This window comes from Pongo pygmaeus, chromosome X, assembly GCF_028885625.2.
Source record: "Pongo pygmaeus isolate AG05252 chromosome X, NHGRI_mPonPyg2-v2.0_pri, whole genome shotgun sequence".
Lineage (NCBI taxonomy): Eukaryota > Metazoa > Chordata > Mammalia > Primates > Hominidae > Pongo > Pongo pygmaeus.
In genome coordinates, this window is record NC_072396.2 from 49,569,857 (window position 1) to 49,641,945 (window position 72,089).

Below are 72,089 nucleotides of genomic sequence, written 5' to 3' on the forward strand. Positions count from 1 at the left end.
TTTTTAATTCCTTTACTTTCTTAATACATTTGCTTTCACTTTATTCTATGGAGTTGCCCCCGAATTCTTTCTTGTGTGAGATCCAAAAACCCTCTCTTGGGTCTGGATCAGGACCCCTTTCTGGTAACATCTTCCTGGCGAACCACGAAGGGATGATACTGAGGAGACCCTCGACCCAAAGGAAAAAGACTGCAGCACTGATTGGCCGACTTTGGACTGACCCTGCTTATTCCTGTGAACCAATCAGTGACCTGTGATGGCTCCTCAGAAGAAACAAGAGGGATGGACATCACCTTTCGTTGGAGCTCAGTTATGAGTGGCTCAGTTATGACTGAGCTCCCTTCTACCCTGAATACAAGAGACCCTAATAGGTAGGAATATCATCGCCCCTATTCTGCCTGAAGAAGTTACAGAAGATGAATCTTCCTCCCTCTAAATCCTTAGGATTAAGGGTTTCCTTATAAAAGGGAAGGGCAAATATGTCAGAGGCGTTTGAACCAGAGTGATTCCATCTTGAATAGGGGCTGAGTAAAATGAGGCTGAGACTTACTGGGCTGCACTCCCAGGATGAGATAGGAGGTCAGCACAAGATACAGGTCACAAAGACCTTGCTGATAAAACAGGTTGCAGTAAAGAAGCTGGCTAAAAGCCACCAAAACCAGGACAGCAATGAAAGTGACCTCTGGTCTTCCTAACTGCTCATTATACACTAATTGTGATGCACTAGCATGCTAAGAAACACTCCCACCAGCGCCATGACAGTGCCATGGCAACATCAAGAAGTCACCCTATATGGTCTAAAAAGGGGAGGAATCTTCAGTTCCTGGAATTGCCCACCCCTTTCCTGGAAAACTCATGAATAATCCACCCCTTGTTTAGCATATAATTAAGAAATAACTGTAAGTATCCTTAGTCCAGCAGCCCAAGCTGCTGCTCTGCCTATGGAGTAGCCATTCTTTATTCCTTTACTTTCTTAATAAACTTGCTTTCACATTAAAAACAACAACAACCAGCAAATATATCAGAGGCTTAGCATCCCCTATTCAAGGGGACAGTTCTGGAGGCAGAGAAAGAAGTAGAAAGGTGGAGAACAAAAGACACAAAGGAGCAGAAAAATTTTATCTTACTCTCCATGTGGCACCTCACAGCTTGGGAACAACAATTTCTCTCATAATTTTCCTCAGCTCCACCACTCACAAGCTGTGTGACCTTGGGCAAGGCACCCAAGCTCCTCTGGGCCTCAGCTTCCCAGTCAATACAAAGGGGATAACAGTAGTGCTTACTTTTTTTTTTTTTTTTTTGAGATGGAGTCTTGCTCTTGTCACCCAGGCTGAAGTGCAATGGCACGATCTCAGCTCACTGCAACCTCCGCCTCCCGGGTTCAAGTGATTCTCCTGCCTCAGCCTCCTGAGTAGCTGGGATTACAGGTGTGCACCACCACACCAGGGTAATTTTTGTATTTTTAGTAGAGACGGGGTTTCATCATGTTGGTCAGGCTGGTCTCGAACTCCTGACCTCGTGATCTGGCTGCCTCGGCCTCCCAAAGTGCTGGGATTACAGGCGTAAGCCACCGTGCCTGGCCAGTAGTGCTTACTTTGTGGGGTCATCTGTGAATGTGAAATGAGTTAATAAATGGAAAGCACTTAGAAAAACCTCTGGAACCACTGAATCAAATTGGATATCATTATTGAACCCTCATTCAATCCTTCAATACCCGTTTTGTGTCATCTGTCCAAATACTGGAGATACGCCTAGCACACAGTGACTGCTTAGTGAGCAGTGTCACAATGAACACGTGCAATGGCCTTGAAGGCCACATCGGGGCTTGCCCTGATCAGCAGGTTGGAGGTGCTCCAGGCCCGAAACTTAGCTGTGAGTGGGGACACGGGAGGGAGGTTGGAACTGCCACTGCAGAAGGGGCTCTGAATCTAGGTTCAGGAGAGAGGCTTTGAACCTGCACGTGTGGGGAGCCATGGAAGTTTCCAGGAAGGACTGCAGGTCCCACCTGGAGATGTGCCGTTCCTCCTTCAGGTACCTGGGAATGTCAGTCACACCTCAGACCTGCTCAGCTCCCCCAAACTGCTGTTCCTTTATCTGAGAGCTTCAAGTCCCCAAATGGCCTACCTCATACATGGGGAAACTGAGGCCTGGGGAGGCCCGGGGACTGAGCTAGCATTCACTTGTGGAAATAGTCTGGCATCCTCTGGATAAGTTAGAGACATGCAAACCCTACAGCCCTCAGATTCCCGTCTGAGAGTCTGCGTGCCTATGTGGACCAGGAGACACGTGCGGCAGTGAACACTGCAGTGTTGCTCCCAACAGCAAGAACCAGAAACAGCCCAAAGGCCTGTTACAGGAGAATATGGACACCCAGGCTGCACATGCACACCACGGAATGCTGTATGGCAGTGGAAATAAATGAACAGCTACCACTATAGGCAAACAGGAATCATAGCAACAGCCAAGAGCGAAGGTGTGGAGGGACAAGACCATGCACTCACACCTGGCCTACCTGGCTCGCACTCCAGGCAAAGGGGTCAGAACAGTGCCTGGCATACACGTTAAGTGCTATGTGAGTGTTAAGATAAAACTAGGATGTCCAGTGGGGAGAAAGCAAGCCTTTGAAGATTATGTGCTTTTACAAACTTCAAGGGCAATGAAAACTAAACAAGATGTTGTTCAGGCATTCATATATGATATAAAGTTCCTTTCTTTAAAAAAGGGATGTGCTGGGCACGGTGGCTCACACCTGTAATTCCAGCACTTTGGGAGGCCGAGGCAGGTGGATTATGAGGTCGAGAGATCGAGACCATCCTGGCCAACATGGTGAAACCCTGTCTCTACTAAAAATACAAAAAAATTAGCTGGGCGTGGTGGCGTGTGCCTGTAGTCCCAGCTACTTGGCAGGCTGAGGCAGGAGAATCACTTGAACCCGGGAGGCAGAGGTTGCAGTGAGCCGAGATCGTGCCACTGCACTCCAGCCTGGGACAGAGTGAGACTCCATCTCAAAAAAAAAGTATGACGAGCAGAAAGTAATTTGGGAGCTGCGGGGAGGCAAGGGTAAGGGATGGAGAAGTGGACCAGAGGCGCATGCATCATATGGCAGTGTCTAAGCACTCAGGATAGGCGTGGATCACAGGGGCTCACTCTGTAATTAAAAGGAAACGGGTTTTTGTTGTGCTGTTGTTGCTGTTTTTGAGACAAGGGTCTTGCTCTGTCATCATCCAGGCTGGAGTGCAGTGGCGCAATCTCAGCTCACTGCAACCTCCGCCTCCTGGGTTCAAGCGATTCTCCTGCCTCAGCCTCCTGAGCAGCTAGGACTACAGGTGTGTGCCACCATGCCTGGCTAATTTTTGTATTTTTTAGTGGAAATGGGGTTTTGCCATGTTGCCCAGGCTGGTCTTGAACTCCTGACCTCAAGTGATCCGCTCGTCTCGGCCTCCCAAAGTGCTGGGATTACAGGTGTGAGCTACTGTCCCCAGCCAAAAGGAAAAGTTTTAGTGTAGTAACCCTTCAGGACTAGGGACCTCGGGCCTCAGCCTCAGGCTACCTGGGTACTTTAGGAAGGAGGCCACCCAGGCCCATGGCTACTCCTTGCCACAGGGAGCCCTGCACACAGATGTGCTGCTGATGGCTAAGCTCTCGCTGCCAGCCAGAGGGAGGAGGGTCTGAGCCAGTCAGAAGGAGATGGGCCCGAGAGAGTAAGAAAGGGGGAAGAGGACCCAAGCTGATCCAAAAGATGGGTCTAAGCAGTCAAGTGGAGGAGGGTTCCAATCTGATGGCGGAGGGCCCAAGCTCAGCCTAACGAGGAGGCCAGGCCCACCAAGGGGCCCCTGGAGGACTTGTTTCCCTTGTCCCTTGTGGTTTTTTGCATTTCCTGTTCCCTTGCTGCTCATTGCGGAAGTTCCTCTTCTTACCCTGCACCCAGAGCTTCGCCAGAGAAGACAAGGGCAGAAAGCACCATGAGTGGGGGCCCAATGGGAGGAAGGCCCGGGGGCCGAGGAGCACCAGCGGTTCAGCAGAACATACCCTCCACCCTTCTCCAGGACCACGAGAACCAGCGACTCTTCGAGATGCTTGGACGAAAATGCTTGGTGAGCTGGGGATCTCCTGCCCCCGCCCCGTCCCCACCGTTTCTTCCTCTTCCTCTCCTCCTTCTCTCTCTTCCCCTCCTCCAGCTCCTCCTTTCCCTCTCCATCATCTCCTCTCCTAGAATCTCCCGTCATCATCCACCCTTCCCAGGAAGATCTCAATGTCTACTTGCCTTCCCTCTGGCTGCAGCTCTTCCTTCGGGCCCATGACTGTCACGAGGCAGGAAGGACCAGGTCTGGCTCCAAGACCTTGTGGCTACCCCTGACCAGACTCCACTGACCCCTGCTTTCCCCTCCCAGACACTGGCCACTGCAGTTGTTCAGCTGTACCTGGCGCTGCCCCCTGGAGCTGAGCACTGGACCAAGGAGCATTGTGGGGCTGTGTGCTTCGTGAAGGATAACCCCCAGAAGTCCTACTTCATCCGCCTTTACGGCCTTCAGGTGACCCCCCCCCACCCCCGACTGGACTTGCAAGCCAGTTCTCAACCCGCAAACCCAGATCTGTGTCCATATGTGTCCATAGCTTCAAGACCTCAGACCTGATCAGTGAATCCCTGAGCCCCAGAACCAAAGACTCATCCAGATGGCAAACTCTGGCTTGCCTTTCTAAGTCTGCAATGACTGGCCCCAGTCTCCATATCAAGACCTCTAAAGCCCCCAGTATTAGTCTGCTGCCTAAGCCTAATCTTTTCCACAAATTCCAATAAATGAGCACTGTATTTGTACCTGAACTTCAAATCTATTCTAAACTCAACATTTTGCATCCCAGGAATCTCTCATCAAAACTCCTGAACCCCAGATGTTTCCCAAGCTCCTAAGTCATAAATCTGTTCAACAAAACCCAAAGTTGAATATTCCATTGATCCCTGAACTCCAAATCTGTCCTTCTAAATCCACAGCACAGACCCCAGAATTCCCATATTAAAATTCCTGCACACTCAAATACCGAGGTAGTTCTTAAGCAAAAAGCACAATCCCCTGACCTGAACTTTCTAGGTTTAAGCCCCAAATTCATCCTTTTAAACCCATAAAGATGGACCCAGAATAACTTCCAGATCCCAAGGCTATCAAATATTCACCAAACTCCTAAACCATAACTCTCTCCACAAACCCCAAATTGCACTTACTTTAGCTCGACTCCCCGCGAAACTCCCAAGTCTATGTGTCTGAACTTCAAATCTCAACTCCAGCTCCCAAATACTAGAATCCTACCTGTCATGAATTGGGGCTGGGGTGGCGGGGAAGGGCATGGATTGAATCTATGAATGAGCCTCAACTTCCTAAGACTAGAGTCCTAAATTATGAAATTCAAGCCCCCAAGTCCCAGATCTAGGGCCCCGAACCCCAAATCCAAACCTCTCACAAAAGTGTATGGCTCCCAGACTATACCCCACAATCCACACTCTTAGACCCCAACTCTCTGGTGCTGAGCTGAAAATCTCCAAACCAGACTATGAGGCCCCCAAATCCAGACACCCTGCTCCCTGCCCAGCTAACAAAAGCCTGCCACCCCCGGCGTGCCTCAGTGCCACTGTGCCTCCCACCCTACACCTCTCCAGGCTGGTCGGCTGCTCTGGGAACAGGAGCTGTACTCACAGCTTGTCTACTCCACCCCCACTCCCTTCTTCCACACCTTTGCTGGAGATGTAAGTGACCAACCAGCCCTCGGGCCTCACTTGGGGTGTGGAGAGGAGATGGGAAAGTTGCGGGGGACCTGGGAGGCGGCTGACCCCAAGGTATGTGCAGGACTGCCAAGCGGGGCTGAACTTTGCAGACGAGGATGAGGCTCAGGCCTTCCGGGCCCTGGTGCAAGAGAAGATACAAAAAAGGAATCAGAGGCAAAGTGGAGGTGAGGAGGCCACAGGGGAGGAAAGGAAGTTGGGCAGAGGTGAGTGCAAGCATGGGGAACTAGAAAAGTCCCCTCTCATGGTCCTGGCTCCCAATCCATCTATCCACAGACAGACGCCAGCTACCCCCACCACCAACACCAGCCAATGAAGGTGAGTCCTCTGATGCAAGTAGGGGTAATAAGGGGCTAGCCCAGGAACCTGTGGCAGGGTTGTGATAGCTCTCTACACATTCCATCTTCCCAGAGAGAAGAGGAGGGCTCCCACCCCTGCCCCCGCACCCAGGTGGAGACCAAGGAGGTGCGTGTTGATTCTTCCCTGTCTCTGGATGGATGGGGAAGAGTGGATGGCGGAATGAGGAGTTGGATGGGTGCGTAAGTGGGTGAATGGATGGGTAGATGGATAGGTATGTGGATGGACGAGCGGGTGCATGGATGTGTGGGCTGATGGATGATGGGTGGATGGATTGGTGGTAGATGGCTGAGTGGAGGGATGAATTGACAGGAGGATGAAAGTCTAAGTAGATAGATGCATAGGTGAATGGGTATGTGGATAAATGAATGAAAAGGTAGATGGATGACTGAGTAAATTAATCAATGAGTGAATGAATGAACAGTGAATAAACAACTAAATGACAAATTTCAGTCAGTGAAGAAAGCATGATTGAATGAATAAATGAGTAAATGAATATTTTAACAAATTCATTAGTCAATGAGCCAGTGAATGATAAAGCATGCGGGAATGAAAACATGAATGAATCAGTGAATGTATGAATGGTTTGTGGGATCCACCCACTTCTCCATAGACCCTACTTGAACCCTTCACCCACTACCTCCATGACCATCCAACACACACACAGATTTCCCCCAAGGCTTCCGTTTCTTGCCCCTGTGCTTTGGTTGGTTGGTAAGTGGGTCAATGGGCCAACCACCCTATTTTCCCCACAGGCCCTCCAGTCGGTCCGCTCTCCCTGGGGCTGGCGACAGTGGACATCCAGAACCCTGACATCACGAGTTCACGATACCGTGGGCTCCCAGCACCTGGACCTAGCCCAGCTGATAAGAAACGCTCAGGGAAGAAGAAGATCAGCAAAGCTGATATTGGTGCACCCAGTGGATTCAAGTGAGAACCACTCCCCAGTGGACCCACAGATTCCTGGGGGCAGAGGGGCACATGAACAAGTGGACAGCTGAGTGGATGGAAGGATGGGCAGATGGCTGGGTGGCTGAGTGGGTAAATGGGTGGTTGGATAGGTAGGAGGTGTGGGGCTGGGTCTAGGGAGAGGTAAATAAGGCACCAAGGGTACAAAATTTAAGGAGGCACTCACTCTCAGAGGCATGAAACTGTAATTCCTGACTCTGAGAGTGAGTGACTCACTTAAATTTTGCACCCTAGGCACCTGACTTGCCTCACCCTGGGCCCACTCTGGGTGGGCTGTTAGGAGAGCAGGTGGGTGGGCAGGTGAATGAATGGGTAGATAGATGAGGTAGATGATGGATGAGAAGGGCTGGTGGGTAGGTGGGTGAGCGGATGGGTGGATGGATGGATAAATGAATGGATGAATGAATGGGTTGAAGAATGAATGGATAAGTGGTTGGACGGACAAATTTATGGGTGGATGGGTTGACAGGAGGTGCGTGGATAGATGGATGGGTGAGTGGATAGGTCTGTGGACAGATTGATATGCAGGCTGATTGGCTCACAGACAAGGTGGATGGGGATGGACAGGTGGACAGATATATGGATGAATGGACAGTTCAATGGATAAGTGAACAGAAGTGTGTGGTTGCATGGGTAGAAAAATGAGTGGATGGATAGATGGAAAGGTAGGCACATGGGTAGGTGGATGGGTAGATGGACAAGTGTGTGTGAGGACAGACTGGTGGACAAATTGGTGAACAGACATATGTGGGCAGATAGTTGCAGAGACAGATGTATGGACAGATCAGTAGTCCAACAGATGAATGTGAATGAATAGGTGAACAAATGCATGGGTGAATAGATGGGGAAAGAGGGATGGGTGGATGGATCAACACCACAAACTATGGAGCCCTTCTAATTCCATAACTCCTGCCTATACTCATTCACTCATTCAGTCCCATTCATTAATTCTGGCCCCTCAGAGTCTCTTTGGGCAGGAGAGGGCAAGAGGGTTTCACTATGAAGAGAGGGAAGGAAGGGCAGTGAGGATTCACTGGAGTCTCTTCACCTCTCCCAGGCATGTCAGCCACGTGGGGTGGGACCCCCAGAATGGATTTGACGTGAGTAACTTCAGAGACTCTTGGACTCTACTAAACTTCCACCCACCCTTCCAAAGACCACTGCTGAGACCCCACCCCCAGACCATGCCCTTCCCACACCCCTCTCAGATCCCTTGCTGGGATGGACCTAACGACAATCCATGTCACTTCTTTCCTCGCCTCATTCCTCTACTCCCGCCCCTGGCCTTTTTCCTCCTGGGCAGGTGAACAACCTCGACCCAGATCTGCGGAGTCTGTTCTCCAGGGCAGGAATCAGCGAGGCCCAGCTCACCGACGCCGAGACCTCTAAACTTATCTACGACTTCATTGAGGACCAGGGTGGGCTGGAGGCTGTGCGGCAGGAGATGAGGCGCCAGGGTGAGCCCCTGCTTCCATATGCTCCCTTCTCTAGCCCTAGCAGCTCATAGCTAAGAGATTCACTAAGTCACTCAGTCCTTATGGGAGCACCTATACTGCTTCAGTAAGGAGTTGGTCAGTGGGGGTACCCATTTTACAAATGAGCAAAACTGAGGTTCAGAAGAAATCAATGAGAGTTACAGCTATGTGTTATACCCCCTCCACAGAGCCACTTCCGCCGCCCCCACCGCCATCTCGAGGAGGGAACCAGCCCCCCCGGCCTCCTATTGTGGGGGGTAACAAGGGTCGTTCTGGTCCACTGCCCCCTGTACCTTTGGGGGTTGCCCCACCCCCACCAACACCCCGGGGACCCCCACCCCCAGGCCGAGGGGGCCCTCCACCACCACCCCCTCCAGCTACTGGACGTTCTGGACCACTGCCCCCTCCACCCCCTGGAGCTGGTGGGCCACCCATGCCACCACCACCGCCACCACCGCCACCGCCGCCCAGCTCCGGGAATGGACCAGCCCCTCCCCCACTCCCTCCTGCTCTGGTGCCTGCTGGGGGCCTGGCCCCTGGTGGGGGTCGGGGAGCGCTTTTGGATCAAATTCGGCAGGGAATTCAGCTGAACAAGGTGAGGACAGGCAGGATGGAGGATTGGGGGTCTGGGACTCTGGGGTGTCCCGTCTAAGTCAGGATACTGGGGGGCTGAGGCCAGGACTGAGGAGAGTGCCAGGCCTTAGGGATTCAGTGATAGGGTTGAAAGGTTGGTGGGAAGCCTTGAAGGGGACTGGAGTGTGTGGGAGAGAAAATATTGATGGAGGGGTGGGGAGAAATGCTCCTTTCCCAGGCCCTGAGCCCTCTGTGCTGATCCCTGCCTGCTGCAGACCCCTGGGGCCCCAGAGAGCTCACCACCTCAGAGCTCAGAGGGACTGGTGGGGGCCCTGATGCACGTGATGCAGAAGAGAAGCAGAGCCATCCACTCCTCCGGTGAGCTGATCCTGCCAGGGCCTCAAACCTGGCTCCCAGGGCTAGCACTGGCCTCAAAACAATCCCAGCAGTCACCACAAATAGTGACATCAGCCCCATCTGTTTGACAGCATTAACATGAATCTTGTGTCAGCCTCCTTTTTGACAATGTTAACATTAAGTCATTATGTGACAATAATATAATTAACTCCAACTTTGACAGTAATATTAACATTAATGCCAGGGTGTGTCCACAATATTAATGTCATTCCCACATGTTCAGTACTATTAACATCAGCTGGCCGGGTGCGGTGGCTCATGCCTGTAATCCAGGAATTTTGGGAGGCCAAGGCAGGAGGATCACTTGAGCCCAGGAGTTCGAGACCAGCCTGGGCAATATAGTGAGACCTCGTTTCCATAAAAACTAAATTGAAAAAAAGGTAGTCGAGCATAGTGGTGTGTGCCTGTGGTCCCACCTACTTGGGAGGCTGAGGTGGGAGGATTGCTTGACCCTGGGAGGTCAAGGCAGCAGTGATCCATGATTGTGCCACTGCACTCCAGCCTGAGTGACAGAGATCCTATCTCAAAAAAAAAAAAAAAAAAATTAACCCATTATGTGATGACAATATTATGAAGAACACTATTGTTGACAATAATATTAATTTTAATTCCATGTATTAACAGATTACATTAACTCATTATGACATAACCTAATTTAATCTTTTAAAAAATTTTTTTGAAACAGAGTCTCGCTCTGTGTCCCAGGCTGGAGTACAATGGTGCAATCATGGCTCACTGCAGCCTCAACCTCCCAGGCTCAAGCGATCCTCCCGCCTCAGCTCCCAAAGTAGCTGGGACTACAGGTGTGTGCCACCATACCTGGCTAATTTTTGGTGTTTTTTTGGTAGTGATGAGCTCTCACTACCAAGCTCTCACTACTCTGATGTTGCCCAGGCTGCTCTGCAACTCCAGGGCTCAAGCGATCTGCCCCGCCTCAGCCTCCCAGAGTGCTGGGATTACAGGCATGAGCCACCAGGACTGGCTGTTAACCTAATCTTTTTATAATAATGTTACTATTACTCTCTTAATCTGTCAGCAATACTGTCACTAATCCATTATATGATGCAAATATTAGTATCAACCTACTATAGGAACTTCATCTTTCGACAACGATTTTTTTTTCTTTTGAGACGGAGTCTTGCTCTGTCACCCAGGCTGGAGTGCAGTGGCGCGATCTTGGCTAACTGCAGCATCTGTCTCCTGGGTTCAAGTGATTCTCCTGCCTCAGCCTCCTGAGTAGCTGGGACTACAGGCGCGCCACTACGCCCAGCTAATTTTGATGTTATTGTCATTAACCCCATTATGTGTCAAAAATATTAGCGTTAACCAGACAGGAAGCAATAATATATTATCACACCTTTGCTGATATTATTTAAATTCAACCTATTATGTGATAAATAGGTTAACATTAACCCTTTGTTTGACAATATCTCGACTAACCACATTTTTGACAACATAAACTTCAACTCCAACTAGAACTCAGACCCCAACTATAATCCCTCTCTTGTCCCAAATGGAAACTCTAACTTGCCCTCCTCTAGCATGAGACCTCAGAACTCCAGGGTCCAGTCCTCACCTCCCAGGCCCTATGAAGCCCCCCACCAACCTCCCAGGGCATCTTATCCTTCTTTTTCCCTCCAGACGAAGGGGAGGACCAGGCTGGCGATGAAGATGAAGATGATGAATGGGATGACTGAATGGCTGAGTTACTTGCTGCCCTGTGCTCCTCCCCGCAGGACATGGCTCCCCCTCCACCTGCTCTGTGCCCACCCTCCACTCTCCTCTTCCAGGCCCCCAACCCCCATTTCTTCCCCACCAACTCCTCCAATGCTGTTATCCCTGCCTGGTCCTCACACTCACCCAACAATCCCAAGGCCCTTTTTATACAAAAATTCTCAGTTCTCTTCACTCAAGGATTTTTAAAGAAAAATAAAAGAATTGTCTTTCTGTCTCTCTATAAATCTCAGTCTGTTTACATTCCAAATGTGGGAATGGGGTCCCTTTCCCCCAAGTCCCTTTTATTCATTTATCCCATTTTATTTATTTAGCCTTACATGTATATATTCATTCATTCATTTATTCCCTCAGTCATTTAGCCTGTATTTCTTTGTTTCCTTCTGCCCCTCTGTCTTTCAACATTTATTGCCAGGTACTATTTTAGGGGCTAGGAATCAAGAAGTGGAAAAAAAATAGACAAGAATTCCTGCCCTTAGGGGGTGAAATCCACATTCTAGGGGAAGAGACAGACAAGAAACAAGAAATCAAACAGAAATAAAAGATAGTTGCAGATCATGATAAATGCTGTGGAGTGGTAAGGCAGAGATACAGATGAAACAACATTCAGATGGAGCAGTCAGGGAAGGTCACTTGGAGTAGGTGATGGTGGTGCTGGACCTAAAGAGAGAGAAATGTCGGCCCAGTTAATATTTGGGGAAAAGGGGTTCCAGGCTGAGGGAGCAGCCAGTGCAAAGGCCCTGAGGTGAGAAAAGGCTTGGCATGAGGCCAGATGTCATGCATTTAATTATTTTTTTAAAAAATCATTCAATCGGCTGGGTGCAGTGGCTCATGCCTGTAATTCCAGCACTTTGGGAGGCCGAGGTGGGCGGATCACCTGAAGTCAGGAGTTCGAGACCAGCCTGGGCAACATGGTGAAACCCTGTCTCTACTAAAAAATACAAAAATTAGCTGGGTATGGTGGTGCACACCTGTAATCCCAGCTCCTAATGGGGGCTGAGGCACGAGAACTGCTTGAACCCGGGAGGCGGAGGTTGCAGTGAGCCGAGATCGTGCCACTGCACTCTAGCCTGGGCAACAGAGCGAGACTCCATCTCAAAAAAAGAAATCATTCAATCAACACAATACTAGATTAAGAGCAGCATACTCAATGAGCAGACCTCCCCATTCTCCATGCCCATAACAACTCACACACCAGGATCTTGATGGGCAGGATCCCCCTCATTTTTAAAATTTGGCTCTGCCCAGTTCCCAGTTCAAATCAAGCACTGGCCAATTGCAATGGAAAAGGCAAAGACTTAATAATCAGACAGATCTGCTCTAGAACTCGGGAAAGATGCCTCACCTCTGAGCTTTGGTTTCCTCATCTATACAATGGAGGTAACTGATTTCCAACTGAGATCCCACTGAGTCACCTCTCTGCCTCCTCCAGGACTTGCTCTCCCAGAAACAAAGGAGTAACTCAAAAGCGTCCTTGGCGTTTACAGCTATTTCCAAGGGCATAATTAGAAACTGTTGCACATCAAAGCCTAGAATTGAGCTCCCTGCCCCTTCCAATTTCTGAAATCTGGTGAATTCGAGATCTCAGACATCCTACCTTTAGAGGAGGAGAAAAGGAGAAAGGTAGTGGGGAGGAAGATAAAGGTGAGGGAGACTCCAGAGAGGGCAGGCTTCTTCTGTCTGCAAGAGCAATGGAAGAATTTTTAGGTGGAAAGGGGAACTCCCCCAAGCTAGAGAAGGAGGGAGTCTCAGATTTCCTTTAATTCATTATTCTTTACCCCACAACACCACTCCCCACCCCACCCTGATCAGGTCCCCAGATGGGCACCGAGTCTAGGAAGGATCCATCAGTATCATTTATCCCTACTCCCAGTCCCCCACAGAAATCTTAGAAATCCAGTGTTCTGGTTGGCCGGGCGCGGTGGCTCATGCCTGTAATCCCAGCACTTCGGGAGGCCGAGATGGGTGGATCATGAAGTCAAGAAATAGAGACCATCGTGGCTAACATGGTGAAACCTCATCTCTACTAAAAATACAAAAAATTAGCCGGGCGTGGTGGCACATGCCTGTAGTCCCAGCTACTCAGGAGGCTGAGACAGGGGAATTGCTTGAACCCGGGAGGCAGAGTTGCGGTGAGCTGAGATCACGCTACTGCACTCCAGCCTGGGCAACAGGGCGAGACTCCGTCTAAAAAAAAAAAAAATGTGGTACACACAATGGAATACTATTCGGCCATAAAAAACAATGAAATCATGTCTTTTGCAGCAACATGGATGAAACTGAAGGCCATTAATTTGAGTGAAACAACTCAGAAACAGAAAGACAAATACTGAATCTTTTCACTTGTAAGTGGGAGCTAAATAATGTGTATACATGGACATAGCATGTGGAATGATAAACAACAGAAACTTGGAAGGGTGGGGAGGTGGGAAGGAAGTAGATGATGAGGAAATTACTTAACGAGTACAATGTGCATTATGCAGGCTATGGATGCAGTAAAATGTCTGACTTTACCACTACACAATGTATCCGTGTAACAAAATTACACTTGTGGCCCGGCGCTGTGGCTCATGCCTGCAATCCCAGCACTTTGGGAAGCCAATGCACATTATTCAGTTGATGGATACAGTAAAATGCCTGACTTCACCACTACACAATGTATCCATGTAAAAAAATTACACTTGTGGCCTGGCGCTGTGGCTCATGCCTGTAATCCTAGCACTTTGGGAGGCCAATGTACATTATTCAGATGATGGACACAGTAAAATGCCTGACTTCACCACTACACAATGTATCCGTGTAACAAAATTACACTTGTGGCCTGGCATGGTGGCTCACGTCTGTAATCCGAGCACTTTGGGAGACCAAGGCAGGTGGATCACTGGAGGCCAGGAGTTTGAGACCAGCCTGGCCAACGTGGTGAAACCCCATCATCTCTACTAAAAATACAAAAATTAGCCAGGTGTGGTGGCACATGCCTGTAATCCCACCTACTCAGGAGGCAGAGGCAGGAAAATCACTTGAACCCGGGAGGCAGAGGTTGCAGTGAACCGAGATCACGCCACTGCACTCCAGCCTGGGCGACAGAGTGAGACTCTGTCTCAAAAAAAAAAAAAAAAATTACATTTGTACCCAATAAATTTATACAAAACAATTAAATGCTTCTGAGATCTGGCTAAATGGTTGCTCAGCCTGCATTCTGGTTCCACATGTAGGTCTGCTTGTGAAAACTCATTACAGTGTTCACCCCTGGTCTGTGTACCCTTCTGTATTTGTGTTACACTCCAATCTGAGGTTTACATTACAATAGGTCAAACCTGTGAAGCTTGCAATGAATAAAACCTTATATTGGCTCCGGCACTGGGCAATGCAGTAATCATTAAATTAATGCTGAATGAACAGACAAATGGCTGGGAGTGGGACACGGTAGCAATAAGATGGCCTCTTAACTTCTGAGGTCTCCTGAAAAAGTGCTAGTCCAGAATGATTAACTTTCCAGATGAGCAGGAGACACCCACCCCAAGGTCACTTACTGGAGGTTTTACAGACCAGTTGAAGAAACTGCCTAAGATCAAGTAATTTAGTAAATGGCAGAGCCTGGATATGAGTCCAGGTAGTCAGGCTCCAGAATCCAGGCTTTTGCCCACCACTTTGTAGTGTTTGGGGGCACTACTGGCGACAGACCCTTTTGTCTCCCCCTCAGATCCAGACAGGCAGAGGTCCTGTCTTAAATCACTCTTGTGGGTTGGACAGGTCTCCTGGACACCCGGGAGTGGGAGAGCCCTGCTGCCCGAGGAGACTGGGGGTACATGAGGATGAGCATCTGACTCTGCTTGAGAAGGAATAAGGGAGGGAAGGGGATGCATGGTGGGACTTTCCCTCCTGTCTGTCCCACTCAGGGCAAGCTAGGGCTGACGGAACCTCAGACCAGCCAGTCACTTCTTAATGAGCTCACAGCTGGACTGGCAGGCAGACAGAATATCCGTTTGGTTAACTGTGTAACTGTTTGGTTGACTACAGAACTCATGGAGTGACAGGGAGAAGGGGCAATTTGAGGACGTGACGGCGCAGTTTCCTGAACATCTAACTGAATGACAGCCTGCCTAGGACTGGCTGGGGCTGGTAGCCTGACAGTGGAAAAGACAGGCAGCCTCCTGAGGACCTTGCAGGCTGGCTGACTGATGGCCCGTGGTGCTACTGCCTGCCTGGGTGGCCGGATGTTGTGAATGACTATTGTCAGGAATCACAGCTGGCCTGGGGGAATGTCTAGATGTTATACTGTCGGGCACCGTGTAAAGGAGGGCCACCTGGGGAAACTTCAGGCTGACTGATCAACAGATCCGTGGCTGCTTGCTAGGCAGCTGTATCTGGTGATCAACTATCCACGCTGCTCGAATCACAGCATGCTGGAGGGCCTGGCTGGGTGCTCTGACTGACTGATCACCTGACAGACGGTGCGGTCAGTCGGATGCTGAGAATGACTGACGATGTGACGAGGGGCGGATTGAACGAGTCACAGGCCAGCTGGCCAGGAGCAAAATCGGCATAGCTGTCTGACTCGATGGCTGTACGTGGTTACGGACTGTCTGCCCTGATAGAATCTCAGCTTCAACGCATCAGAGGAGACTGACTGACCAATGGTGGGGATGAGTCGCCTGAGAAATGACAGACTGGCTGACCCACTGACAGGTGGTGTGGAGGCTTAATCGTACCTCTAGTTGCTGTGACTATTTGCTTTGAGGGCCTAGCTGGGTGTTGTGACTGATCGTGGTGTGAATGAGAAGTAATCTGAGGGAAAGACAGTGACCAACTGATAGTGCCCGACAGGGCTGTATTAGATGCTGACAGTGACAGCTTGTCCCGACCTAATCACAGCCCGCCTGGGGGCATGGCTGGATGTTGCAGTCTATGAGAGGATTTAGCCAGGGAGAATCGCAGCTGGTCCCAGGGCTATGGTGGGTGGAGAGGAGGACTGACTGATCTGCTGACGACGTGAGGACAGGATGGTCTTAGGGAATGATAAGGCTGGCTGGCTAACAGTGCTGTCTGCCTGCCTCCAGGGAGTTGCCGCTGGCCAGGGCACAAATGGAAGCCAGTATTGACTGCCCGGAAGTGTGGAGGGGGCCGGGAGTCTGACTAGGCACCTGTCTGGGGTGACCGCCTGAGAGGTTGGATGTGGCACTAGTCCACCTGGGAGCCCCGGCCTGCCTGGGGTTAAAATGAGACGACGGGCTGACTGACGGTGATAACAGGGAGTATGACAGGACTGAGGAGCCACTGCGACTGGCTGATAACGTGATTGGCTAGCAGTGTGACAGACAGACCAGCGCACCGGCAGGGCCTCGGGCAACTTTAGCTACCGCCGCTGTCGCTCCCGCTGCCGCCGCCGCCCAGACGCACTCTGGGAAAGCGCGGCGAGCACCCGCCTCCGGGACCGAGCCGGACGGCAGGGAGGGGTTCGGTCACGGCTCTCCGGTTGGTCCGCGCGGGTGCTGCGAGTCGCGAGCCGCGGCCAATAGGCTGCGCGTTCCCGGCCACGCCCGCGCGAGCGCTCTTCTCGCGAGGCCGGGTAGGCCCGAATGTCGTTAGCCGTGGGGAAAGATGGCGGAAAATTTAAAAGGTGAAGCAGTGGAGGCAGAGACGCGGGCCCGCTTGCCGGGCCGGGTGGGCTGGAGGGGTGGCGTCGCCGGCTCGGGGCCCCGGCGTCCGAGGCCCCGGCGCCGGGAGCCGGAAGCTCGGCGCGGAAAGGATGGGGCTCGGGGAGCGCGGGCCTGGTGCGCGGGGCTGGGCGGGGCTCAGGGGAGGGGGCGCGCGCCTCGGAACGCAGCGGGCCTGGGGCTAAGTGGGGACGCAGGAGGGGGGCGCGCGCTGCAGATCGCGGCCGGACCGGCGCGCGCACGCGCGGGGGCTTGTCGGGGAGGCCGCGCCCGCGCGCGGGAAAATCGGCCCCCGGTGACCGTTACCCATTCGGTGTCCACGCGAGACGCCGGAAGGGGAGGGAAGATAAGGGGGACAGACCCCCCCCTTCAGAGTGCGGGGACAGGGAACTCTTCTGGGGGAACGTATCGCCTCTCGGCGTGATGGGGGAAGGGTTTGGAATAGAGGATCCCCCAGAAGAGGGAAATGGGGCCTTCCTAATAAGGACAGCTGGACTCCCCCATGTGCAGGGAAAGAGGGGTGACTCAGTTATGTTGGGGGGCCCCTCTATGTGACGAAAGCCACAGGGAGGATGGGTTCCACAAGTGGGGGGACCTCTGAGGGGTTCAGGAGAGTCCACCTGTGGCCAGTTCCGGAGCCAGCAGCTGGAGGTGTTAATTGGGACCACTTAAGTGGGGTTTCAAATGCAAGTGAAGGAAGGGGTTTGCGAGGACAGGCTGTAGGGAGAGGAAAGCGTGGGCACAGGCGGGCTCAGTCTCCACTTGGTCTTACCTAAGTAGGGGGGCTAGGACTTGCACACGAAATAATTTTGAAAAGCTCTTGTACGTTTTTAGGTTGACATCTAGAGTTTAAGTGTGATTTTTGCAATGGGAGGCAGAAAATATTAAACATTTTAAAAAGATGATATAGGATGAGGACTGACTACTCTTGGAATGTTTTGAGACATGATTTGATAAAATGGCTTCTAAAGCACATTGATTAAGAATGTGCCTTGAATCAGAAAGAAATCTGTTTTTTAAAATCCGTGTGTCTTACAAAATTTTGGCAGCCCCAGAAATATACCAGGTATATTTAAAATAATCAGTGTCACTAATCTGTACTGCTTTGCGTATAAATTCAGAGCATAACCCTTTGGATGAGCTTTACTCTTCACAGAAAGATGGATGAGACAGAAAGTCAAAATGCAGTGTGAAAAAATACACCTTGTGGATTTAAGGCACCCAGATTGATCATTTAAGGAGCCTTCCTGTAATGTAGTATCATTCCACAATCTCTTGCTCATAATTCCGAAATCTAAAAAGCCCTGAAAACTGAAATCCTTCTCTTAAATTTGGCACCATTTATGGCAAAAGTAGATTATAAAGTGGAACTCTTCTGTGAGGCTATTTTATATCTCTCTTTCTCCTATTTAATGTGGGAAATTCATACTTTTGCTGTAGGACAGTTAATGCATTTGATTATAGCTTGATGTCCCCTGGCCATGCTGGGGGTGTTAGGTGATGTATGGGATATCCTAGAACTAGTCTTGTAAAATCTAAAAAATTTTGAATTCCAGAACACATCTGGCCCAGGAGTTTGAGATAAGGGATTAAAGACCAGTCTTTCCAGTTACGCCTTTGTTTGGTGCCCTGGAGGTTTTAATCTTGTCCTCCCATCCGCCCCACCTCGGGGCATTGCATCCTACTGAGATGGGGGGTTGTTCTCTTTCTTTTGCAAAGTGGAGAGAGGGGTGATCAGGTCCTGAACCCAAAGCAGGTTTGCAGGCAGTTTTAGGAAGGACATGGAGTTTGAAGCTCTGGAAATAGATTCCTTTAGGACAATTCATGTTGCAAACCCCTCTTAGAGGTCTGCTGCTCCAGGGGCAGCTTTGGGCAGTGAGCACTGGGGTTCAAAGCACATTTCTGTTGTAGAACAGTCTCAGCACTGGGGAAGGCCTGTGGATTAAATTTCCCTGACTCTTAGGCAGTCTTTGGGATGTCCCAGGGAGGATTTGGGGTCCCTTTTGACTCCTGGCCTAGTCAGGCTGCCCAGTAATAGTTCTTTCTGCCCCGCTTGATCCAGGCTGCAGCGTGTGTTGCAAGTCTTCTTGGAATCAGCTGCAGGACCTGTGCCGCCTGGCCAAGCTCTCCTGCCCTGCCCTCGGTATCTCTAAGAGGAACCTCTATGACTTTGAAGTCGAGTACCTGTGCGATTACAAAAAGATCCGCGTGAGTCTGGGGTGACCATGCCTGGGAGGGGACAGGTCACAAGGAAGTTAGTGTCCTGCCCTCTTGTCCCCAACTGCCCACATCTGTTTCCAAAGGGAATTTTCTCCTCTGACCCTGAAAAAACAGGATGAACAGACCCTTTTATCCCTATGTTACAGATAGGGAAACTAAGTAGCTTTCTGGGCAGGAGCCGGAATGAATTCCCAAATAAATCTCTTCCCATCTCTCTAGGAATACAAAGTAATTGCAAAGATTGAGATGCTGAACCCTGGAGTGGAAATGTCAATAGCTAATGGCTATTGAGCACTTTCAGTGTGCCAGGCGTTTCCTCTCGGAAACTCATTTAATCCCCTAACAACTGTGAAATGGGGACAGTTATTGCCAGAAGGGAGAGTGGCAGGATGATTAGGAGAACAAACTGGAGTCAGCATGCTTGGGTTCCAGTCCTGGTTGTGTTACCCCAGGCTACCTACCCAAACCCTCAGTACTTCATTTTCCTTGTCGTAAAAGAGGGATAACTAGGATCATCTACCTCATGTGGAGTTGTGATGATTAAGTTAGTTAATAATACATGTAAGCTGCCTAGAACAGGCAAGGACTTGTCAGGGTCCAGGTGAGCCATGGTGGTGGCAGTGACGATGGTTTGTCACTGGACGTATTTTGAAGGTGTGGCTAACGGGATGTGTGGAGGGTGGGTGTCGGAAGTGTGAACAAAAGAGGAGTCAAGGAGGACTCCAGGAGTTCTGGTCTGAACAGCTAGAAGGGAGGGAGCTGATGATGGGGAAGACCAAGGAGGGGAGTGGGTTTGGGAGATTAATTAAAAGTTGGAACAGTTTGGACAGACAGTAAGGGGGAGAGGAGGATTTGAACCTAGTAATCCTCACTCTAGAGCCCATGCTTTTTAACCACCGCATGAAGTCATTCCAGAAAAGGGGTGGGGTGGGGTAGGTGTTACCCATCAGCTTTGGGATGGAAGCCCCATGAAGGCTGGCCCAAAGATCTCACCACTTACGGTACCCCCGTCCCCCTACCCACCCCCAACAGGAACAGGAATATTACCTGGTGAAATGGCGTGGATATCCAGACTCAGAGAGCACCTGGGAGCCACGGCAGAATCTCAAGTGTGTGCGTATCCTCAAGCAGTTCCACAAGGACTTAGAAAGGGAGCTGCTCCGGCGGCACCACCGGTCAAAGACCCCCCGGCACCTGGACCCAAGCTTGGCCAACTACCTGGTGCAGAAGGCCAAGCAGAGGCGGGCACTCCGTCGTTGGGAGCAGGAGCTCAATGCCAAGCGCAGCCATCTGGGACGCATCACTGTAGAGAATGAGGTGGACCTGGACGGCCCTCCGCGGGCCTTCGTGTACATCAATGAGTACCGTGTTGGTGAGGGCATCACCCTCAACCAGGTGGCTGTGGGCTGCGAGTGCCAGGACTGTCTGTGGGCACCCACTGGAGGCTGCTGCCCGGGGGCGTCACTGCACAAGTTTGCCTATAATGACCAGGGCCAGGTGCGGCTTCGAGCCGGGCTGCCCATCTACGAGTGCAACTCCCGCTGCCGCTGCGGCTATGACTGCCCAAATCGCGTGGTACAGAAGGGCATCCGATATGACCTCTGCATCTTCCGCACGGATGATGGGCGCGGCTGGGGCGTCCGCACCCTGGAGAAGATTCGCAAGAACAGCTTTGTCATGGAGTACGTGGGAGAGGTAGGGAGATGGGACCCGGTGTGTGTGTATGCAGCTCTTCCCACCCTGTGTTCGTAGTGTACACCCAGCTCTCCTCACTGTGTGTCTGAAACTCCCTGCTTTCCCTATGAGAAAGGCCTGGGAGACTGATCTGAGTGTCACAGGGACATTGGGCAGGGGCTAGTATTCCAAGCTGGTACACACCAGCATGGCCATGCTGGTGGTTACAGGAACACCGAAATACTTCTGCACTGGATTGACTTTATCAGGGTACTTAGCAAAGAAGAAAAGTGGGAGCTGAGATCCAGGCAGCCTTAGCATTCCTTGTAACAGGCCATGTGGTCTGGCATAGGGCTGCATCAGCTGGAAAGGCACTTCCTCTTCTCATTTCACAAGGGCCCATCTTATCACCAAGCAGTATCTGCCTGAGGAGCATTGTTTTACTAGCCTGCACAGAAGGAACGCAGTCTGGAGTAGGATGAGACATGCCTTAGACAAAGGTTGGCTAACTCCTTTAGACTTTCAGGACACTGGGGAAGGCCGAGTGTATTAGGCAAGCCAGCCATTGTAAAAACAACCCCCTCATCTTAGTGACTTTGCACATTACAAGTTTGCTTGCTCATGGAACAGTCCATTGGGGGGGTTTCAGTGGGTATCCTTTCACACAGCAACTGGGACACCTAGGCTCTTTCCCTCCTGTGCCTTTGCTGTGCCTTGAAGCCTTGGAGTCACCACTAGATCCTCAGCATTGCCAGGCAGGCGGGCCAAGTGGGGGATAGAAGGGGCCCATCCTAGTGGGCCAGGCCTAGATGCAGCACCCATCACTTCTGCCCATGCTCCACTGGCTGGAACTGAGTCACTGGCCTTACCTCCACGCAAGAGAGGCAACGGGATGTGCTTTAGCCATATGCCCAGCTGCACAAGGCTAAAGCACAGCCATAACTAGCAACTAGATAACTAGCAAGTATCTACAACAGAAAAATGTCACATTCTAAGATGGGATGCAGTTAGCATTTGGGATGAGATGATTTTTTGTTATGTAGAACTGTCTCATGCATTGGGGGACATTTAGCATCCCTGGACCTTGACCATTTAAATCCATGAGTGTGTCCTGTCATAGTGACAACCCCAGATACCTCTATATATAGCCATAGGTCCCTTAGGGGTGTGATATAGTTGGAAAGTGACAGAAACTGGCCTGAGGAACACTCACATGAGGGTGTCCACACTGTAGCACTGATACTGATGATAAGGAGAGGCTCCTGCCCTGAGAAACTGTAGAGAGGGTCACATCCGACAGGGACAGAGACAATCTTGGGTAGAACAATCTACACCACAGAGGACCCTGACAGTCTGGGCAAAGAGACCAGCCACACCCTGTCCAGATAACCCTGCTGGCCTGCTGGAGGAGATGTCTACATGCCACAGGACCTGGCCATCTGGAAGGAGGAGGGGGGAGGTGTCCACACCCTGAGGGCTCCTGACAGTGGGAGGGGGAAGGAGTCCTGATAATCTGCAGGAAGTCCATGTCCCACAGTGACCCCAGTGACCTGGAGGAAGAGCTTGTGCTCTCCACACTCTAGAGGACCTGGTGGTCTGACTTAGGAAGTGTTCACACCCATGTTGTCATGACAGGAAAAAGAAGTATCCTCACCCCAGAGGGATCCGGACAGCCTGGAGATCTAGTCTACACCCAAGGGCACTCTGACAGTATCGGGGAAAGTGTCCATGCCCTCAGTGTCCTGACACTCTGTAGGAAGTGTCCAGAGGTTGAAGGAATCCAAACTCTCTGGAGGAGATGTCCAGACCCCACAGGACCCCGACAGTCCACCGTCCTAGGGGCTGCACAGAGCAGGAAGTATCTCAGCCTCACTGTACTGGCATCTGGAGGAAACACTGTCTACCACACAGGGTCCTGACAGTCGAGGAGGAAGACTACACCCCAAGGGCAGCCTCAGACCCTCCTGGGCCTGAGACTTTTCTGGCTGCTCTTCCTTAGTGTCTTTAATCCTCCCAGGGATCCTCTCAGCCCTGTCCTCACCCTTCCTGCTCTCCACACATTCTTGCTGCACTATTTCCTGACCGCCCTCCAGCACCCTCAGACCCATGGGTCCTCCTGATGGTGCCACAGGCCTCTGGAAAGAGCCAAACTCATCTTCCCGCATCCCCCTCTGAAGAGACAGTATAGCAAATGGTTAGGAGGGTGGACTCTGGATCCTGACTGCCCGAGGCTGAATCCCATCTCCACTACTCATCAGCAATCACTAAACTCTGTGCCTGCATTTACTACTCTGCAAAATGGGAACAATAATAGCACTCACCTCACACACTTGTTACAAAAATTAAATGAGTTACTATGTATCAAGCACTTGGAAAAAGCACTTGAACAGTGTTCAGTACACAGTAAGTTTGATACAAACGTTATCAGCATAGTCCAAACTTCAGCAAATCCAAAATGTCTGGAAGACCAAGTTTTTTTGTAACCCATCTGGCTACAGGACCCAGCCTGACCGGATAGGGTCCTATTTGTAGTCTTTATTTATCCTACTTGGGGTAATAGTCATACATTTCATTGCAGCAGTTCTAATTTACTTGATTCTGTAGTGCCGTCCCAGATGCTGCCAGGGTGTTACGGAATCAAGGGCCTATCTGCACACCATGCTATCTACTGTCCTTCTTCAGCTGGGACATGTACTGACAGTCTGTACCAAGAGCTCCCTCCAAGGGAGCTGCCCTTCCCTCCTTTGCAGCCTCCCACATTGGGTCAGAACTTTCACGTTCCTGCAGAACATTCCCATCCTCACCCAAAAGACAATGCCAGCCTATTTTATCCATTCTAAAACATGCATTTTCTTCCTATTTTAACATTCGGAAATGAAGATGTCTTAATTAAATCATGGTGTATCATTTATAATTAACAGCAGTTTTTCCTTTCTTGGTAAAGGGCACATAAAATTAAGGGTGTGCCTTACATTTATAACTGGTCCTCATAACCACTCCTAACATTGCTCACTCTCCTATCAGAAACAGGAACACCTTTCACGTCCATGATCTTGTATGGATCTTTACAACAGCCCCTGTCAGGTTGGGATTTTGTCACTGTCATTCCCATTCTGCAGATGAGAAAACTGAGGCCCAGAGAGGTGGAATAACTTGATTAAAATCACAAAAGTAGTACAATGGATAAAAAAATAAAGGCCCAAATAATGTCTAAAACTGGTACCCTGCCAGGCTGTAGTTTTTTTTGTTTTTTTTGTTTTTTTTTTTTTAGCTGAGGAAACAGGCACAGAGAGAACATTCAGGATCCCATATCCAGGAGGGGGCAGAGCAGCAGCTGACTCCAAGTCTTCTAGTTCCCATTCACGTCAGCACCCTCTCAGAACTGCCAGCTTACAGCCTGCCTTTTCCGTTCATTCTGGAGAGCTGTTAGGGAGCAGAGACAGGCTCATCTGTTCCCAAGCTTTCAGGGTTGACCAATCATTAGAGAATGGGACTGAAAAGAAGACGAGAAGGAACCAGGAAGTGTTTGTGCCCTGGAGGGCCTGCAGTATGACTCACTCCTGGTGAGACTGGGAGAGCAGGTAGTGGCAGAATAGGCATGAAGATGGAGACCAGGAAGGATGTGCACACTCCTCCTGGCTCAAGGAGGGCCTACGGTGAAAAAGATGGCTTATACCCCACCCACTAGGCCCGTGAGCCTGGGAGAGGCTGCCCTTTGATCCCAGGACTTGATCAGACAAGTGGCCAGCTTTTGAGGTAGGGGAGGAACGGGAAGCTTGGAAGGCTGCCCAGAGAGGTCCCATCTGTTTGAGCTGATGCCACAAGGAAGAAAGACTGTGTGTTCTCCAGGAGGTGAAGGGAGACTGATCTTGACATATTCCACCCTCATGTTGTGGCCCTTAGGAGAGAGTCCCCACTCTTCCACCAGGTGGTAAAGTCCTTTTATGATCTGCAGCTCGTTTTAGAGAATCTGTCTCTTCTCCATTCCCCCTCAAGCCCTAAGCACTGTTTTCCTGATCACAGTCTTACACTGTGGGTGTCTGAATCTGTCTCTCTGTGACCAGACTTTGACCTCTTGAGGGCAGGGACCAATCCTGGTTCCTGTGTATCCCCTACCCACCTGTGACCCCTGAGAATGGGGACCGGGCCTGGTCCCTGTGTCTCCCTGATCAGACCGTGAGCCCTGCATGCTGGGACTGGACACAAGGAAGTCCTCAATAAAAACCCTGGCAAGGGAGCCAGGTTCCTCAAGGAGCAGAACTGGAGCACGGGGCAGTGGGTAGTGTGGCCCGAGGCAGGGTAAATCTTGGTTTCCTCAAGGCATTGTTAGCCTTTGGCATGGAACACAGCCTTGAGGGGACAGCCAGGGAGAACACCAGTGTGGCCATCCTGGCTAAGGAGATGGATTCCCAAGTCAGAAGGGCATGGTCACCGGCCCACATGAGGGTGAGCAAGGAAGGAAGCCCGAGAGGGGTCTCTGGAGAAGAGAGGGGAAGGAAGAAGTGTGGCGGGGGAGTACTGGAGCTACCTGGAGGGCCGCCACTTGGACAGAGGACAGGCTGCTAAGCCAGGAAGCAGAATCAAAGTAAACAGCAGTCCCCATGTGTCTTCCTGTGTGCTGTGCACTGTCCTTGGCTGAGGTACAGTGGGACCCCCATCCAAGGAAGGGCCTGGTCAGCTACGCTTGGGGATTGCCAGGAGGCTGCCGTTGCTGGCCTCAGGGAAGAGGGGCCATGGGGCCGGAGAGGAGAGATTTGTTGGGGTGGATTGGGAGGCAAGGACAGGCTGGGGCTGGGACGGCAGCAAAGCTTCCCGTTTCCTAGGACAGGTAGGGAACCAGCTGGGGAGGAGGCACCCACTGCCGTCTGAAGCACCAGCTGGCACCGCGCAGCCCTGGGCCGAGGGAGAGCTTCTCTCACTGTGCTCTCCCTTCATCTTTCTTCCTTCTCTGCTGCTGTCTCTGAAGTGTGTGGCCTCAGCCTCTTTCTGGCTCTCTGAACCTGGGCCTCCCTCTGCCTCTGCCTCCACCTCTCTTGTCTGAGGCCCTTGCCCCCTTTCCCCATGGCCTGGGTTTCTTCTTCCCCTCTCTCCACGCCCTCCCTGCTGGGTCCTGCACGGGCTCAGGCTCCCTTGCCTGGATCAGTAAGTATCTCTCCCTGTGGCACCCTGGGTCACTTCCTTTCTTGCCCTTGCTTTGGTCTCTCCTGATCACCTTCCTGCTCCGTCCCAAGGCACTGGAGGCTCCAGGGGTTCTTGGGCAGCTCTTGCTGGGTGGTGGCAGGAGGTGCTCGCGTGGCCCCAGTTGGGCCCTGCGGCCAGGCCAGCCTGTGCTCACCTCCAGGGACTCCTCCTGCTAGCCAGAGGCCTGAGGCGGGCCAGGCAGTTGCCAGCTGAGGCTCAGCTCCTCAAGAAGGGCCGACAGACTCTCTGCGTCACTGTCCATGTGTGTCCACGGGCAGGGGTGCCTCCTGCTCCCTGTCCTTCAGAGGTCAGGAGCAGTGCTGGCTTTCCTGAGCCTTCGCGGCCAATCTCCCCTTACCCATGGCCCTTTCCCTAGATCATTACCTCAGAGGAGGCAGAGCGGCGGGGCCAGATCTACGACCGTCAGGGCGCCACCTACCTCTTTGACCTGGACTACGTGGAGGACGTGTACACCGTGGATGCCGCCTACTATGGCAACATCTCCCACTTTGTGAACCACAGTGTGGGTACCCCCGGCAGGCGGGCAGGGGGTCAAGAGGGGCAGGCTGGGGCCCCTCCTCACTCTCCCAACTGTTCTTTCTTGCCCAGTGTGACCCCAACCTGCAGGTGTACAACGTCTTCATAGACAACCTTGACGAGCGGCTGCCCCGCATCGCTTTCTTTGCCACAAGAACCATCCGGGCAGGCGAGGAGCTCACCTTTGATTACAACATGCAAGGTGGGGGTGGCAAGGGACTGGGGGCAGGGGCGCACTGTGACTTGGGACACAAGGACCCCTCCCGAAGGCACACCAGTCACTCAGAGAACCAAGGAAAATTCTTTACCGGGAGCTTTAAGATGCTCTTCCTGACTCCCAGTCCCCCATTCGGACTACTAGACCCCTGCCAACCCATCGAGTCCCCTCATTCCCAGCCCCTGAACCCTAACCCTGAGGCATTCATACCAACTTCTCCCAAGATTCCTAGAGAGTTAAGAAACTCCTGACTCCAGTCTTGACTGAGTTTCCCTCATCCCCCAGCCCCTCCCCACTCCTAGCTCCCTTTGGCCTTCTTCATCCCAAGCCTCTGGACACCCTTGTGGCCACCAGCCAGTCCCCTCCTTGATAAGCTAGCCACCTCTGAGACCCTCACGGGCAGGTCTTTGGCAGGAGAGTTCAGATGTACCTCTGGATGCCCAGGTGGCCCTCTATTCCTGCCCCTGCCCCCCCACGCCCGCACCTAAAACGACCTTCCTGGTTCCTTGAAGGCTCCCTGCCTCCCCCAGCATTCCTCAACCCCTGGCCTGAACAACCTCCAGTGCTGAGCCCTGGCCCCAGCCCCAAACCACCAACCCTAAGATCTCCTCCCAACTCAAATCCCAGAGTTGCTCCCAGCCCCGAAGATCCTTGGTCTCATGGTATAAAGGGTAGTGGGACCCTTCATCCAGGCCTTCTAACAAGTCCCCTGCCTCCTTCCCTGCCTTCCTCCCTCCCTCCTTCTCCCCCTCCCTCCCTGCCTCCTTCCCTCCTCTCCTCCCTGGCTGTGACTCCACAGTGGACCCCGTGGACATGGAGAGCACCCGCATGGACTCCAACTTTGGCTTGGCTGGGCTCCCTGGCTCCCCTAAGAAGCGGGTCCGTATTGAATGCAAGTGTGGGACTGAGTCCTGCCGCAAATACCTCTTCTAGCCCTTAGAAGTCTGAGGCCAGACTGACTGAGGGGGCCTGAAGCTACATGCACCTCCCCCACCGCTGCCCTCCTGTCGAGAATGACTGCCAGGGTCTCGCCTGCCTCCACCTGCCCCCACCTGCTCCTACCTGCTCTACGTTCAGGGCTGTGGCTGTGGTGAGGACCGACTCCAGGAGTCCCCTTTCCCTGTCCCAGCCCCATCTGTGGGTTGCACTTACAAACTCCCACCCACCTTCAGGAATAGTTTTTCAACATCAAGACTCTCTGTCGTTGGGATTCATGGCCTATTAAGGAGGTCCAAGGGTGAGTCCCAGCCCAGCCCCAGAATATATTTGTTTTTGCACCTGCTTCTGCCTGGAGCTTGAGGGGTCTGCTGCAGGCCTCCTCCCTGCTGCCCCAAAGGTATGGGGAAGCAACCCCAGAGCAGGCAGACATCAGAAGCCAGAGTGCCTAGCCCGACATGAAGCTGGTTCCCCAACCACAGAAACTTTGTACTAGTGAAAGAAAGGGGGTCCCTGGGCTACGGGCTGAGGCTGGTTTCTGCTCGTGCTTACAGTGCTGGCTAGTGTTGGCCCTAAGAGCTGTAGGGTCTCTTCTTCAGGGCTGCATATCTGAGAAGTGGATGCCCACATGCCACTGGAAGGGAAGTGGGTGTCCATGGCCCACTGAGCAGTGAGAGGAAGGCAGTGCAGAGCTGGCCAGCCCTGGAGGTGGGCTGGGACCAAGCTCTGCCTTCACAGTGCAGTGAAGGTACCTAGGGCTCTTGGGAGCTCTGCGGTTGCTGGGGGCCCTGACCTGGGGTGTCATGACCACTGACACCACTCAGAGCTGGAACCAAGATCTAGATAGTCCGTAGATAGCACTTAGGACAAGAATGTGCATTGATGGGGTGGTGATGAGGTGCCAGGCACTGGGTAGAGCACCTGGTCCACGTGGATTGTCTCAGGGAAGCCTTGAAAACCACGGAGGTGGATGCCAGGAAAGGGCCCATGTGGCAGAAGGCAAAGTACAGGCCAAGAATTGGGGGTGGGGGAGATGGCTTCCCCACTATGGGATGACGAGGCGAGAGGGAAGCCCTTGCTGCCTGCCATTCCCAGACCCTAGCCCTTTGCGCTCACCCTGGGTCCACTGGTCTCAAAAGTCACCTGCCTACAAATGTACAAAAGGCGAAGGTTCTGATGGCTGCCTTGCTCCTTGCTCCCCCACCCCCTGTGAGGACTTCTCTAGGAAGTCCTTCCTGACTACCTGTGCCCAGAGTGCCCCTACATGAGACTGTATGCCCTGCTATCAGATGCCAGATCTATGTGTCTGTCTGTGTGTCCATCCCGCCGGCCCCCCAGACTAACCTCCAGGCATGGACTGAATCTGGTTCTCCTCTTGTACATCCCTCGACCCTATGCAGCCTGGAGTGGGCATCAATAAAATGAACTGTCGACTGAACAAACCAAGATGTGAGGTGCTTGTGTGGGTGGGGGTTGAGGGGATAGAGGCTGAGAGCTGGGTTTGCCCAGGAACATGTTCCTCAAACCTCAGCCATTTGACTCTAATCCTCACAATTACAGCCCCCACAGCATATCACTTACACCATCATCTATATAACATCTTGACCTAAAATAAGTTTGTTTTATACTTAAACTTTAAAATGCACTTAAGGCTGGGTGTAGTGGCTCACATCTTTAATCCAAGCACTTTGGGAGGCTGAGGCAGGCAGATCGCTTGAGCTCAGGAGTTCGAGACCAGCATGGGCAACGTGGTGAAACCACGTCTCTGCTAAAAATTTAAAAATTGGCCAGGTGTGGGGGCATGTGCCTGTAGTCCCAGCTACTCAGGAGCCTGAGGTGGGAAGATTGCTTGAGCCTGGGAGGTGGAGGTTGCAGTGAGCTGAGATCTCACCACTGCACTCCAGCCTGTCTGTCTCCAGAAAAGAGCCAAACCCTGTCTCAAAACAATGCAATTAAATTGACTGGTTTAGACTGGCCATAACTGGTTTTGACTGGACTTGACCGATCTTGACCTGTGTTGGCTGACTTTGACTTGTCATGACTAGCTGTGACTGGTGGTAGCTAGCCGTGACTGGCCTCGACTTGTCTTGACCAATCAGGACTGGCTTGGACTGGGATTGACCAGTTTTGACTGCTTAAACTTGCTGTGATCAGCCTGAACTGGCTTGGATTGGCCTGGACTAGCAGGGACTGAAATGGATTGGTTTTGACCAGCTTTGACCAGCCTTGACTGGTCTTGGCCTGCTGTGACTAACCTGGACCAGCTGTGACTGGCTGTGACTGTAATTGACTAGTTTGGACTGGCCATGACTGGCTTTGACCCATCCTGACCAGCCATGACCAGTGGTTTCTGGCCTTGACCAGCCATGATCTCTGGTAACTGGTCTTGACTGGCCGTGATTGGCTTTGACCAACTTAGACTAGCCATAACCAGCTTTGACCAGTCTTGACTGGCCATGATTGATGGTGACCAGCCATGACTGGTAGTATCTGGCTGAGACCCTGCCACCCCGTGCCTGACTAAGTGCCCAGGCCTCAGGGACTATACGGCACTGGGGGGGTGGGGGGGAGGGTAGGAGGAGTGGAGCAAAGTGGGGAGGGAGAAAACCAAATTCGCTGCTGTCTAAATGGAAAAACCATAATCACTTGCCATAAGCAAACAAAAATAACTAGAGAAATACATCAATGGAAAGGTTAAAATGTGATAATATTCTAGCTGGACCTTCCCTGCTCTTAAAGGCTTTGAACCCAAAATCTGCCTCCAGCATTCAAAATGAAAAGTTTGTGTGTGCTGGGGAAACTTTTTCTGCAAATATTTATTGAGCACCTAATACGGTGCCAGGGTATAAAGTGGAGAACGAAGACCACATTTCAGATATACTTATTCATTTTCATCATCTCTCAACCTGAAAGGGAGCCAGTGCTCTTTGTTTTTGCTCAGAGACCTCACGTGCTGTGACACAGATACCCAAATATTTCAAAGACCTCATACAGAGGTGACAGGATCCCAAAAGCCCAGAGACCTCATACACAGGGTACCCAGGACATACACAGGGCACCTAGGGTATAAGGCCTTATAGACCATATACCCAGAGTATTGACCCCAAACTTCTCAGAAACCTCATACCCTGGGATACACACCTACATATATCTCAGAGCTCTCATAACTGGACACACCGCAAGTAACAGGCTTCACTGAAACTATGGGCTACAGACCCTTAAACCGCTCTTAGACCTCACATATTGCCTCATATACTGGGATTCAGACCTCAAACACATCAGAGAACTTTCCTTTGATGACAGAGATGCACAACCATCTCAAAGACCTTACAACTTGAGATGTCACTACCCAAACTATTTGGAGGCTCCACACCCTGATCATTGACCTTCCAAACCACTCAGAGACTTAGTATCCTGGGACAGACCCCCAAACAACTGAGCTGGCACACCCTGGACACAGACTGCCCAAACACCTGAGATACCTCGCCCTCTGAAAACAGATCCTTAAATGGTTCTGAAACCTCATACCTTGGATAGAGACCCACAGATTGCTCAGAGACACCCTAGAAAACAGACAAGTAAATATCCCAGAGACCTTACACGTGCATATAGTGCCACAAACAACTCAGACTCAAGTCTTTGAAGCAGACCCCAGGAGCTTAGAGATCTCACAGCCTGGAAACAGACCCTGCTCACAGGACTCATACCTAGGAAACAAATCTGTTTACAGCTCAAACATGACCTCACGCCTTCTGACACAGACCCCTCAACAGTTCAAAGCCAAGGCAGCCTAGGAATCAATATATTTCTATTCTATTGATAACAGACAATACCAAACACTTCAGAGACTTCACACTTTGTTACCCCGTACCCAAAGAGCTCAGAGACCTGGAAATCTGATTATAGACCTCTGGGAAACTCAGGGACTTCACAATCAGGGATAAAGATTCACCAGTTTCTCAGAGAACTCACAAACTGGTACAAAAATGGACCAACAGTTCAGAGACCTCACACCCTCTTCTCAGACCACCAGACAGCCCAGAGACCTCACACCATGGACACAATGCTAGAGAGCCCTAAAATCACATACGCTGGAACACAGGCCTGAAAACTACTCAGAGGCTCACACCCTGGACACAGATTCCTGTTCGGAGATGTCATATACTGGACATAGAGTTCCCCAAAATAGCTCACAGCCTTTATACACCGAGACAGATCCCCAAACAGCTCAGAGGCCCCACAGACCTGAAAGTGTGGACACAAACCCTCTATAGAGCTTAAAGACTTCACACCCTATGACAAAAACCCTGAGGAACTGAGATCACACCCCCTGGACACGGACCCCAAACAGCTTAGAAACCTCATATCCTAGGCTCAGACCCCCAAACAGTTCGGAGTCTTCCCACTCTAAACGCAGACCTCTAAATGCTTAAGGAATATCACACCCTAGACTCAGTCCTCAAAACCATTCATGGAACTTGCCCTTTGTCCTTATCCAGAAAGATTTCAGATGGCTGACAGTCATGGACACAGATCACCAAACAGCTTTGAAACCTTTGTGCAAAGTTGGCCACAAACAGTAGAGAGACTTCATAACTGGAACACAGACCCAAAACGGCTTAGGACCTCACATTGTGGACACAGGCTCCCAAATGACTCAGAGAACTTCTAACCTGGGAGACAGACATGAAAATAGTTCAGAGATATCACATCCTGGCTAAGTATGCCCGCACAGCTCAAGCACCTCACATTATGGGACACAAACCCTCAAAGAGTTAACCTCACAACCTGAAAAGTAAACCCACAAACATGCCAGAGACCTCACACAGCAGACAGACCATGCAAAAATGCTCAGTTGACAAACTTTACACCCTAGGATACAGACCCCTTAACAGCCCAGTGACCCAGTGACATACAACCTGGGCATAGACTCCCAAACACTAGAGAGACGTCAGAAACTGGTAACAGAACACCAAACTGCTCAGAGACCCTAAACCCTAGAACCAGACCCCTAATAAGTCACAGACCTCATACCCCGGACTTAGACTCCCCCAACAGGAACTGTCTCACTCTTGGAAACATAACAGTTGAGGGACCTCAACACCAAGGAATACAGAGATCAGAGATCTGACACTTTGGGATACAGAGGGTGAAGCACTCCAGAGGCTTGAAACAGTAAAAAGACATTAGTACAAAGACATCAGACTCTGGAAACAGATCCTGAAACTGCTCAGAAAAATCAACCCTAAGACAAAACCCACGGCATCACAGAGAACTCATTCGTTGGGACATTGGCTCAAAACAGTTTGGCGGTGATACTCAAATACATCAGAGTTCTCATACAAGGGTACAAACACCTCACACCTGAAAAGAGAGACTGCTAAATAGTTCAGAGACATCATACTCTGCACAGGAACCACCAGAGAGTTAAGAAATTTCACACCTATAGACCTTCAAACAACTCAGAAAACTCACTCACTGGCGCACACACCCCCATTAAAAGCTCAGAGACCTTAACCCTGGAACAAACCCCTAATGAGTCAGATATATCAAACCCGGGACTGAGCCCTCTGAAAAGGAACAGAGACTTCACGCCTGAAAATATATCCCAAACAGGTCAAGGGACTTTGAAACCAAAAGAGCTCAGGGACCATGTATCCTAGGACACCAGTGGACAAACAGCTCAGAGACCTCACAAGGTAAACACAGTCCGCAAAACAGCCCAATGAACTCACCCCCCTGGAATGTAGACCAGAAAAAGTGCAGAACCCTCGAATTCAGGATTCAGAATCCTTCTGAGACTTAGGGTATAGACCCCAAAATACAATTCAGAGAATTAATATGCTGGATGCAGAGTATCAACTAATTCAGAGGCCTCAAATTGTGGGACGTACACACCCAAAGAGATCAGAGACCTCACATCCTGGACATACACCAACAAACAGACCAGGGACCTCAACCCTGTGACATGTGCGCGCGCGCGCGCACACACACACACACACACACACACACACACACACACACACACACACACACACACACACACACACACACACACACACACACACACACACACACACACACACACACACAGCTCAGAAAATCCAAATTCTAGGAAACACACACCCAAAAAGAACGGGGACCTCACATCCTGTGACATGCTCACAGAAAGATAAAAAACCACACAAGCTGAGATATACACCCACAAATATTTCAGAGAACTAACATCTGGGGCCTTATACCCACAAACAGATCACAGAACTCAGTCCCTGAGACATATACACATAAAAATACCAGACACTTCACATGCCAGGACATATACCCATGAATAGATCAGAGCACTCACACCTTAGGAAATAAACCAAAGACTACATCAGGGACCTCACATATTACTTGAGGCACACACTCACAAAGAGACCAGAGACTCAATTCCTGGGACATAAACCCAAACACCTCAGAGATCTCGCGTGCTGGGACAAAGAAATAAAGACAGGTCAGAACCTCACAACCTGGGACACAGAGCCACAAACAGATCAGAGATTACGCACTGTTGACAAACATACAGGAACAGCTCAGAACCCTCACATCCTGAGACATACAACCACAAGGAGATCAGAGAGCTCATATCTTGACATACACCCATAACCAAACCAGACTTGACATTCTGTTACGCTGACCCTCAAAGAGATCAGAGAATTCATACCCTTGGACTTACACCCACAAATAGGTAATAGACTAGAAATACACATAGAGGCTAGAAATACACATAGAGCTAGATGGACGGCCTGTCATCCTGGAACATAAACCCAAAAAGAGGCCAGAGAATTTACATCTTGGGACACACACCCACAGTCACAATAGAGACTTCATATCCTAAAATATAAACCCACAAAGGATCAGAGATCATAAACCAAGGGATATACACCCACAAAGGGAACAGATACTGTCCATCGTGGGATATACATTGAGAAAGACCAGAGAAATGCACATCCCAGGAAATACACTAAAAAATCCTGGGAAATAAATCCACAGACAGTAATGAAACACTGGGATATACAAACCCACAAACAGATCAGAGACCACACACCCTGGGACACATATCCACAGACAGTTTGGGATTTCATGTTCTGGAACAAACAGCAAGAAACAAATAACAAATCAGAGACATTAAACACTTGGCAATACATGTGAAGAGATCAGAGATAACATAGCCTGGGACACTGAAAAAATGTTCACAGACCTCACATGCTAGGAAATTTGCCCAGAAAAAGATCAGAAACCTCACATCCTATGACACACAACCTCAAATAGATCACAGACATAAAATCCTGCAAAACACACCCACAAACCATTCACAAATCTTGCATCCTGGAACATACAATGACAAATCAGAGACCTCACATCTAGGGGAGGTCACACCCATAAAGAGAATACAGATAACAGACCTCGAGACACACTCATACCCAGAAACATACAGATAACTGACATCTTGCGAATATAGTTGCAAACAGATCAGAGGGCTCACATCATGGGATATACACTGACAAAAGGATTAGAGACCTCAACGTGGACATGCACCCACACAGATCAGAGACCTCCACTCCAGCAACGTACATGGACAAATGGCTCAGAGCTCTCACATCCTGGAGCATACAAAAACAAACAGATCAGAGACTTCAAATCCTGCAGTATACAACCATAATCCAGTCACACTTCATGTGCTGAAGAACACACCCAGAAACAGATGGTAGACATGACATCTTACAGCATAACTCCCAAGAGATCAGATGATTCAAGAGTTTTGGCTTCAAATTTCTCTCTGTGACCTCTGCTTCTGTCATCGCATCACCTTCTGTGACTCTACTTCTGTTGTCACATGGTCCTCTCTGATGTGACACACACAGTCTTCTCAGACCCTGAAGGTCCTACCTTCCTCATATAAAGACTCTTGTGATGACAGTGGGCCCACCTGGATTGTCCAGGATAACTGCCCTCATCTCAGGATGCTTACCTAATATGTATTTGCAAAGCCCCCTTTCCAGATAAGACAACATATTAACAAGCTCCATGAATGAGGTGAGGACATATTTGGGGATCTATTATCTGATGAAACAGAACACACATGCACAAAGAGAACCCTCACATCCCGGGACTTTCACCCATGAACTGCTCACAGATCTCACAGCTGGAGTCATAGACCTCCAAAGGGATTGGAGAACTCCCACTCCTGGACATCGATCCAAAAAGATCAGAGAGCCACACACTCTGGGGCATACGCCAAATGATGCTCATAGTCCTCACACCCTGGGGATTAAACCCACAAAGACATAAGAGAACCACACTCTGCCAAGTACATTCTCAAAGAGAACCGGAACCTGACACGCTGGGATATACACTAGCAAAGAGATCAGGGACCCCACATTCTGGGACAAACACCCTCGAACATACCAGATCTCTGACTCTGAGACACAGACACAAAGAACACAAAAAAACACATTCACTGACAGACACCCACAGACAGGCCAGGAACCTCACAAACTGGACATAAAACCACAAAAAGAATGGGATTCACACCCTCTATAAACACCCTGAGGAGATGACACACTCACATACTATGACACACACGCACAAATGGATCAGAGACCTATCTGAGAACCTATCTGAGAAACACAACCAGAAACCACACCAGAGACCTCTAATACCACGACATGAAACACCAGGTCACAGTCCTCATATGCAGAAATTACTCCTGAAGAAGTACAGAGACCTGCTGTCTTTGGGTACAGACCCAAGAGGGGATCAGAGGTCTCCCACAGAGTGCTCCAAAACCACATTGTGGATACATGTACCACAACAAAACCTGACTTCTACTATAAATACCAGCACACAAACCAGAAACTTTATATGCGTATCATAAGTACCCCCAAATATTGGCAAAACAGCTCAGAAAATTCATGCCAGGGATATATACCCACAAACAGATCAAAGACCTCATATCCTAGGCCAAGCATTCAGAATCAGATCAGATAACTCACTTCCTGAGAGAACCCTCTCAAAGAGGTGAGAGGCTGGGCGCGGTAGCTCACGCCTATAATCCCAGCACTTTGGGAGGCCAAGGTGGGCGAATCACCTGAGGTCAGGAGTTCGAGACCAGCCTGGTCAACATGGCGAAACCTCATCTCTACTAAAAATACAAAAATTAGCCAGGCATGGTGGCACGGGCCTGTGGTCCCAGCCACTTGGGAGGCTGAGGCAGGAGAATTGCTTGAACCTGGGAGGCAGCAGTTGCAGTGAGCCAAGATCACACTATTGCACTCCAGCCTGGGCAACAGAGTGAGACTCCATCTCAAAAACAAACAAAAAAAAGAGGTGAGAGACCTCACTTTCTGCTTCATTCACCAGCAGACATACCAGAGGCTTCACACCATGACACAGAGACAGACAAATCAGGGAGTCTCACATCTTGGGACATAAACCCAGAAACAAGGCAAGAATTTCAAGCAAAAGGAAATATACTCACACAGAGCTTGGAATCCTTACACCCTAGACATACACACCTCAACAGATCAGAGAACTCACACGCTGGCACATGTACACAAAATCAGATTGGAGATGTCCCATCCTAGAACATACGCTCCTCCACAAAAGCTGAGAGCACAAATTCTGGGACACACACCATCAAATAGATCATCAGATCAGAGACCTGCACAGAAATCAGCGACCTCCACTATCAGACACACACCCTCACAAATAGATCATGGAGTTCACATCCTGACAACCAGATAGAGACAGCACAACCTGACACACTATTGATTTTCTATTGCTGCTGAAACAAATCACTAAAAGCTTTTTGTCATAAAACAATGCAAATTTATTATCTCAGCTAGGGGTGGCTCATACCTGTAATCCCAGCCTTTTGGGAGGCTGAGGTAGGCGGATCCCTTGAGCCCAGGAGTTCGAGACCAGCCTGGCCAACATGGCAAAACCTCGTCTCTACTAAAAATACAAAAATAAGCCGGCAGTGGTGGCGGGCGCCTGTAGTCCCAGCTACTCGGGAGGCTGAGGTACGAGAATCGCTTGAGCCTGGGAGGCAGAGGTTGCAGTGAGCCAAGATGGCACCACTGCACTCCAACCTAGACGACAGAGTGAGACTCTGTCTCAAAAAAAAAAAAAAACAAAAAAAAAAACTTATGATCTTACATTTCCGACAAAGAGTCTTACAGGGTAAAAGTCAAGGTGTTGACAGAGCTGACTTCTTTCTGGAGTTCCTTGGGGAGAATCCAATTTCTTTTTTCTTTTTCTTTCTTTCTTTTCCTTTTTTTTTTTTTTTTTTTTGAGACAGAGTCTTGCTCTGTCGCCAGGCTAGAGTGTGGTGGCGCGATCTTGGTTCACTGCAACCTCCGACTCCCTGATTCAAGTGATTCTACTGCCTCAGCCTCCTGAGTAGCTGGGATTACAGGCACCCACCACCATGCCCAGCTAATTTTTGTATTTTTAGTAGAGACGGGTTTTCACCATGTCGGCCAGGATGGTCTCGATCTCCTGACCTCGTGATCCGCCCACCTCGGCCTCCTAAAGTACTGGGATTACAGGCGTGGGCCACCACGCCTGGCCAGAGAATCCAATCTCTGTAGGCTGCCTACATTTCTGAGCTCATGGCCCCTTCCTCCATCTTCAAAGCCAGAGGTCTGTTTCACCTTCAAATCTTTCTCTCTCTCTCTCTCTCTCTCTCTCTCTCCCCACCCCCCTTTCTTCCTCCTCCCCCATCTCTGTCTCTCCTTGTATCAATCTATCTCTAGCTCTCTTTGATCTCTGTATATGTTGTCCATCATCTTTTCTCTACTTCCATCACTACATAGCCCTCTCTGACTCTTGCCTTCACGCCTCCCTCATATAAGGACACCTGTGATTACATTGGGCCTGCCCAGTTAATCTAGGATAAGCATCCCCATCTCAGGATGCTTAACTTCCACAAAGTCACCTCTGCAAAGTCCCTCACAATCACCTCTGCAAAGTCCCCCTTTCCATGTAAATTAGCATAATTGTAGGTTTCAGGGATTAGGAAGTGCACATCTTTGGGGTACCATTAGCTACCAGAGACCTACATACACACACAAACAATTCACAGACTTTACATCCTGAGTCATACACTTCCAAATAGATCAGACACCTCCACTCTCTAACAAACATCCAAAAAGAGCAGAGACACATTCTGGGACATATACCAAAAAATACTCAGAGTCTTCAATCACTTGGAATTAAACTCACAAACACATAAGAGAACTCACCATCTGGGACATACACACTCAAAGAGAACATGGACCTGACATGATAGGATATATACCCACGAAGATATCAGGGGCCCCACATGCTGCAAAATGCACCCCCAACAGATCAAATCTCCAAACCTGGGACATACACACACACACACACACTGCAGAAAGAAACATTCTCAGGCATAAACCCACTAACAGGTTAGGTACCTTACAATCCGGGACATGTTGAATTACACCTCACATCCTTGACAAATACACACAAAAGAGACACATACTGTGACATTCACCAGCAAACAGATCACAGACTTCATGTAAGAAACACAACCAAAAAGAGATCAGAGACCTTGAATCCTGCAACATGAAACTACAAACAGCCTAGAGACCTTACCTGCAGGATATATATGCAGAATAGGTATACAGACCTGACATCTTGAGACATAAAGCCACAAACAGATCAGAGACCTCACAACCTGAGATAGATACCCATAAACAAATCAGAGGTCTCAATCCTGCAATACGCACCCATAATCAAGCCACAGACCTCACATGCTAGGGAAAAGAGCCAGAAATAGATCACAGACCTGAAATCTTGCAACATACACCCATAAAGAGATTAGAGAGCTTATATTCTGAGACATACTCCCAAACAGGTCAGAGGTTTTCAAACCAAGGGAAATAACCACAAATAGCTCAATAACTTCACAGCTTGGACACATACACACCTCAACAAATCAGGTATATATATTATACACACACACACACACACATACAATATATATGTTATATCTACTATCAGCCCTCAGATTCAACCAACTCTGGATAAAAAACATTGAGGAAAAAAATAATTTAAAAACATAGTAAAAATAATACAAATAAAAACAATGTAGTATAACAACTACTTACGTAGCATTATATCAGGTATTATAAGAAATCTTGAGATTATCTAAAGTATACAGAAGAATTTACATAGGTTACATGCAAATACCATACCATTTTATATAAGGGACTTGAGCATTCATGGATTTTAGTATCCACAGGGGTCCTGGAACCAATTCCTCCAACCCACAGATACTGAGGGACAGCTATATTGTTACATATATATATGAATATATATGTCAGCATATAAATCACATATGCTTGGAAATATAACTAAAAAAAAACTTCAGAGATCTGATAACCTACAACATTAGAACATGTATGCCCCAACAGCTTAGAGAACTCACATCCTGGGAGGTACATCCATAAAGAGCTCAAAGATCAAACATCTCGTAGGGCATGCTTTTACAAATAGATCAGAAAATTCAGATCCTATGTTAAAACCCTCAACAAAGGTCAAAGACTTCACACAGTGGTTCATTCACCAGCGAACACATCAGACATTTCACACCATCAGACACCACCCACAAACAGATCAGGGAATTCACATCCTGAGACATATACCAACAGATCAGAGACATAACAACCTGGACATGTATCCACGAACATCAAAGGCTTCAGGCCACGGGACCTGAAACCACAAAGGGTTCACAAACTTTCTTCCCTGGACACACATACTCAACTAGATCAGAGATCACTCATCCTAGGACATGAATCCAGAAACAGACCAGAGAATTCATAATCTGGGACACATACCCTCAAAGAGGTTAAAGACCTTCCACCCTCGTTCATTCTCCTGCAAATAGATCACAGAATTCACATCAGATACACCCCTATGTGTATATCAGGGAGTTCACATCCTGGCACATATACTGACAAATAGATAACAGACCTCACAACATGGACACGTAACCACAAACAGATCAGAGACCTCAAATACCAAAAATAGTGCAGAGCCCTCAGATTATGTGCCATTCAGCATCAAACAGGTCAGGGAGGTGAAATCCTGGGATATGCACCCACAAACAGAGTAGAGGCCTTACAACCTGTACATGAACCCATAAAGAGACCACAGACATCAAACTCTGCAACACAATCCACAAACAGATCAGAAACCTCAGGCCCTGAGTCATATATAACAAACTGATCAGAAAGTTCACATCCTGGAATATACTCCACAAGCAATGCAGAGACCATACACTCCTGAGACACACACCCACAAACAGAGATCTCAAATCCTTCAATGTACAACTCCAATGAAGTCAGAGACCTCACAGGTTAGGAAAACACCAGAAATAGACCCGACATCTCATAACACAGAACCACGAGCAGATCAGAGAGCTCATATACTGGGACATTTCTTTACCAGTAAGCAGATCAGTGGCCTCAATCCTGAGACATACACCCACAAAGAGCTCAGAAATCTCACACCCTAGACAAATAAACCTAAACAGACCAGACACCTAATAACCTAACATCCTGGTACATATGTAACCAAACAAATCAGAAACCTCATGTCACAGGAAATACCCCCCAAACAGATGACAGACCTAACAACCTGGAACATAATCCTTAAATATCTCAAAGACTTCACCTACTGGAATGTACTCCCAAAAATCAGCTCAAAGATGTCACATCCTAATACATGCACACACAAACAGCTCAGAGACCACGGATTCTGGGACACACGCCCTCAACATTCAGAGACCTCTCAATGTGGTTCATACACCTGCACACAGATCAGAGACTTCCACCATCAGACATACACTCACAAACAGATCATGGAGTTCACATCCTGGGATGTGTACCAATAAACAGAGATCAATGTGTAACAAATCGTAATCATAATGTCATAAAACAACACACATTTATTATCTTCCTTTTCTGCAGGTCAGAAGAAAAAAATGGGTTCTAAAGGGCTAAAATCACAGTGTCAGCAGAGCTGCATTACTCCTGGAGGCTCTAAGGGAGAATCTGTGCCCTTGCCTTTTCCAGTTTCTAGAGCTGCTTGCGTTCCTTGGCTTGTGGCCCCTTCCTCCACCTTCAAAGCTAGGAGCATTTCATCTTCAAATCTCTATCTCTCTGACGTCTGCTTCTGGCATCACATCTGCTTCTCTGACTCGGACTGTCCAGCCTCTCTCCTCTAAGGACCCTTGTGATTACACTGGGCTCACCTGGGAAATCCAGAACCGTCCCCGCATCTCAAGATGATTACTTAATCACATTTGCAAGGACCCTTTAACATGTAAGGTCACAGTCACACATTCCAGGGATATAAGGATGTGGACATCTTTTGGGGACCTTCACTCCACCAACCTAAGATATACATCTACAAGCAATGAAAAACATCATCTGCTGAGGTATCCACACATAAGCAACTCAAAGACTCCACCTCCTATGTTATATAATTCCAAAGGGATCAGAGACTTCCTCCCACCTTTGGACATGCATCCAAGAAAGAAGTGAAGCACATGTTCTCTGTCATATACCCACAAAGAGGGTGGGGACTTCACACTCTGGGACAAACAGAAGATACTTCACACCCTTGACAAACACACATGAGGAGATTAGAAACTTAAATACTGCAATATAAAGGCAAAAGCAGAATGGAGGTCTCATCTGAGAAATACACCCACAAGGAGATGAGAGACTACAATTCCTGCAATACATTACTCACAAACAGATCAGAGACCTCACACTCCAAGACATCCACAAACAGAACAGAGATCTCAACCTGTAACACACACCCACAATCAAAGAAGAGATCTCACATTCTAGAACAAACAGCCAGAGACTGAGTATACACCTGACATCTTCAGAATACACCCACAGAGAATTCAGAGTTCATATCCTTGGGATATAAACCCACAAAAATATCAGAGACCTCAAGCCATGCATAATATATTCACAATATTTATTGTGAATGGTATATTGTGAAATATACCATAATATAATATATATTGTTACTACACAATATAATACAATATATAATATATTATGGTATATTATATATAAATATAATATATACTATATAGTTATCTGTTCATGTTAATATATGTTAACATATTATATATACTATTATGTATATATAATATATACTTAACATATGCTTATACATTAATATATTGATATATTATGATATAATATAATCATATAATAATTAAAATTCACAATTATAAATATTGTGAACATATACATTATATATTATATATGTTATTATATATATTATTACTATTACCTCAGAGATCTCACTTACTGGAACATACACCCCAAATCAGCCAAGAGACCTCACATCCTAGGACATTCGCCCCCAAACAGGTCAGAGACCTCATATCCTGAGACATATACCCGCAGAAACCTCAGAGAACACAAACTGAGGGATAGACACCCTCAGACAGGTCAGAGACCTCCTCCCTGGTTCATACACCCACACACAGATGAAAGATCTGCCACATAAGACACGCACTCGGCGGGGCGTGGTGCCTCACGCCTGTAATCTCAGCACTTTGGGAGGCCGAGGCAGGTGGATCACCTGAGGTCAGGAGTTCGAGACCAGCCTGACCAACATGGTGAAACCCTGTCTCTACTAAAAATACAAAAATTAGCCAGGCGTGGTGGCACATGCCTGTAATCCCAGCTACTGGGGAAGCTGAGGCAGAAGAATCACTTGAACCCAGGAGGCGGAGGTTGCAGTGAGCCAAGATCGTGCCACTGCACTCCAACCTGGGCGACAGAGCAAGACTCCATCTCAAAAATAAACAAATAAATAAATAAAAGACACGCACTCACAAACAGATTGGGGATTCACATCTTGGGATGTTCACTAACAACCAGACAGAGACATCATGCACCTGGGACACAGTATTCATTTCTTATTGTTGTAACAAATCACCACAATCCTAGTGCTGTGAAAAACACAAATTTATTTATTATATTACATCTGTGTAGGGCAGAAACCCAAGAATGGGCCTTAGGGTACTAAAGTCAGGTGTCAACAGAGCTGTCTTCTTTCTGGAGACTCTAAGGAAGAGCACGTTTCTTTGCCTTTTCTGGGTTCTAGAGCTGCCTGCAGTCCTTCATCCCTTCCCCCTTTCTCCACCTTCACAGCCGACAGCAGTTCATCTTCAAATTGCTCTCTGATGTCTGCCTCTGTCGTGGCATCTCCTTCTTTGACTCCGCTTCCACCATCACATTCCCTTCTATCATTTAGGGCTCCCTGGTCATATCTCTTTCACTGGACATCTTTGAGGGATGCTTTATTCAGCCAACCACAGATTGGTGTGCACAAACAATTAGAGATTTCACCTCCTGGGATATACTCCCATAAACAGCGCAAGGACTTCATGAGCTGGAACCCACACCCACAACACTTGTGTCATCATATCACTGTCTCTGACTCAGTCTGTGTCATTATATTCAGTGAAAATCCAAGAAAATCTCCCGATCTCAAGATGCTTAATTTAATCTGCAAGGTACCCTTTAAAAAAAAATTTTTTTTTTTTGAGATGGAGTCTCTCTCTGTCACCCAGGTTGGAGTGCAGTGGCACCATCTCCGCTCACGGCAACCTCCACTTCCCGGGTTCAAGCGATTCTCTCTCCTGCTTCAGCCTCCCGAGTGGCTGGGATTATAGGCGTGCACCACCATGCCCATCTAATTTTTGTTTTTTTTGTAGAGACAGGGTTTCATCATGTTGGCCAGGCTGGTCTCGAACTCCTGACCTCAAGTGATCCTCACACCTCAGCCTCCCTAAGTGCTGGGAATACAGGCATGAGCCACTGCGCCTGGCCTTTCAAAAATGTTTTTAATAAACATTTTAAAAATAATTTAGTCTTAAAAAAAGTTTCTGGAACACTTCACGAATTTGCATGTCATCCTTGCACAGGGGCCCTACTAATCTTCTGTGTATCATTCTAATTTTAGTATATGTGCTGCTGAAGCAAGCACTTAAATTTTTATATATTTAGATATAAATTTTTATAGATTTAGGTGTACAAGTACAGTTATGTTATGTGGCTATCTTGTGTAGTGGTGAAGTCTGGGCTTTTAGTGTACCTACCACCTGAATAATGTACTCTGTATACAATAGGTAGTATTTCATCCCTCACCCCTCTCCCACCCTCACATCTTTTGGAGTCTCCGGTGTCTATTCTACTCTGTATGTCCATGTGCACCCGTTGTTTAGTTCCCACTTATAAGTGAGAATATGCAGTTTTTGACTTTCTGTTTGAGTCATTTTACTTAGGATAATGGCCTCCAGCTCCATCCATGCTGTTTGCAAGGTACCTTTTAGCATGTAAGGTCACATCACAGTTTCCAAAGATTAGGACATGGGCATCTTCGGGGGCCTTAAGTCAACACAACAAAAACATACATGCACAAACAATGGGAGACTTCACACACTTCCAGAAAGCTCAGAGACCTGAAATGCTGGGACACACACCACAAACAGCTCACATACCTCATCCTGAGTTATACATCTAGAAAGTGATCACACACCTCCTACCTTGAGACATACATCTAAAGAGAGCAGGCACACACGTGTTCTGGGACATACACCCACAAACAGTTCTGGGATATCACAAATTGGGACATACACCCACAAACAGAACAGACCTCATACCCTTGATAAGCAAGCAAAAGAGATTTTCTTTTTTTTCAGACAGGGTCTCACTCTGTTACCCAGGCTGGAGTGCAGTGGCATGATAAAGACTCACTGCAGCCTCGAACTCCCGGGCTCAGGCGGATCCTCTTGCCTTAGCCTCCCCAATAGCTGGGACTACAGGTGCGCCACCAAGCCTGGCTAATTTTTTATTTTTTGTACAGATGGGGTCTCACTATGTTGCCCAGGCTGGTCTCAAACTCCTGGGCTCAAGTGATCCTTCTACCTCAGCCTCCCAAAGTGCTCGGATTATAGGTGTGAGCCACCATGCCCAGCCGAGGTTTTTTTTTTTAAACTCACATACTGTAACATACACACACAAATAGATCAGAGACTTCATCTGAGAAATATAACCAAAATGGATCAGGTCTAAAATCCTGCAACAAGAACCCACAACATGTTAGTGATCTCACATCCTGGTAAATACACTCAGAATAATTAAAAATACTTGACATCTTGGGGTACACACCCACAAAGAGATGAGAGAGCTACGATCCTGGGACACATACCTGTAAACAGATCAAAGGCCTCGACCCTGAGGTATACACCAACAAAGAGCTCAGAAACCTCATACCCTGGATGTATACACTTTAACAAATAATACGCCTTGCAATCTGTTATGTATATGAGCATACAAATCAGAAATCTCATATGCTTGTAAATAATGCCAAAAGCCTAAGATATCTACCAACCTGGGATGTACACCCATAAATGGCTGAGAAAACTCACACCTGGGATATATATCCACAAATAGCCCTGGGACATCACATCCTAGGATATGTATTCGGAAACATTAGGGAACTCGCACCCTGAAAAAACTCCTTCAAGGATGTCTGACTTATCTCAACCCGGTTCATTTACCAGAAAACAGATCAGCATCTTCACACCATTAGGCATATACCTACAAAAAAAAAGATCAGGGATATACATCAGCAAACAGATTAGAGACCTCATAACTTAGACATGTAACCACACAGAGACCACAGGCCTCCAACCCGGCAACATATACTCATAAAGATACCAGAGACAGCCGGGCGTGGTGGCTCATGCCTGTAATCCCAGAACTTTGGGAGGCCGAGGTGGGTGGATCATTTGAGGTCAGGAGTTGAAGATCAGCCTGGCCAACATGGTGAAACCCCGCCTCTACTAAAAATGCAAAAATTAGCCAGGCATGGTGGCGGGCACCTGTAGTCCCAGCTACTTGGGAGGCTGAGGCAGGAGAATCACTAGAATCCGGGAGGTGGAGGTTGCAGTGAGCTGAGATCGTGCCACTGCACTCCAGCCTGGGTGACAGATCAAGACTGTGTCTCAAAAAAAAAAAAAAAAGATATCAGAGACCTCACACTCTGAGACATACACCAACAAAGAGATAAGGGAGCTCATATTATGGGATATACTCCAAAACACATCAGAGACTATATATGACCAGGGATCCTAAATTCTGCAACATACATTTACAAGCACATCAGAAACCAGACATGCTATGAAAAAAAGTCAGAAATAGATCATAGATCTCATAACCTGTGACATACACCCACAAAGAGATCATAGAGCTCATATCCAGGAACAGGTACCCACATGTACCACCCACAAAGAGATCAGAGGATTCAGACCAAAAGATATACACTCACTACGGGCTCTTTGAAACCCCACACCCTGGACATTCACAACTAAACATATTATATTAGATACATCCAGAACATATATAGAAACATGTGAGAGTCCTCAAAGTTTGGTATGTATATGCATAAAGAACTAAGGCTGGGTGCGGTGGCTCACACCTGTAGTCCCAGCATTTTAAAGGGGAATCTGAGGCAGGAAGACTACTTGAGATCAGGAGCTCAAGACCAGCCTGGTCAACGTGCACAAACATGCCCATCTCTACTAACAATACAAAAATTGGCCAGGCGTGGTGGTGCATGCTTGTAATCCCAGCTACTCAGGAGGCTGAGGCAGGAGAATCGCTTGAACCCGGAAGGCAGAGGCTGCAGTGAGTTGAGATCGTGCCACTGCACTCCAGCCTGGGCGACAGAGCGAGACGCCATCTTAAAAAAAAATAAATAAATAAAAATTAAATCCTGCAGTATATACCACAAACAGATCAGAGACTTCACATACTGGGAAATCAACTCAGAAATGAATCAGTCCTCTCAAATTGTGACATAGCACCCAAAAGAGACAGGAGAGTTCATATCCTTGGGAATAAACCTGTAAAAAAAAAAATAGGGGCCTCAAATCATAGAACATACACCGTCACATAGTTGAGAGACCTCACGTTTGGAAATACACTGAGGAACAGATGAAATACCTCACACATCCTCGAAAAGATCAGAGACATTACATCATGGGACATACACCTGCAAACAGATTGATGGTGCCAAACTCTAGGAATTAAATCCACAAACTGATCAGAGACCTAATATGCAGGGACATATAATCACAAATAGATCAGAGACCTTACATTTTTTACATGCACCCATGAAAAAGATCTCACATACCAGGATACACAATGATACAATGATAGCCACGGACCTCACACACAACAAGAAAAAGGTCATAAGCCTTATATCCTAGTAAATAAACCCCCAACCAGCTCAGGAACCTCTCACTGTGGGACATACTCCACAAACAGATAAGAGAACTCATACCTAGGTTCATACAATCACAACCATATCAGAGAACTTCTATTCTTAGCATATACCCATGAAAGATGCTTCACATACTGATAATTACAATGACAAACACATCACAGACCTAAAATCCTGGGACATACATGCACAAACACAGATCAGATCAGTGACCTCACACACTAGGACATACATCCACAAACATGTCAGAGATCTTCTATTCTAGTAAATACATCTACAAACATATCAGAGACCTCAACCTCACATCCTGGGACATACTTGCAGAAATAGCCCAGATACCTAAAATTTCTGCATAAACCATCCCTTAATTTGCATGTAACTAAAAGTGGGCATAAATATGACTGCAGAACTGCCTCTGAGCTGCTACTTTGGGCATACTGCCCATGGGTAGCCCTTCTCTGCAAGGAGCAGCACATCTGCTCCTGCTATACACTGCCGCTTCAATAAAAGCTGCTATTTACCACCACCAGCTCACTCTTGAATTCCTTCCTAGGCAAAGCCAAGAACCCTCCTGGGCTAAGCCTCAACTTTGGGGCTTGCCTGTCCTGCAACGAGATGAAAGATCTCAAACTCAGCGTACCCATGAACAGATCAGAGACCTTACATACAGAGACATATGTGGGCACATGGATCAGAGACTTCTTACTTGGGAACATACATCCCGAAACAGACCAGAGACCTCATATCCTGAGAAATACACTAACAAACTGACTTTGACATACACCAATGAAAATCACATACTAGTATACAGCAACAAATGGATCAGAGACCTCACATCCTGGGAAATATACCACCAAACAAATCAGACACCTCACACCTCTGCATATATACCATCAAAGAGCTCAGAGACTTCACACCATGGGACTTACACACCCAAAAAGATCAGATACTTAAATCCTAGCTCATATAACCACAAACATACTTGAGAACTCACTCTGAGCAATCCACCCCCAAACAGATTAGAAACCTCATATCCTGGAACATATAGCCACAAAAATATCAGAGACTTCATACCCTTGACACTTCACATATACAGGGACATATACAGGGATAAACAGATCTGAGACCTTACATGCACCCACTAGGAGCTCAGGGAACTCACATCCTGGGAAATATACCCACAAACATTTTGGAGACCTCATACCCAGAGATGTACACCCACAGTCACAGCAGAGAGCTCATGCCCTAGGACATACACCCTCAGACAGAATAGTCCTCATATTCTCCAACACACACCAAATAAACAGATTAAAGTACTGACATCCCTAAAAAAATACAACCAGAAAAGCTCAGAAATATAACATCTAGGGAAATATAGCCACAAAGAGCTGAGACTCACACCTTGGCACATACACCCACAAAGAGATCAGAGATCTAACATTCCGGGACATAAAACCAAAAACAGATCAGAGACCTCACACCCTTGACATGCACTCATGAAGAGAGACCTCACATCTTGTCATTGTATAATGACAAGCAGATCAGAGGCCTCATACCCTGGGATGAATACTCACAAGCACATCGGAAACCTTACACCATTGGACATATACCCACAAACAGAACGGAAACCTCAAATATACTTCCAAATGGATCACAGAACTCACATCTTGGAATATATACCCACAAAAAAATCAGAAATCTCTTATTCTGGGAAATATAGACTCAAACAGATTAGAGACCCCACAACTTTGCACACACACGATCAAAGGGCTCAGATACCTTACATCCTGGTATATACACCCATGAACAGAGATCTCATATACTGTGACATAAATGTCAGGGATACTCACAAACAGTTTGGGAGCCTTACATCCTGAGATATATACTCATAAACAGTGCAGAGTACTGATTCCCTCTGCCCTCAAACTCAGAAATATCAAAGTCAGGACACTGGCTCTCAAACACATTAAAGACTTGATATCCAGGGACTCAGTGGCCCAAACAGCTGACACCTAGTATTCTGGATGCAGACTCCAGTCACCTTGGTGATGTCTCTTCCTGGGACTTAGAAATCCATACACCTCAAAGAATAAACAGAAACAATACACCGTCCTCCAAAGAGTTCATGGATATGAAACCTGGGACACAGACTGCCAAACACCCCAGTGACCTCATACCCAGAACAGACTGCCAGAGAGCTCAGATAATTCAAATTCTGGACTTGATCACGTTCTGAATATGAACAGAAAAAAACAGCCCAGAATCCCAATGCTTTGGGACATAGATTCCCAAATAATTCGGAGATCTAAAAACCTAGAGAGAGAACCCCAAAAGGTCACTTAAAAATGCAAAACACAGAATGCCCAGAAGACCCAGACATCATGGCATGGATACAGACCACGAAAAAGCTCCAAAGTCTCGAACTCCAGACAGACCATCAAAGAGCTCAGAAACACCTCTTATGAGTTATCTATTGCCACATAAAAAATAACCCCCAAATTTACCGGCTTTTGGCTGCTTGAGCATCCTCGAATGATGGCTGGCTTCTACTAGAGTCAGTGATCCAAGAAAAAGCACAGCAGAAGCCATAGTGCGTTTTAAATTTCCCTCTAGGTAAGTACTGCTTTGCTGCATCCCACAGATTTGGTAAGTTTTATTTTGATTTTCATTTAGTCCAAACTATTTTTTATTTCTCTTGAGACTACTTTGAGCTACTGGGGCCCTGCAACCTCCCCTAAAGTCTTTCTCTGGAGCTCATACCCTGCCTCTCACATAAATGTATAAACCTGTCTCATAAGCACAGTTTTCAGAAGAGGAACAAAGTTTTTTCTCACTGTGCATCCTTGCCTCATGGTGCACAATCTATTATGCATGTTCTCAAGAGAACAACTGAAGTAAAACTGTGGATTTACTAGAGATGAAGACACAATTCTGGGGAGTGTTTACTCTTTCTTAAACCCAACATATATTTACATTAAACAACAAGTGCACATGATTCCTAAGTTCCAACTGAGACAGTCCCAAGCCCACACTGGCCCCTGGCATTTATATGGATTGCTTGCTTCCCTTCCCCTAGCCCTGAATTCTGCTTTCAGAAGGGGTGTGGGATTAGGGGGAAGGGACTGAAATCAGGAGAGTGTGTGTGGACTGTGCATTGTCCTGCTGATTCTTATGAGTCGTGTAAAAACCTCAGCAGCTCAAGGTTTAGAGAGATGATCCAGAACGCTAGACTCTCCTACTATCCAACCAGGACTTGGGGGTTCCAGGCCTTGAAAGTGGGTCTATCAGGCTCCAAAGTCCATGTGTTCTGGGTTATCATCAGTGTGATCAAAGCCTAAGGGGAGATGGACTCCAACATCCATCTGAGCAACGCCCATCCTGAGAGATGGGGGTCCCCACTCAGTGGCTGATGTCAGGAGACACAGAACAAACATCTCCCTACAACACAATCTCCACAAACAGTGTCAAGGGAGACTGTGCCCTCCAGAACAGAGGGCGAGATAGGTTCTGAAGGAAGTTGGTAATTTATACTTTATGGTCTAGGCCAAGCTCGTCCAACCCAAGGTCCACGAGCCACATGCAGCCCAGGACGGCTTTGAATGTGGCCCAACACAAATTCGTAAACTTTCTTAAAACATTAAGAGATGTTTTGGTGATTTTTTTTTTTTTTTTTAGCTCATCAGCTATCGTTAGTGTTAGCATATTTTATGTGTGGCCCAAGACAATTATTCTTCCAATGTGGCCCAGGGAAGCCTGCTGGTCTAAACAAAGAGGCTGGGATTGCTGTGAATCCCGATCCTAATGTGTAGTGGAGGAGTTCCCAACCAATTGTGGGGCTCCTACTTCTCACCATCTTTCTTTTTCTTTTTCTTTTTCTTTATTTTGGAGACAGAGTCTTGCTCTGTCGCCCAGGAGTGCAGTGGTGCAATCTCGGCTCACTGCAACCTCAGCCTCCCAAGTAGCTGGGATTACAGGCATGCACCACCATACCCGGCTAATTTTTGTATTTTTAGTAGAGACTGGGTTTTGCCATGTTGGCCAGGCTGGTCTCAAACTCCTGACCTCAAGTGATCCACCCACTTTGGCCTCCCAAATGCTAGGATTATAGGCGTGAGCCACCACACCCAACCCTCACTGCCTTTCTGAACTGGCATATGGTCCAGGCAGAGGGAAAGGGGGATGCCACACATACCTCATGTCTGGATTTGGTATGTGAAAAGGTCACTAATTCCTGATATAGCACCCCGAAAGAGCTCAGAGCTTTCAAACCTTGGAACAGAAACCACAAGACAGACCACAGACCTCACACTCTGAGACATAGACCCAAACACCTCTCAGAGAACATAAACCTCAGACAAAGACCCCCAAATTGTTCAAACACTTCATACCCTACAGACCAGTGGTTCTCAACCAGAGGCGATTCTGCCCCGCAAAGAACATTTGGCAATATCTAAGGACATTTTGGCTGTCACAAATGTGTGTTGCGGGGGTGCTACTGTCATCTGTAAGTTGAAGCCAGGGATACTGCTTGCCAGTGTCCTTTAGCCAAAGACCCCCGCCCCACCCAAGAACATACCTGTAGTCGAACAAGTTGGGATGATTACTCACTGCAGTGAGGGAGAATGCACTCCACGGGGAAGTGTGGGGTGGTGGGGTTTGATTGAGTGATTTGGGGGGCGGGTCTAAGGAAGTGGGGGCTCACTCTAGATTAGATGCTATCAGAAAACAAGAGCAATTTTACAATTGGGTATTTCAATAAATCTTATCTATAGGGAGGGCAGACTAGAGTGAGGCTAACGCTGTCATTGGTAAGGAAGTGACAGTCACTCATTTTAACCGAGAGGAGAATGTTTGGTATTTTATGGGCAACACAGTGAATCCTTATTTTTGTTTGTGCTTAGACAACATTATAAAGTGGCTGTGCTCTATTTTATTATTTTTTTATTTTTTTATTTTTTTGAGACGGAATCTCGCTCTGTCACCCAGGCTGGAGTGCAGTGGCGCGATCTTGGCTCACTGCAAGCTCTGCCTCCCGGGTTCACGCCATTCTCCTGCCTCAGCCTCCCGAGTAGCTGGGACTACAGTTGCCCGCTACCACACCCGGCTAATTTTTTGTATTTTTAGTAGAGGCGGGATTTCACCGTGTTAGCCAGGATGGTCTTGATCTCCTGACCTCGTGATCTGCCCACCTCGGCCTGCCAAAGTGCTGGGATTACAGGTGTAAGCCACTGCATCCGGCCTATTTTATTATTTTTTTGAGACAAGATCTCACTTTATCCCCAGGCTGTAGTGCAGCGTGGCATGATCTCGGCTCACTGCAACCTCAAATTTCTGGGTTCAAGCAATCCTCCAGCCTCAGTCCCTCAAGTAGCTGGGATTACAGGCACCCACCACCATGCCCGACTAATTTTTGTATTTTTTGTAGAGACGGGGTTTCACCATGTTGTCCAGGCTGGTCTCGAACTCCTGAGCTCAAGCGATCTGCCCACCTCAACCCCCCAAAGTGCTAGGATTACAGGCGTGAGCCACCTCATCCGGCCAAGTTCTGTCGATTTTATCATGGTCTCAGACTAACCTTACCTGACACTGGTATTCTGTGAGATTGTTCATGTCTGTTAGGAGAATAACATGGCCTACCTATGGGGGCCAGGCCTGCTTCTGGGTGTCAGGGGCTGCTCCCTTCTTCCCTCCCTTTTTCTCTCATGCTAAACGTCTCTTATGGGTGAAATTATGTCCCCTCAAAATTCCTACGTTGAAGTTCTAAACCCCAGTACCTCAGAATGTGACCTTATTTGGAAATAGGGTTGTTGCAGATGTAATTAGTTAAGTTAGAGATCATACTGGAGTAGAGTGGGCCCCTAATCCTGTGCCACTGGTGTCTTTATACAAAGGGGAAATTTGGACACAGACACACAGGGAGAATGCGAGGTAAAGATGAAAGCAGAGATGAGGTGATGCAGCAGAAGCCAGGGAACAGCAAAGATTGCCAGCAGGCATGAGAAGCTAGGAAAGATGCAGGGCACACATTCCCCTCACAGACCCCAAAGGAACCAACCCTACCAACACCTTGATCTCACACTTCCAGCCTCCAGAATTGTGAGACAATACATTTCTGCTATTTAAGCTACCCAGATTGTGGTACTTTGTCATGACAGCAGCCCTAGTAAACAAATACAATAGACCCTACAATGCACAGAACAGCCCTCCATAACAAAGAATTTTCTGGTCCAAAATGTCAATAGTCCCAAGGCTGAGGAACCCTGCCCTGGATACAGAACCTAAAAGTATTTACTGACCTCATAATCTCTGATAGAAGACAATAAAAACCAGCTGACAGTATACACATCTTTGAACATAGTCCTTCAAAGTGCTCAGAAACCTCACACCTTGAACGTGGAAGCCCATACAGCCCAGAGAAGACAAGCCTAAAGAGACTACTAACAGGTCAAAGACATCATACTCTGGGACAAAGACTACCAAGATGATGAAAGACCTAGCATCTAAAAACGTACACCAAATGTTCAGAGACATCACATCATGGGACACAAAACCCAAGAGAGCTCTGGATCCAAAGAGCTCGGATATTTCACACCCTGGACACAAACCAGTGAACAACAGCTCATAAATAACAGTGTCATTCATTTCCTGATTTTAAAAATTGTACTAAGATTATATAAGTTAACATTAGGGGAAAAAGAGTATACAAGAACTCTCTGTACTATTTTTATAATTTTTTGTAAGTCTAAAATGCTTTTAAAATTTAAAAAATGTTAAAGGCTGGACACAGTGGCTCACATCTGTAATCCCAACACTTTCAGAGGCTGAGGTGGGTAGATTGCTTGAGCTCAGAAGTTGGAGACCGGCCTGGGAAATATGGTGAAACCCCTTCTCTATAAAAATACAAAAATTAGCCAAGGTTGGTGGTACACACCTGTATTCCCAGCTACTTGGGAGGCTGAGGTGGGAGGATTGCTTGAGCCCAGGAGGTTGATGCTGCAGTGAACCATGATCACGCCAGTGCACTCCAGCCTGGGTGACAAAGCAAGACCCTGTGTCCAAAAAATAAAATAAAATAAAAATTTTAACAAAAATGATCACAGGACGTAAAAGGGAATTTAGAAAACTTAAATAAGGCCAAGTGCAGTGGCTCATGCCTGTAATCCCAACACTGTGGGAGTGTAAGAGAGGAGGATCCCCTGAGTCCAGGAGTTCGTGACCAGCCTGGGCAACATGGTGAGACGTGGTCTTTACAAAAAATAAAAAAATTAGTGGAGTGTGGTGGCACATGCCTGTGGTCTCAGCTACTCAAGATCAGGAGGCCGAGGTGGGAGGACTGCTTGAGCCCAGGAGGTCGAGGCTGCAGTGAGCCATGTGCATGCCACTGTACGCAGCCTGGGCAACATAGTGAGACCCTGTCTCAAAACAAAACTTAGATACATCTTGCCAACAAGCACAGAAAACAATGTTAAGCCCTTCTAGCAGTCACAGAAATGCCAATAAAAGAAAAATGAAAATCAATTTTAAGAAAAATAAAAAGGCTGAGTGTGGTGGCTCACATCTGTAATCCCAACACTTTGAGAGGCTGAGTCAGGAGTATCATGTGAGCCCAGGAGTTTGAGACCAGCCTAGGAAACAGAGGGAGACCCTGTCTCCACAAAAAAAAAATTATTCTGGGACAGGGTCTTGCTCTGTTGCCCAGGCTGGAGTGCTGTGGTGTGATCACAGTTCACTGCAGCCTTGACCTCCTGAGTAGCTGGGACAACAGACACGTGCCACCATACCCGGCTAATTTTTTTTTTTTTTTTTTTTTTTTTTTTGTAGAGATAGGGTTTCACCATGTTGGCCAGGCTGGTCTCGAACTCCTGGGCTCAAGTGATCCACCCACTTTGGCCTCCCAAAGTGCTGGGATTACAGGTGTGAGCCACCGTGCCCAGCCTACAAGAAAAAAAAAATAGCCGGGCCAGGCGTGGTGTTACGCGCCTGTGGTCCCAGCTACTCAGGAGGCTAAGGTGGGAGGATTGTTTGAGCCAGAGGTCGAGGCTGAAGTGAGCCATGACTGCACCACTGCACTCCAGCCTGGGCAACAGAGAGAGACCCTGCCCCTAAAAACATACAAAAAGGCCTGGGCAACATAGTAAAATCCCACCTCCACAAAAAATAAAGAAAGTTAACTGGCTGTGGTGGCACGTGTCTGTAGTCCCAGCTACTCAGGAGGCTGAGGTGGAAGAATCACCTGAGATTGGCAAGTTGAGGCTGCAGTGAGCCGAGATCACACCACTGCACTCCAGCCTGGGTGACAGAGCAAGATCCTGTCTCAAAAATAAATAAATCAAAGTAAAGACACACAAAGAAAAGAAAAAAAAACCCTGCACATCCGGGGACAAAGATCCATAAACAGCTTAGAAACCTTGGGACATCCTGGACCAACGTAAACAGAAAAACAGAAAAGAAAAACAAGAAAAAAAAAAAAGAGAAGAAAGAAAAAAGAAACCAACCCTGGGACAGAGACCCACAAAGATCTCAAACACCTAAACCTCTGAGACACAGATTTTCAAACAGCAAAGAGACTTCACAGTCTTTTTATAAGTCATACCCTGAACTGAGATTCCAAAACAAATCAGACTTCACATCCTGCACACAGTCCTCCAAACTGCAGAGTGTAATAACTACTCTATGATGAGCTGACTTGACTTGAGAATCACTTTCTTCCTACTACCTACCTACCTCACCAGCCAAACACCCCCCCGTCTGATGTTTAAAATCCCATCATTTAAAAGCGTACTCTTTTAAGTCTTGGCCCCCCCCTCCAAAATTCTCCTTGTAATTGCCACAAGCTCTTCAGCATCCCAGAGCATGAAACCATGCATCTCTCTTTAGTCACTTATGGCCCACCCCATCACATTCCTAGTCAGGCCTGGTCCTGAGGGAAGCCTCCAAATCACCCTCTTCTGGGAGATGGCAGCTGGCCTGGAGGAGGATCATGAGATCACCTTGAATCTTATCTGTTGGACTCAGACCTACAGGTAGCCTGAAAGACAAATGCCAGGGACCCTGGAGAAGAGTTTTTCTTAGTACTGTTGTGAACGGTGAGTGGGTCCTGAAATCAATATAATGGGATGCAATAGGCATTGCTTAAAAAAAGAATAGGTAAAAGAAAATGGAAAAGATTACCCGACACACTCTGTGCTAGCCCTTGAGTACAAGCCAATAATGCCAGCTTCTTTTACAGGTGCACAAGTTGAAGTTCCCAGACGGGATTCGAACCTACGATCTCCAGTAGCCAAAGCCCTGCCTCGGCAACCCTGAACGCCAACCCAGGAGCCAAAGCGCTTGCGCCGAAACAGCAGCCAATAGGAGCGCGGAGCCGAAGGACCCGGCTTGTAGCCTCTTAGTGATTCCGGAAAACCTCGGTACCCTGGAAGAGCTTAGGTAGGCAGTCTCGCGGTAACCAATCAGAGCTCAGGGCAGGACTTTGTCCCGCCCTACGCAACTCGTCCAGGAAGCAATCACCGCTCCGCGGCCTTCCTCCTCACCCCACCCCCGGAGTTGATTCGCATCTGTATAGCCAACCCGGCGGGAACGGATATATTAATAAAAGCTTGGTGGTGGCGGCTTCCAGACAGGTGGACGCTTTAGGCCGAAGATCAGGTCCGCCCGGCGCGGGGGTCGGTCCAGGCAAAGCCATTCTCTCCTCGGTCTGGGGTGGAGGCCGATCCACTCGCAGGATGAGGAGACCTTTCGTGTCTCCACTAGTACAATGGTATCTTCCGAAATACACGACCCCTCCCCTGTGGTACCTCCCATGACCGTAGTGGTATGGTCCTGGAGCTGCACAGTCTAGTCGTTAACCCTTCATTCCCACCGCTCACGCTTTCCTTGTGTGTGCGACAAGGACTCTTTCATGTCAGTGTCAAGTGAATCAATCTTCAGTTCACCGCAAAACAACTAAATGGACTCTCTCTTTCATGCCTTCCTCCTGCCCACGTTCCAGCCCTGTCTCCCCCCACCCACGTCCCCCAGAGCACTGTCCCTGCCCCATACCCTGATGATTCGTTTGAGAGCAAAGGCCCAGGCGTCCAAACCCTTGCTGCAGAGCCACCGCCCATTAATAGGCATTCATTCCCCTGAGGCCACTGATGGAAGTGTGCCTTTGTGTGGCAGCATTTATCAAAATAAAAAGCAAACATCCCTCCTTACTGGAATGTCACCACCACGAAGGTAGGGAGGGATATGTGTATTTCTAGACCCCCAAAGTCTCCGCCTGAAACTGCCCTGCACACAGTAGGTGCTCAAAAGGGGATTTGTTGAATAAATGACTCCTTTGGCCTGGCAGTTTCACTTTTAAGTATGTTCTAAGGAAATAATCATACATACGTGCACAGTCCTGTGTGCACAAGAATGGGAGGAGCAAACAACTAAGGTAAAAACGGCAAATGCTTAAAGGCGATTATACCATAGAGTACCAGCTGGCTGTGAAACAGAATGAGACCTCATTTCTGGAAACACCCAGATAGCTCAGGGACTTCACATCATCGCACACAGAGCACAGAAGAGCTCAGAGATCTCACACCATGGGATACAGAGTCCAAAACAGTTCAGGGAACTCACACTGAACACAGACCACAAAACAAAATTAGAGAACTCAATAATGAAACATATCTTAATAGATTCCCAGTCATTTCATAGGTCTCATCCTCATCACAAAATCCTACAAACATTTCAGAGACCTCATACCCTGGGACACAAAGGCTGAAACACCTCAGGGACATTGCACGCTGGGAAAACAAATCTCAAACACTTTACATACCTCATACCCTGGACACAGACTCCAAAACAGCTCAGAGACCTCACCACCTGGGATATAGATTAAATCTGGACAGAGACCACATACTCTTTTTGCAGGGTCTCACTCTGTCACCCAGGCTGGGGTGCAGTGGCGTGATCACAACTCACTGCAACCTCCGCCTCCCCAGCTCAAGCAATCCTCCCACCTCAACCTCCCCAGTAGCTGAGACTACTGGAGCAGGCCACCACACCCGACTAATTTTTGTATTTTTTTCTAGAGACGGGGTTTCACCATGTTGCCTAGGCTGGTCTCGAATCCTAGGCTCAAGCGATCCACTGGCCTGGGCCTTCCAATGTACTGGGATTACAGGCGTGAGCCACCGTGCCCACCATGAGACCACATAACTCCACATAGACCACAAAACAATTCAGAGGCCTGGACACAAACAAAATGAAGGTGACACACCTGTACTGCCTGGAGAGACCACCTAAAAGACATGCTGTTAATGGAGGCAAAGCAAGTGGGAAAAAAATGCTCAAAGAATGGCCTCATAACCTGAGAACCAGCCCTGAAAAGTGTTCTGAGATCTTATACACAAACAGCTCAGAAATCACAGAAAATATATTCTTTTACCATAATGGAATTAAACTAGAAATCAATAACAGAAATGTATCTGAAAAATCCAAAAATACTTGTAAATTAAACAAAACACTTTTTTTTCTTTTTTTGAGACAGAGTTTTTGCCTGTTGCCCAGGCTGGAGTGCAGTGGCATGATCTCGGCTCACTGCAACCTCCGCCTCCTGGGTTCAAGCAATTCTCCTGCCTCAGCCTCCCCAATAGCTGGGATTACAGGCGCCTGCCACCACATCTGCCTAGTTTTTGTATTTTTAGTAGAGGCAAGGTTTCACCATGTTGGCCAGGCTGGTCTCAAACTCTTGACCTCAGGTGATCCACCTGCCTCAGCCTCCCAAAGTGCTAGGATTACAGGCATGAGCCACCCCACCCAGCCACAAAACACTTTAACCCATGAGCCAAAGAGAAAATCCAAAGGGAAATTAAAGGACTACTGCGAATTGAAACAAATGAAAACACAACAAATTAAAATCTATGGGATACAGCTAGAGTAGTGATCAGAAGAAAATTGATGGCATTAAAATGCTTACATGAGAAAAGAAAGGTCTCAAATCAATTATCTGAATTTCCAATTTAGGAAAGTTTAAAAATTACACCTGAAGGAATAAAATAATAAAGATAAGGGCGGCCAGGCCGGGCACTGTGGTGCACAACTGTAATCCCAGCGCTTTGGGAGGCCAATGTGGGCGAATCACCAGAGGTCAGACATTGGAGACCAGCCTGGCCAACATGGTGAAAACCCGTCTCTACTAAAAATACAAAAAACTGACACCTATAATCTCAGCTACTCAGGAGGCTGAGGCAGGAGAATTGCTGGAACCTGGGAGGCAAAGGTTGCAGTGAGCTGAGATCACGCCGTTGCACTCCAGTCTGGACTCAACAACAGTGAGACTCCATCTCAAAAAAAAGAAAAAAAAATACAAAAAATTAGCCGGGTGTGGTGGCACATGCCTGTAGTCCCAGCTACTCGAGAGGCTGAGGCGCGAGAATTGCCTGAGCCTGGGAGGCAGAGGTTGCAGTGAGCTAAGATTGGGCCACTGCACTCCAGCCTGGGAGGCAGAGCAAGACTTCGTCTCAAAAAAAAAAAAAAAAAAATTAGCCAGGCATGGTGGCATGTGCCTGTAGCCTAGCTACCAGGGAGGCTGAGCAGGGGGGATCACTTGAGCCTGGGAGGCAGAGGTTGCAGTGAACCAAGATTGTGTCACTGCACACCAGTCTGGGTGGCAGAGTCAGATCCTGTCTCAAAATCAATAAAAAATAAAAATATAAGAGCAGAAATCAATGAAAATGAAAGCAAAAACAATAGAGAAAATCAGTGGAGGCCGGGCACCGTGGCTCACACCTGTAATCCCAGCACTTTGGGACACCGAGATGGGCAGATCACCTGAGGTCAGGAGTTCGAGACCAGCCTGGCCAATATGGTGAAACCCTATCTCTACTAAAAATGTAAAAATTAGCTGGGTGTGGTGGTGGGTGCCTGTAATCCCAGCTACTCAGGAGGCTGAGGCAGGAGAACTGCTTGAATGCAGGAGACGGAGGTTGCAGTGAGCTAACACAGTGCCACTGCACTCCAGCCTGGGCAACAGAGTGAGACTCGAAAGGGGAAAGGGGAAGGGAAAATTAATGGAACCAAATGCCAGTTCCTGGAAAAAAACAATAAAATTCAAAGTCTCTAGCACCAAAAGCAGCACATTTTTCTCATAAGATCCAAATTTAATAAGAGTCTCCGCAAAGTTTCTATTCTTTCTGAAATCTCAACGGAAAGGGATTTTAGTCGAAATAGCCTAATTAACAGGTCTTTTTCTTTTCAAAAAAAAAAATTCTTATTTATTTATTTAGAGACAGGATCTTGCTCTGTTGCCCAGGCTGGAGTGCAACGGCGTGATCATGACTCACTGCACCGTCGACCTCCTGCACTCAAGCGATTCTCCCACCTCAGCCTCCCAAGTAGCTGGGAATACAGGTGTGCACCACCACACCCGGCTAATTTTTTGTATTTTTGGAGAGACGAGGTTTCACTATGGTAACCAGGCTGGTCTGGAGCTCCTGAGCTCAAGTGATCCCACCTCGGCCTCCCAGAATGCTGGGATTACAGGTGTGAGCCACCCCGCCTGGCCAAAAATTTATTATTTTATCAGTTTCTTTGGCGTGAGTTGAGGAAATCGTATGTCCTTTATACTTAACTAGACTGTATTGGTTTGTATCTAACTTTCTACTATTTTTGATGTTGAATGAACCATTGGATAGTACTCAAAGAGCTTCAAAAGGACTTTTTTCTCGTTAATAAATGTCTACTGTTCAGAAAATTTATCACGAAATTTATACCTACATTTTAGCAGTTTGAGAGTTAAATAAACACAAAAAACAGATCCTAGCAACCCCAAGAACTGAAAAGATTGAATGTGATCATCTCACAGTGCTCTGTTACACGTCGTTATGCACAAACAAATCCTAAGAACTCGTGAATTTACCACAAATTGTACTGGATATTCAATGCAAATAAAGCCAATTTTGTGCTTACTTGTGAGGGACAGCTGTACTTGTCAGACGATATATTCCAGAACAAAGCCAGACCTTTGGGGAAGTTTTGGGAAGCCAGGTCTTCAGTGATGGGCACACGTTGAGAAGCGGGAGCTTTGAGAGGCAGGCCATGGGGCTTTCTAGCATGTTCCTCTACTCACGGCAGTAAGGCTGCTATAGAGGCGCGACTTTAAAATGGCGGCGACAGGAAGGATTGCTCGCTGATTGGCTATTGTCTAGAAGGGTGGGGCTGTCACTGATTGGCTGACTTTCACGGGGGCCATTGCTAATTGGCTGAGTTTCAGGACTGAGCGTATATCACCTAGTGATAATTGAGTATATTTCCTGATTTGCTTGTCCCTTCTCTTAGTGTACATGGAGGGATGGAATTTCTGGGTCACCAGGGATGCATATCTTTAAATTTTCCTAAATAATTTCAAATGGGGCCGGATGCGGTGGCTCACACCTGTAATCCCAGCAATTTGGTAGGCCAAGGTGGAAGGATCGCTTGAGGTCAGGTGTCCCAAACCAGCCTGGCCAACACGGCGAAACCCCGTCTCTACTAAAATACAAAAATTGGCCAGGCATGGTAGCACACGCCTGTAATCCCAGCTACTCGGGAGGCTGAGAGGCAGGAGAATCACTTGAACCTGGGAGGCGGAGGTCACAGTGAGCCGAGATCGCAACACCGTTTAGGTAGCAGCCACCCCCTAATTCCATCTCCACCTCTTTCTTTACCTTCCCCTGTCAACTGGGCTGTCTGCAAACCTAGAAAGGTCAGGGAGAGATGGGGGTGAGTGTTACTCACATGCCAGCTCGGGAGTTGTCACTAGTTCCCACTTTTTTTTTTTTTTTTTTTTTTTTTTTTTAGAGAGACAGTCTTGCTGTCGCTTAGGCTAGAGTGCAGTGGTGCGATATCAGCTCACTGCATTCTTGACTTCCCAGGCTCAAGCAATCCTCCCACCTTAGCCTCCCGAGTAAGCTCCCACATTCTTCATGCCCTACATGAGCAGTGGCTCGCAGTCAAGTCCTGATCCCTTCTCCATAGGGCCTGCCCCCATTCCAACCACTTATACCTCCCCTGATGTCCCAGGGCCCTGCGTGTCCTCTGAGCTCTCACCTGGCTGTACAGCCCAGGTGCGATTGGTGAATATTTTCTCTTTCTTTCTTTCTTTCTTTTTCTTTTTTTGTTTTTTTGACAGAGTCTCACTTGCCTAGGCTGGAGTGCAGTGGTATGATCTCAGCTCACTGCAACCTCTGCCTCCTAGGTTCAAGTGATTCTCCTGCCTCAACCTCCTGAGTAGCTGGGACTACAGGCGTGCGTCACCACGCCAGGCTAATTTTTTTATTTTTTGTAGAGGTGGGGTTTCACCATGTTAGCCAGGCTGGTCTCACACCTGTAATCCCAGCACTTTGGGAGGCCGAGGGGCGGATCTCCTGAGGCCAGGAGTTCAAGACCAGCCTGGTGAACATGTTGAAACCCCATCTCTACTAAAAACACAAAAATTAGCCAGGCATGGTGGGATGAGCCTGTAGTCCCAGCTATTCAGGAAGCTGAGGCAGGAGAATTGCTTGAACCTGGGAGGCGGAGGTTATAGTGATCCGTGATCGCACCACTGCACTCCAGCCTGGGCGACAGAGTGAGACTCTGTCTCGAAAAAATAAAAATAAATAAATAAATAAAAACTGAGGCCAGGCATGGTGGCTCACACCTGTAATCCCAGCACTTTGGGAGGCTAAAGCAGGAGGATCACTTGAACCCAGGAGTTCGAGACCAGCCTGGGCAACATAGCAAGACCCTGTCTCCACAAAAATTTTTTAAAATTAGAAATTTAAAAAATTAAAATCAATCCATATTCCCATTAGTAGGGATGTTTAAATAACACATCTGTTAACCTTGAGTTAATGGAAAGAGCCAGGAAGGGTCCGGTTTGGTCTTGTATCTGTAAAATTAAAATTAGGAACTGTTAAACAAATGTCTTCTATGGTTTTTGTTACTTGAGCCCAGGGGTTCAAGTCTATAGTGAGCTATGATTTCAGTGCTGCACTCCAGCCTGGGTGACAGAGAAGACCTTGTCTGTAAAAGAAGGGGGGAGGGCAAAAATATATAAAACTAATATTAGCAACTTTTTTTTTTAGACAGAGTCTTGCTCTGTCGCCCAGGCCGGAGGGCAGTGGCACGATATCGGCTCACAGCAACCTCCACCTCCCTGGTTCAAGCAATTCCTGCCTCAGCCTCCTGAGTAGCTGGGATTACAAGCATGCACCACCATGTCTGGCTAATTTTTTTTGTGTTTTTAATAGAGACAGGGTTTCACCATGTTGGCCAGACTGGTCACGAACTCCTGACCTCATGATCCGCCCGCCTTGGCCTCCCAAAGTGCTGGGATTACAGGCGTGAGCCACCACGCCCGGCCATTAGCAACTTTTAAACAAATGTCTTGTATGCTTTTCATTACTTATAAAATGCTCTATGAAGGATAGGATGGGGCCATCTTAGAGATCTGGACCAAACACCAATGTGATTCTTCCAGAAGACTGCAGTTTGATGGACTATGTCAGAGATGAGAAGACCGAATTCCTGGCTCCCTTTCCACATCTTCCTGATCTCAAGGCTTCAGGATTGGAGTCTGAAAATCTGAATTCTGGCTATGTAGCTTTGACCAAGTCATGTGTCCTCCACGGGACTCAGTTTTCCTTCTGCCCAGTGGGGAATCATAAGTGCCATTCTGACTTGTCACAGGGTTACAAGTTTGTTGGGAGATTACAAGACAGTGAAAATGAAGTATCTTTGACTAATTAAATCAGCTGTCTCAGAATAGAACACATTTTAATGTTTTTATTTATTATTATTATTATTACTTTTTACAAGCGTGTGCCACCATGCCCGGCTAATTTTTTTCTATTTTTGGTAAAGACAGGGTTTTGCCATGTTGGCCGGGCTGGTCTCAAACCCCTGGCCTCAAGAGATCCTCCCACATCTGCCTCCCAAAGTGCTGGGATTATTGGCACGAGCCATTGCGCCCGGCCAAAAATTGATTCTTTGGAGCAAAATAGGTGATAATGCCAGTATTCGCTTGCTAAGAGTTCCATAACAGAATACCACAGACTGGGTGGCTTAAACAACAAAGTTTATTTTCTCACAGTCTGGAGGCTGGAAATCAAAGATCAAGGTGTCAGCAGGGTTGGTTTCTTCTGAAGCCCGTCTCCTTGGTTTGTAGACGGCCACCTCTTCCCTGTGTCTCCGCACGGTCCTTCCTCCTTGTACACCCATGTTTGTGTCCTAATCTCCTCTCCTTACAAGGGCCACAAGACAGATTGAATTGCAGCCCACCCTGCCAACCTCATTTTAACGTAATCACCTCTTTAAAGGCCCTATCTCCAAATACACTCACATTCTGAGGTACTAGGGGCTTTAACATATGAATTGGAGGGGGACAAAATTCAGTCTATAACAGCCAGAGATGAATGTTATCTATTTGCGTGAGATGGGGAAAGAGTAGGAGGCAGCTGGCTGCATCTGGGCTGTGTTGGTTTGCTTTGGGAAGAGCTCATCAGGTATGGGCAGGTTGCTCACTCAGTGGTGGCCATGGGTAGCAACACACGCTTTGTCAATGAAAATACATAATCATGACCTCATTGTTTTGGGAAAAAAATAACAATTTGTTGTTGTTGTTGTTGTTGAGATGGAGTCTCACTCTGTCATTTAGGCTGCTGGAGTGAAGTGGCGTGATCTCTGCTCACTGCAACCTCCGCCTCCCACAAGAAATTCTCCTGCCTCAGCCTCCCTAGTAGCTGGGATTACAGGCGCCCGCCACCACGCTTGGCTAATTTTTTTTTTTTGAGACAGAGTCCCGCTCTGTCACCCAGGCTGGAGTGCAGTGGCGTGATCTTGGCTCATCGCAACCTCTGCCTCCCGGGTTGAAGCAATTCTCCTGCCTCAGCCTCCTGAGTAGCTGGCATTAGAGGTGCACACCACCATGCCTGGCTAGTTTTTTTGTATTTTTTTAGTAGAGACCGGGTTTTACCGTATTGGTCACACTGGTCTCGAACTCCTGACCCCAGGTGATCCACCCGCCTCAGCCTCCCAGAGTGCTTGGATTACAGGCGTGAGCCACCGCACCCAGCCTAATTTTTGTATTTTTCGTAGAGACGGGGTTTCACCATGTTGGTCAGGCTGGTCTCAAACTCCTGACCTCAGGTTATCTGCCCCACCTTGGCCTCCCAAAGAGCTGGGATTACAGGCATGAGCCACTGCGCCCAGCCACAAAGATGTAAACTCAAAGAAAAAACACTCCAAATCCCACTACCAACAAATAACCAACGTTCACACCATGCTCTCTCCACATACACAGATAGAAGGCAAGAACACTGGAGGAAAAAAAAAAAAAAAAAACTGGACCAAAAAACAAAAAAAGAACACTGGAGCCAAAAATAAAAGAAGGCAAGAACACTGGGTTGAGAGACAGAAAGAAACAAAAGCAATTTTTACAAATGGGTGTGTACTATAAGTGTTAGTTTGAGTAAAAGTTGTTATACTTTTCTGCAATTGAATCAACAGAAGAAAACCAAATGGTTGCTGTGCTAGTTTCTTAATTGTTAATGCTGCTGTAACAAGTTACCACACACTTAGTGGGTCAAATCAACACGAATTTCCTCTCATACAGTTCCTTTTTTTTTTTTCTTTCTAGAGACAGGGTCTCACTCTGTCACCCAGGCTGGAGTGCAGTGGCGCAACCTCGGCTCACTGGAACCTCTGCCTCCCAGGCTGAAGCTATCCTCCCACCTCAGCCACCTCAGCTGGGGCCACAGGCGCACCACCACCACGTCCAGCTAATTTTTACATTTTTTGTAGAGACGGGACTTCGCTATGTTGCCCAGGCTCCTCTCAAACTCCTGGGCTCAAGCGATGCTCCCGCCTTGGTCTCCCAAAGTACCAGGATTACAGGTGTGAGCCACCATGCCCTATCATACAGTTCTGGAGGTCTGAAGTCTGCCATGGGTCTCAATGGGCTAAAAGCAAGGTGTCAGCAGGGCTGTGTTGCCTTTTAGAGGCTCTAGGGGAGAAACTGTTTTCCTGCTTTTTCCAGCTTCCAGAGGTCACCCACATTCCTTTACTCATGACCTTCTTCTTCCATCTTCAAAGCCAGCAACTGTGGTTGTGTCTTCTCAAGTCACATCACTTCTGCCTCCTTCTACTTTTAAGGACTTTTGTGATGACCTTGGGTCTACTGGATAATCCAGGATAATTTCTCTATCTTAAAACCAACTGGTTAGAAACCTTAATTCCATCTGCAACCTTAGCTCCTTTTTTTTTTTGAGACAGGGTCTCTCTCTGTCGCCCAGGCTGGAGTGCAGTGGCGCGATCTCAGCTTACTGCAACCTCCACCTCCTGAGTTCAAGCGATTCTCCTGCCTCAGCCTCCCAAGTAGCTGGTACCACAGGTGCGTGCTACCACGCCTGGCTAATTTTTGTATTTCTAATAGAGACGGGATTTCGCTATGTTGGCCAGGCTGGTCTCAAAACTCCTGACCTCAAGTGATTCGCCCACCTTGGCCTCCCAAAGTGCTAGGATTACAGGTGTGAGCCACCGTGCCTGGCCTTAGTTCCTTTTTACCATGTAACATAGAATATCCCCAGGTTCCAGGGTGCAGGCATTGTTCTACCTACACAGGAGGAAGGGAGGGAGTGTATAGGGAGGTGGCCATCCACAAAAGTTTGGGTTTTTCTTGGAGGGAAGGCGTGGAAACACCACGGGCCCCAAGACTGGGAGAGCAGGGTTGACTCTGAGCTGTGTTTGCAGGTGGCAGTGAAACAGCCGACAGATGGAAGTTGAAAGGCCACCAGAATATCCACTCTTCCCCAGGGACTCCGATGCAGGGTTAGGGGCTCTGAGTGGAGGCAGTGTCAAGGCCTCAGCTAAAGGCAGGTTGTTAGCTCTGAAAGCAGCTCCAGCTCCCCTGTGACGGGGGAGCTCTCTGTCTTTCTCTGGCAGCCCCTGACTCTATGCCACTCCCCCTGCCCCTGCCCCACCTCCTGCCTCCAAGGGCCTCCCACATTCCCAGGAACACAGACTTCACCTTTCTCTTCTGTCTCCCTTAAACCCAATCAGCCTCAGCAGTTTAGGGCTATAAAGTCCAGCAGAAACCATCTTGTCTAACCCCCTCACTGAACAAACGGGGAAATTAGCTCCTGGCTCTGTCCCAGGAATCCCTTATATACACTCAGAGTGACTTCTTCAAGGACAACCAAAAATGACCTTAATCCCAAGGGAAGAGAAATCCTCACCCCTACTAGGTGGCAGTCTCTACACCTTCCGTATTCAAGACTCAGTAGGGGCCAGGTGTGGTGGCTCACACCTGTAATCCCAGCACTTTGGGAGGCAGAAGCGGGCAGATAACCTGAGGTCAGGAGTTTGAGACCAGCCTGGTGAACATGGTGAAACCCCATCTCTACTAAATACAAAAATTAGCCAAGTGTGGTGGCGTATGCCTGTAATCCCAGCTACTCGGGAGGGTGAGGCAGGAAAATCGCTTGAACCTGAGAGGTGGAGGTTGCAGTGAGCCGACCTCACGCCATTGCACTCCAGCCTGGACGATAAGAGTGAAACTCCGTCTTAAAAAAAAAAAAAATACTCAGTGGGCAGCCAGGCACAGTGGCTGATGCCTGTAATCCCAGAACTTTGGGAGGCCCAGGTGAGAGGATTGCTTGAGCCCAAGGAGTCGGAGACTGCAGTGAGCTATGACTGTGGCACTGCACTCCAGCCTGGGTGACAGAGTGAGACCCTGTATCTTAAAGACTCAGTGGGCCCTCTCTGAGGTAGACTCCACAGCCCAGCCCCCAGGGCCAAGTCAAAGCCACAGGGTCACCAATGCACGGAGTGTCCTTTGAGATCACTAAGCTCACCTCCTCCTGATAAAGAAAAGGAAAACAAGGTGCAGAGAGGGCAAGGGTCAGAAACCAAGCCACACAGCAGTGCCAATGGAGAACTAGGCCTAGAACTCAGCTCACCTTGCCTCCAAGTCTGTGGTTCTATGAAATATGCTTTCCACTGCTTTCCTTACAATCTTCATCTCTATCCCCTTCTTTTGCACTACCCCATCCCTACTCTCTTCAGATCGAGGGCAGAGATACATCCCCCCAACAACTTTTTTTTTTTTTTTGAGACAGAGTCTCACTCTCTGTCACCCAGGCTGGAGTTCAGTGTTGCAATCTTGGCTCACTGCACCCTCTGCCTCCTGGGTTCAAACGATTCTCCTGTTTCAGCCTCCTGAGTAGCTGGGATTACAGGCGCACACCACCACTCCTGGCTAATTTTTTTTTTTTTTTGTATTATTAGTAGAGATGGGGTTTCACCATGTTAGCCAGGCTGGTCTTGAACTCATGACCTCAGGTGATCCACCTGCCTCGGCCTCCTAAGGTGCTGGGATTATAGGCGTGAGCCACCGCGTCTGGCCTCTAATAGGGCTTTCTGTTACTTAAAGGGGAAGAATGCCTAACTGCCAAAGTCTCTTTACACATAATCTCTTAACTACCCTTTAGGATGGCCAGGCTAGGTTCTAGCATGCCCATTTTATGGACAGGGAAACTGAGCTACCGAGCCTATGTGATTTCAGTGTTTGTCCTGAAGTCCTCAGAAACTCCTGATTTGAGAGAAAGGCAGGCATTTTCTTTGGAGTAGAAATAAACTCTCTAATAAAAAGGCAACCCACAGAATAGGAGAAAATATTTGTAAATCATATACCTAACAAGCGATTAAGATCCAGAATGTATAGAGAACCCCCAAAACTCAACAATGAAAAGACAAACAACCCAATTCAAAAATGGGTAAAGGACTTGAATAGACATTTCTCCAAAGAAGACATACGAATAGCTAATAAGAACATGAAAAGATGTTCAACATCACTAATTATTAGGGAAATGCGAATCAAAACTAGAATGAGATATGGGCGCAGTGGCTCACGCCTGTAATCCCAGCACTCTGGGAGGCCGAGGCGGGCGGATCACGAGGTCAGGAGATCGAGACCATCCTGGCTAACACAGTGAAACCCCATCTCTACTAAAAAAAAAATACAAAAAATTAGCTGGGCGTGGTGGCGGGCGGCTGTAGTCCCAGCTACTTGGGAGGCTGAGGCAGGAGAATGGCGTGAACCCGGGAGGCGGAGCTTGCAGTGAGCCGAGATCGCGCCACTGCACTCAAGCACTCCAGCCTGGGAGACAGAGCCAGACTCCGTCTCCAAAAAAAAAAAAAAAAAGAATGAGATACCACCTCACACCTCACATCCATTAGGATGGCTAAACAGGAAATAACAAGTGTTGGCGAGGATGTGGAGAAACTGAAACCCTTGTGTACTGTTATTGGGAACATAAAATGGAACTGCCACAGTGGAAAACAAAATGACAGTTTCTTAAAAAGTTAAAAATAGGCTGAGTGCAGTGGCTCACGCCTGTAATCCCAGCACTTTGGGAGGCCAAGATGGGAGGATTGCTTGAGCTCAGGAGTTCAAGACCAGCCTGGCCAACATGGCAAAACCCCGTCTCTACAAAAAATGTAAAAATTAGCCAGGTATGGTGACATGCACCTGTAGTCCCAGCCACTTGGGAAGCTGAGGCAGAAGGATCACTTGAACCTGGGAGGTGGAGGTTGCAGTGAGCTGAGATTATACCACTGCCCTCCAGCCTGAGTGACAGAGCGAGACCCTGTCTCAAAAAAAAAAAAAATAGAATGACCATATGATTCAGCAATTCCACTTCTGGGTATGTATCCAAAAGAATTGAAAGCAGGGTTTTGAAGAGATATTTGTACAACCATGCCCATAGCAGCATTATTCACAATAGCTAAACCATGGAAGCAACCCAAGTGTCCCCAGACAGGCGAATGGCTAAGCAAATGTGGTTTATCCATACAATGGAATATTATTCAGCCTCAAAAAGGAAGGAAATTCCGGCTTCTGACACATCCTATGACATGGATAAACCTTGAAGACAACTATGCTAGGTGAAATAAACCAGTCACAAAAAAGACAAATACTGTATGATTCCACTTATATGAGAAACATAGTGTAGTCAAAGTCACAGAGATGGGCCAGGCGTAGTGGCTTACGCCTGTAATCCCAGCACTTTGGGAGGCTGAGGCAGGAGGATCACTTGAGCCTAGGAGTTCAAGACCAGCCTATGCAACATAGAGAGACCCTGTCTCTACAAAAAAAGTTAACAATTAAGCCGGGTAGGCTAGGCATGGTGGCTCATGCCTGTAATCCCAGCACTTTGGCAGGCCGAGGCGGGCGGATCACGAGGTCAGGAGACTGAGACCATCCTGGCTAACACGCTGAAACCCCGTATCTATTAAAAATACAAAAAATTAGCTGGGTGTGGTGGCAGGCGCTTCTAGTCCCAGCTACTCAGGAGGCTGAGGCAGGAGAATGGCGTGAACCCAGGAGGCGGAGCTTGCAGTGAGGCGAGATCGTGCCACTGCACTCCAGCCTGGGTGACAGAGCAAGACTCCATCCCCACCCCAAAAAAAAAATTAGGCCGGGCGTGGTGGCTCACGCCTGCAATCCCGGAACTGTGGGAGGCTGAGGCAGGTGGATCACGAGGTCAGGAGTTCAAGACCAGCCTGGCCAACATAGTGAAATTTCGTCTATACTAAAAATACAAAAATTAGCCGGGCATGGTGGCACGTGCCTGTAGTCCCAACTACTCAGGAGGCTGAGGCAGGAGAATCGCTTGAACCTGGGAGGCGGAGGTTGTGGTGAGCCGATATCATGCCACTGCACTCCAGCCTAGGCAACAGAGGGAGACTCCATCTCAAAAAAAAAAAAAAAAAGAAAAAGAAAAAAATTAGCCAGGCATGGTGGCATACACCTGTGGGCCTGGCTGCTCAGGAGGCTGAGGTAGGAGGATTGCTTGGGTCCGGGAGTTCAAGGCTGCAGTGAGCTGTGATAGTGCCACTGCGCTTTGTGCTGGGTGACAGAGTGAGACCATGTCTTAAAAAGAAAAAACATCACAGAAACAGAAAGTAGAATGGTG

The 72,089-nt window shown here is 48.1% G+C and overlaps 2 protein-coding genes and 1 non-coding gene across 5 annotated transcripts; 2 read left to right on the plus strand and 1 right to left on the minus strand.

Moving 5' to 3' along the window:
* The first annotated feature begins 3,907 nt into the window (after positions 1-3,907).
* On the plus strand, positions 3,908-11,525 carry WAS (WASP actin nucleation promoting factor). Of its 2 annotated transcripts, XM_054470604.1 has the most exons (12): positions 3,908-4,094; positions 4,392-4,532; positions 5,651-5,737; positions 5,838-5,940; positions 6,050-6,091; positions 6,185-6,238; positions 6,886-7,060; positions 8,157-8,199; positions 8,403-8,556; positions 8,763-9,169; positions 9,423-9,525; positions 11,206-11,525. In XM_054470604.1, exons 1-12 carry the CDS (start codon positions 3,963-3,965, stop codon positions 11,259-11,261), a joined length of 1,497 nt encoding a protein of 498 aa, XP_054326579.1. In that variant the 5' UTR covers positions 3,908-3,962; the 3' UTR covers positions 11,262-11,525. The 2 variants fall into 2 exon arrangements, with proteins under 2 accessions (XP_054326579.1, XP_054326580.1); XM_054470605.1 differs by lacking the exon at positions 5,651-5,737 and having other exon boundaries at positions 3,930-4,094; positions 11,206-11,512.
* A 4,410-nt stretch (positions 11,526-15,935) lies between these two features.
* SUV39H1 (SUV39H1 histone lysine methyltransferase) lies at positions 15,936-29,162 on the plus strand. 2 transcript variants are annotated; one of them, XM_054470606.2, is made up of 6 exons: positions 15,936-15,987; positions 19,018-19,163; positions 20,208-20,870; positions 26,407-26,553; positions 26,640-26,769; positions 27,584-29,162. In XM_054470606.2, exons 1-6 carry the CDS (start codon positions 15,936-15,938, stop codon positions 27,715-27,717), a joined length of 1,272 nt encoding a protein of 423 aa, XP_054326581.1. In that variant the 3' UTR covers positions 27,718-29,162. The 2 variants fall into 2 exon arrangements, with proteins under 2 accessions (XP_054326581.1, XP_054326582.1); XM_054470607.2 differs by lacking the exon at positions 15,936-15,987 and adding an exon at positions 16,681-16,918.
* Positions 29,163-44,710: 15,548 nt separating this feature from the next.
* LOC129025493 (U6 spliceosomal RNA) lies at positions 44,711-44,817 on the minus strand. Its single transcript, XR_008497249.1, has one exon. It is a non-coding gene; the product is annotated as a U6 spliceosomal RNA (small nuclear RNA).
* Between the last annotated feature and the right edge of the window lie 27,272 nt (positions 44,818-72,089).

Coding starts and splice junctions, on each gene's coding strand:
- WAS (XM_054470604.1), top strand. CDS start 3,963: ATGAGTGGGGGCCCAATGGGAGGAAGGCCCGGGGGCCGAGGAGCACCA. Junction 4,095..4,391: donor TGCTTGGACGAAAATGCTTG/GTGAGCTGGGGA, acceptor TTCCCCTCCCAG/ACACTGGCCACTGCAGTTGT. Junction 6,239..6,885: donor CCCAGGTGGAGACCAAGGAG/GTGCGTGTTGAT, acceptor TTTTCCCCACAG/GCCCTCCAGTCGGTCCGCTC.
- SUV39H1 (XM_054470606.2), top strand. CDS start 15,936: ATGGTGGGGATGAGTCGCCTGAGAAATGACAGACTGGCTGACCCACTG. Junction 19,164..20,207: donor GCGATTACAAAAAGATCCGC/GTGAGTCTGGGG, acceptor CACCCCCAACAG/GAACAGGAATATTACCTGGT. Junction 26,554..26,639: donor CCCACTTTGTGAACCACAGT/GTGGGTACCCCC, acceptor TTTCTTGCCCAG/TGTGACCCCAACCTGCAGGT.